Below are 72,089 nucleotides of genomic sequence, written 5' to 3'. Positions count from 1 at the left end.
GTCGGGCATTTAATAAACTGCCTATACTTAGGCAATTCCTAGCTCAAATTTCCCTTGTTAAAGTCACCAAACACGATAACAAGAAAGTCCGGAAAAGACCGTTCCACATGTAAGATCTGGCCTGCAAGCGTGCGCTGAGCGTCACGCACGTCCGCGCCGGGTGGTATGTAGACAGCCACCAGTAAGAATGAAACAATCTCACGCGGTGAGTAAAAGGGCTTACAGTGAATGAAAAGATCTTCCAGAGCAGGAGAGTAGTGTTTGGATATCACTGTCACGTCTGTACACCAGTTGCTGTTGATGAAGAAGCAGACTCCTGCGCCTCTTTTTTTGCCGGACAGCCCCGCGTCTCGGTTCCGCGCGGAGAAGATGAAAGCCCTCCAGTTGAACCGCGCTGTCCGGGACACTTGCGCTCAGCCACGTCTCCGTGAAGCACAAAACACAAGATGAGGAAAAGTCCTTGTTTCTTCTCATAAGCAACGCTAGCTCGTCCATCTTGTTGGCAAGTGAGCGGACGTTGGAGAGAAAGATGCCCGGTAAGGGCGTGCGTAATCCCCGTCCGCGGAGATGGACAAGGGCGCCCGCTCGCTTTCCTCTTCGGTGCGGTTTCCCTCTTTTGATCAAAGAATGGACCAAATCCGCAGCTGACGCTAAGATGACCGGTAATAATTCCGTAGGGGTGATTGATTTAATGTTCAGTAGCTCTTCGCGGGTGTAAGAGCACACGGACACACAATTTACGCACAGAAACAAACAAAACAGAGTGCGCGAGAGCATCGAGGCAGCCGTGATCGGCGCCATGATGAGCGTCGATTTAAGCGTTATAGCCCGCCCTCTCACGGCTTGTAGGGCATAATGATTTAAGTATGTAAGTATGAAACACATGCACGCGCATCAGCTTTGGCTTTTGTTAGCTAATGATAGCAATTCGGATAGTTAGTGTTCGCTGTCATTGAATGTATATTCTGTCATAACAACAACATGACTGCAAATTGTTTGTTGCTTCACTTTGACTGCTTTTGTATGAGTGCACACTCTGAGCATACATGTTGACAAGACAGGGTGAGTGACCGCCGTAAACACTAATCATTTTATTTGTGTTACGTACAACGGGGGAAGGAGACGACACCACAAGGAGGATCAGGTCAACAGGTTTATTTAAACCTTTGATGAGTGTGTGGGAGGTGTATGCAACTCTTAGTGTGTGGTGCCAGACGATGTGTAAAATTAATAATGTAAATGTTACAAGGGGTTGTTGTAAGTGCGTGTTGGATGAATCCTTTGTCAGTCCTGAGGGGCGAGGCAAAGAGGTGGTCCGTGGGCAGGCAAATGGTTGGGCGCTGGAGAGACGCAACGAGGTCCGTGTCCAAGCAGCGGTCGAGCATCGAGGGAGGCAGTCCAGTATCCAGAGGGAAGTCGAGATACACAACTCGATCACGGGGAACAGGAAGGACACTGTGGAGAACACAAAGGACATGAGACACGGGACAAAGAGGTAACAGGGAGAGAGTAAGTACGCGGGAGGGGAAGCCAGAGACAGGATGCTTACTGCAAAGAGAAACTACTTTCCGGCGTAGGCTCCATGGGTCCACTGGTCTTTATGCTTATTGTCTTGATTAGTCCCAGGTGCATGGATTGCTGATTGTCTGCAGCTTCACCGTTGCGTGGGCGTGAAGCACCCAGCGCGAGCAGGGGCGTGTCCTGGCGTGCTGCCAACAGAGGTGCTGGCAGCACAAGCTGCCCATGAAAGGCGGGTTCGAGCCTGCGCCGTGACAATTCAGGTGGGTAAAACATTTTATTATACTAACTTCATAATTGTCAAAAAAATATTGACAGTTTTAACACAAATGTGTTTTGTTAAACCAATAATGGTAAAATAAGCTAGCCAATGGTGTTCTTGTTATGTTTATTGCTTTTGAAAATGTAACTGTGATTAAGTTGCAAACAGACCCTTTAAATAGGCCTACACATGAATATTCATCCAACACTGTAGTGCACTTTATAAACAGCATTGGCATTGCCACCCTAATCATTGTACCTTACATTTACTGAAGTAATTTTTTTGATAAATTGTACTTGTCAGAGTAGTTTTGTTGCAGCATACTTATTACTTTTACTTGAGTAGTTTTAGAAAGAAGAAACACTCTTTTTACTCCTACTTTGAATGTCATTCCAATCGCTACATTTGCTGATGTCATCATTGTATTTATTAATAACTGCTTGCAAAGACAAATTGTTTTGACTTGTGAGAGACACTTCTTCCAGCCTGCACTGTCACATGACTCTTTTTCACCAATCCAACGTAAGCACTAGTGACGTCACCTACATACAGAACCTGGCAGTCACATGATCACACTCAAACTACACAAAAAAACATGAAAAATAACATTTCTTTCATGCAGTGTCATCCGTGTCAGTAGAAATGTTCAAACATTAGCCGACAAGAATTCCACTTCCACTTCGAGAAAACATGTTGTGGTAAGTTGTAAATGTTAATTTGTTGTGTTTTATCTGCGCATATGCTAATATTAGCCCTGTAATAAGTGACTGTAAAATGTGCATCTTTTGTAGTACATGCTGTAGTAGTGTCGGTCACACGCACAGACAGAGTGAAAAAAACATAACTGCGGTTTGTGGTATTTTATAAAGTAGACATTCAATTCAAAATTATTTGCAAATGCGTATCTCAATCTGTGTGTCTGCAATCCAATTCACGTGTCTGTGAACTAATGTGTGTGTCTGTATCTCAATGTGTTAGTGTAGTCAGAGTCTGTTTGTTTTAAGTTGTCTGTCCATTTTTTTGTCTGTGGTTACAAGAAAATGTGTCTGTACGGATTTCCTCGATTGGCTCTCTTTTTTGTGTGACTTTTTGCTACGTTTCTGCCTTTATGGAGTTGTGTGTCCGTATTCAGATGTGTGTATGTGTAAGGCAATCTGTGTCTAAGATTTGTGTGTGTGAAAAAAAAATGTGTCAGTGTGTAGTCAGATTTGTGTGGAGCAGGCACTCTGATTGACTGTATTTTTTACACAACTTTGATTACAGACTCACATTTTTTTACACACTCGAGCAATACCAACAAACAACATTTTGCACATATCTCAACAAAAAGACACCCACTTATCGACCGCATATAGTCAGGGCTGCCCCAGGCTAAATTGGGGCCCTAAGCCAACTCAACCTATTCGGAGGCTACCGCCCCATTACAAAAACTATTTCCAACTTTATTAATGTGAAACGATCTTTATACTTTTAAAAAAAAAAAATCAAAATGGAATGTGATTGTTTTGTTTTACTATAATGAATTAATGGATTTTTTTTTTTTTAAATCTAAAATAATAACATAAAACATACATTTAAATAAATAATGATACATGGGTTATACTTGTATAGCGCTTTTCTACCTTCAAGGTACTCAAAGCGCTTTGACACTATTTCCACATTCACCCATTCACACACACATTCACACACTGATGGAGGGAGCTGCCATGCAAGGCGCTACCAGCCCCCATCAGGAGCAAGGGTGAAGTGTCTTGCCCAAGGACACAACGGACATTAGTGAAACTTCCTGACTCAACTTTGACAGGGTATTTAAATCCAATACGACTAACCTTATGAGACCAGCACTCACGCTGTGCGGCACAGGGGACAGTGGAAGTGTCTGGGGAAAGTTTCCATTATGCTGTATTTCTATCAATGACTGAGCAGAAAGGCGCTTGGAATATGTTTGCGTTATAATTTCATATGAAGTGCCCTGTCATTAATTAATTTACATTTAACATGCGTTTTTCTATAAAAACAGGGCCCCCATGGATCATGGTGGCATACGCACAGCGCGCAATCTGCATATAGGGAGGGTCAACCCTGCATATGGTACACCGTACACCTGCACCATCTAATGCAGGGGTGCTCATTACGTCGACCGCGAGCTACCGGTCGATCGCGGAGGTTATGTCAGTCGATCGCCAGCCAGGCATTAAAAAAATAGTCCTAAAAATGAGCGATTATAAATCTTCACTATGACGTCACTTTCGTCACTTGATTGACATTCACGGCACCCGAGGGTCTTCTGAGATGACGCTGGCTGCTGCCAGCTGCCAGCTCGTTATTAAGAAAAAATTACCGACAGGAAGGCGAGAAACACTTTCTATTTCAACAGACTCTGGCGCCGTACCTGTCGTCAAAACTCCAAAGACCGACTGCACAGTTGCACAATAAAAGCGCTGCTTCATCCTGCCTGCACTAACAAAATAAGAGTCTCAGAAAGCTGGCGTGCACAAGCTAGCAAACTACGGAGTTTGCCGCCAATGTATTTCTTGTAAAGTGTGCACTGTATACAAAGGAGTACGGAAGCTGGACAAATACGATGCCAAAAACCAACCACTTTCATGTGGTATTGGACAGAAAGGAGGACTTTTTTTTTCCTCCATTTGAAAATGCGGACGTTATCAGCACCACTGTCTGATTCCTATCAATGCAAGTCATCAGAATCAGGTAATACACCAACTTATATTCTTGTCTTCAAGAAAGAAAGGAATCTATATGTGTTAAACATGCTTTCATTATCTTTAAACACTTTTAACTTGTTAACAATATTAACTATATGTGTTAAACATGCTTGTATTATCTTTAAACACCTTTAACTTGTTAACAATATTAAATATATGTGTTAAACATGCTTGTATTATCTTTAAACACCTTTAACTTATTAACAATATCAACTATATGTGTTAAACATGCTTGTATTATCATTAAACACCTTTGGCTTGTTAACAATACTAACTATATGTGTTAAACATGCTGGCATGATCTTTAAACACCTTTAACTTGTTATCAATATTAACTATATGTATTAAACATTCTTGTATTATCATTAAACACCTTTAATTTATTAACACTATTAACTATATGTGTTAAACATGCTTGCATTATCATTAAACACCTTTAACTTGTTAACAAAAACATATATTTAATAAATAAGTAAATATAAATTATATATATGAATGAGGTAGATCCCCGCGACTTGATCAATTGAAAAGTAGCTTGCCTGCAGAAAAGGTGTGAGCACCCCTGATGTAATGCGATCGAATGCTGCATGCAACACTGTCCCTTCAGAAACACTGTGGAGCCTTGACATTCCCCCTCAAAAGTAACCAATGTTGAATTTTATAGAAATAATTCTTGGAAAAATATGTCGACAAAGTCTCAGAAAAACTTGTCAACTGACATGAAACCTCGGTGTACCTCACTTGACCTCTTGAATAATGAACTCCGCTGCACTTCTCTTTTGCCTTTTCTTTGGCTCTTTGTGACGGTTTTCTGCAACTTCTAATACTGACAACATTGACACGTATTTCACAGTTCTGGACCTGAAAGTTATGTCGATAGGTACATTTTACCCCCAAAGCTTCAGCATATTTTGGAACATATACACTTTTAACTAAAAAATGTCAACTTCAAAAGTCCTAGAGGCAAATTCATATACCTTTGGTACATTTTTTTAATCCCAAATCATATTGTTTTCGCGCAAAATTTGAAGGAATCCACAGAACCTGTGGAAAAACAGAGTAAAAAAAGAGCCGACCCAGCCATCAAAAAGGAGAGAAAAAGAAGAAAAGCCGCTTGAATTGTATTTTGCATCCTCTTCTACTGTTGCTTTACTGAAGATGCCTGAGAAAGTGCTAAAAAGACATTAAGAAACAAGGCTCCGATTTCCATGAAAGAACAGATGAAAGAGCACAACTATCCAGCGATTTTTTTTTTTACATTTCTTGTTTGCTCATAATGTTAATTAGTAAGTTTTGAAGTAATCATTGACCAGGGTGACAAAACATGCAATTAAGTTTTTAAAATAATAGTTTTACATGCACTGGGTAATGGGCTCCAGTTCTGTGAATCAGTGGTCCCCAACCACCGGGCCGCGGTACCGGTCCGTGGATCAATTGGTACCGGGCCGCACAAGAAAAAGAAAAAACTAAAACACAAAATTTGTTTTTTTATTTTTTTATTAAATCAACATAAAAAACACAAGATACACTTACAATTAGTGCACCATCCCAAAAAACCTCCCTCCCCCATTTACACTCATTCACACTCTGTGAACGACTTAAGCCGTCGTGTGGGTTCTCAGGACCATCAATGCCAGACATCCTGCGAACAGGTTTTGACTTCTTTATTTTTCAATAAAATCTGTCTGCGGTCGGGTCGCTTTTCAGCTGCGCCTCCCTCTTCTGCTCGCTCCACCGTCTGCTTTTCAGCCTTCCGCGTCGTCGTCTGCCTCTGGCTGTCTGCCTCTTGCGCTCAGCATCAGCTTCCTGTTGGCTCCGGTTGCTTTCTCCGTCTCTCTCTCCCCCGTCGTTCTCGGCTGTCGCCCTTTTACACCTTGGGAGGAGATTAGCTGATTGTGACCAGGTGCGCGATCCACACACCTGGTAACAGTTGTTTCTTTCTGTTATTAATATTTCTGGTTCCTACATTATATATCAATATAGATCAATACAGTCAGCAGGGATACAGTCCGTAAGCACACATGATTGTATTTTTTTATGACCAAAAAAAATAAAAATAAAAAATACCCCCCCCCCCCACCCCCCCCACCCCTCCCGGTCCGTGGGACACATTTTCAAGCGTTGACCGGTCCGCAGTTACAAAAATGTTGGGGACCACTGCTGTAGATGACAAGATGCCCAAGAGGGGGAAATCAATGGAGTCTGGTGGAACAGAGGGTTAGTGCATGTACCTCACAATACGAATGTACTGGGTTCGATCCCCGGGTTTCAGGGTCTTTCTGTGTGGAGTTTGCATGTTCTCCCTGTGACTGCGTGGGTTCCCTCCGGGTACTACGGCTTCCTCCCACCTCCAAAGACATGCACCTGGGGATAGGTTGATTGGCAACACTAAGGCTATGTCTACACTAAACCAGATAACCCCTTAAACGAATGATTATTTAGCCTAAGCCTCGTTTCAGCCACACTAATCTATCATGTATGGTCCCCCTGCTTGGACAATTTATCACACGGGTAAGTGCACCATGTATTTCTTGAATCTCCGACTCTTAGCTTTGTATGGACTTATTGATCGTTTACAAACTGAGTTGTCTTGTGGTAAGGTCGTGAGTTCAAACCCCGGCCGAGTCATACCAAAGACTATAAAAATGGGATCCATTACCTCCCTGCTTGGCACTCAGCATCAAGGGTTGGATCTAGGGGTTAAATCCCCTAAATGATTCCCGGGTGCGGCCACCGCTGCTGCTCACTGCTCCCCTCACCTCCCAGGGGGTGAACAAGGGGATGGGTCAAATGCAGAGGTTAATTTTACCACACCTAGTGTGTGTGTGACAATCATTGATACTTTAACTTTAACTTTAAATGAAGTCAGAAAGATTGCGCCCCACACAGGAAGTGACGTCAGATAGAACGCGTCACAGCCAGCTTCATAACAACCGGAGCTAAACACTGGAAAGATGGAGGCCAGTCAGCCAGACATGCCCGTGTTTCTCCTTCTTCTAAATTTACAGACGCTTGTGGAAATCACACATGAATATCTTAAGTGAAGGAAATGCGTGATTGCAGCTATTTCGGATACAATACATCTCAGACGGCAAGAGAACTTTCAAATGTCCGGGTCAGCTGTGATTGTACTTACCGAAAAACTTTGTCCCTTCCTCCCGTGGATGTGATAAAAGAGGTAGCGTGTGCTTTGTATTACCTGGCCATCGAGTGAAAACTACGGACAACATCGAATGCATTTGGATTGGCAAAGCAGACTGTATCAGTTATTGTCAACGTCTAGGTCCAGCGTATATAAAGTCACCAAAAATGAGTGGCCAATGAAGGTGAAGGCAAAAGAGTGAGGAGTGTCCTGACCAGATATCTAGATCCCTAGATTGATTGTTGTAAAATGTTCTTTATCACATTGTTTACTTTTACATGTCCATTAAAGATTTGATAAAGTTATGATGGCTCAGGTGTGATTCACTACAATAGGGCCCCACAGCACACTGGATTCCAGTTAATTGAAATACCACAACACTGGATATTGTTCAGATAAGTTAAATTTAAGAACTTGCACACAAAGCAACACTGGAGGTGACTATGACGTGCGCATTTTCCACGCATGCGTACTATGTCGCGTTGCGCTGGCGGACGGAGGGGGGTAGCGGGGGTTTATTAAACGACCATTGTGTGTGTGGACAAGGATAAGGTTAGGTGGGATTTACCCTGGATAACCTTAGCCGGCTTAGTGTAGAAGGAGCCTAAATTGTCCCTAGTGTGTGAATGTGAGTGTGAATGTTGTCTCTCTATCTGTGTTGGCCCTGTGATGAGGTGGCGACTTGTCCAGGGTGTACCCCGCTGTCCGCCCGAATGTAGCTGAGATAGGCTCCAGTAGCCTCCAGCATTTCGCACATACAATCTCACATGTTTGCTGATATAGTTGCTGAAACACCCACTTTTGCATTCAGGGCGGTTTGCAAACTACAAGACCATTTAGAGTAGCCAAGTGCTGATTCCAGACCGCAAAGCATCAGGCCTTATCTCCTTAGAAGCAAGCTGCTTTAAACAGGCTTCCTGAGACGGGTAACAGGCTTTTGAGAGGCTATGCAAACCCAATATCCATCCATAGGCTGACTGAGAAGTGAAAAACAGCTTTTCCTTACCTATGATCTCTTTATCTCTCTCTCTCTCTCTCCCATGAGGCCACACTTAAAGCAGATGCAATAAATTGAGCAGCAGTGACAAACTCAATGAGATTGATGCCAATTTGTTTTTGTTGTGTGGCTGCATCCACGTAACAAGAAATGAAAATGATTTGCATCCTCATTTCCAGAGAAATTACAGTGCTTGTACATCTCCCCTCCCATTCGGACCTTTGTAGACCTGCAATCCTGACAATTTGAGAAGAATCAGAAAGACTTTTCTCTTGTGTTCTCCGTGTTACCTGTTTATACTTCATGTCTGCTAGTCATGCTAGTTTCTTGACCTTATTCAATTGTGTTCCACGTTGTACGTATTTGTTCATTTTATGTGCACAGTGCATCCTAAAAGTATTTAAAGCGCTTCATTTTTTCCCCATGTTTTATGTTATATCCTTATTCCTAATCTATTTGTAATACCCAATAATGACAATGTAAAAAGGTGTTTTTAAAAATGTTTTCAAATGTATTAAAAATAAAAAAATCACATGTACATTTGTATTCACAGGCTTTGCTCAATGTTGATGCACATTTGGCAACAATTACAGCCCCAAGTATTTTTGAATATGATGCCACAAGCTTGGCACACCTATCTTTGGGCAGTTTTGCCCATTCCTCTTTGCAGCACCTCTCAAGCTCAACCAGGTGGAATGGGAAGCGTTGTTTTTTCATCCAGGATGTCTCTGTACATTGCTGCATTCATCTTAGTCTAGTCAGGGAGGTGACCAAGAACCCAATGGTCACTCTGTCAGAGCTACATCATTCCTCTGCGGAGAGAAAAACCTTCCGGAAGAACAACCATCTCTGCAGCAAACCACCAATCAGGCCTGTATGGTAGAGTGGCCAGACAGAAGGCATTTCTTGGTAAAAGGTTTGCCAAAATGCACCTGAAAGACTCCCAGACCATGAGAAACAAAATTCTCTGGTCTGATGAGACAGGGATTGAACTCTTTGGCGTGAATGCCAGGCGTCATGTTTGGAGGAAACCAGGCACCGCTCATTACAAAGTCAATACCATCGCTACTGTTAAGCATGATGGTGGAAGCATCATGCTGTGGGGATGGTTTTCAGCTGCAGGAACTGGGAGATTAGTCAGGATAGAGGGAAAGATGAATGCAGCAATGTACAGAGACATACTGGATGAAAACCTGACGGACCTTCAACCTGATGGAGCTTGAGAGGTGCTGCAAAGTGGAATGGGCAAAACTGCCCAAAGATAGGTGTGCCAAGCTTTTGGCATTGTGATGAAAAAAGACTTCAGGCTGTAATTGCTGTCAAAGGTGCATCAACAAAGTATTAAGCAAAGCTTAGATCCATGTGATTTTAAATTTTTTTCTTTGTAATAAATTAACAATTTAAAAATAACCCAAACAAAAAAAAACATTTTCACATTGTGAATAGAATTTTGAGGACACAAATTTATTTATTCCATTTATTCATGTACATGATCAAATGTGAACAAAGTGAAGCACTGTGACTACTTTCAGATGCATTGTAGTTACAGCGCGTTTCTTTTTTGACACCGTGAGTAAGACTAACATATTGACAGTGATGTGCAAGCTATTTGGAAAATGTAGTAAACTAAGCTACAAGTTACTCTCGATTAAATATAGCTAAGCTACAGGGGAATTGTAGCAAGCTACAATACAAGCTACACAGCAAAAGTAGCTTGCGACATCAAAGCTACATTTAACAGCATTTCCATATATGGGCCCACATGTATAATATCAATGTTAATGTAACAGAGAGTGTACAAATGGACCCAATAAGGATCCTTTACTATTAACTATTTATCAATTACCTGAGAACACCCTACAACTACCTCTAGGGCCCCCCACAGCCTACTGTATTTAGTTTGCCTTTTCTTTGTCCCACTTCTATAAAGTTATTCATTTTCTCTCCCTACAGTAAAAAAGAGCATCTATCTATATCTTGACAAAAAATGACTTGTGTGTTGTCTGGGAACAGTTGGTAATGGTTTTGTGCAGTATAACCTTTCATGAGCTCAACTCATCTAAATGTGTGTTCCTAAATTTGTTTTGGACGTCTTAGTTGAAGAGAGCAGTTATGATTTTGCTTTATAGAGTAAACAAATATAGCCAAGGACTCGCATTATTGTGGGTTTCATGCACGTCATCTTCATTAGTAAAGGAAACATCTAATCTGTGGGAGAGAATTCCTCTGCAGTTTTCAAGTATGCTTTTTCTTTTGAGTCGTCAGTTTGAAGCGTCCCTCTGTCTCTGACTCCCTCGTCGTCATGTGACAGGAGTGCGTCCTGGTATCAATGACCTACCTTATCTTGCCTCTGATTGGCCAGTCCGTAATGTTTCGCCCTAACCTTAGCCAATTGTGACTCATCATACGAACACCAACCAATCATCAAGGATTTTCTCCGTATATATGGATGTTCTCATTCATCCGGGTCATTGTATTTTCTACATATTTTTTTTTTGGCCTGGATTCGCAGTCCATTTTTTCTTTTTGTAGCTTGTAGCTTTGATGCAAGCTACCTCACTACATGGGTCTAAAAGTAGCAAAGCTACAGGAAAAGCTACTCGTTAAAAAAATAGCTAAGCTACTGCCAAGTTACTGGAAAATGTAGGTAAGCTACGTAGCTTAGATACATGTAGCTTGTTACTGCCCATCACTGCATATTGAGTAATGATCAGTCATTTTCAAATTTACCCTAACCCAATTTTACTTGGGTTTAGGTGTGACAGGCTGTCTCTTCAGTTAATCAAAAGTATCTCAACATTATACTCACTAATGTTAGAAAGGTGTATTATTTAAGTTCCATCCATAGTACGCCCTAATGCAGGGGTGTCCAAACTTTTTCCACTGAGGGCCGCACACGGAAAAATTAATGCTTGTGGGGGCCATACATTTTGATATGTTTTATTTTCAAACCATAACAAAATATATGCATTTTTTATTTATTTTACCTTTAGGGGTCCCGGGGACCATAAAGGGTCTCAGTCATTAAAATGTTAAAAATAAGTCAGATTATTATTATTTTTTAAATATTTAACGCTTACAGTAAATCTTTATATCAACTTCAAGTTGATATAAAGTAATACAAATTTTAAAAAAATGTTTTATTGCTTTTCTGTCAAAAACAACTTAGTTTTTTTATAGTAAAACTGAAATATGTAGTATTTAGTAATTAGAGCCCTAAAAGATCAATAATGCAGGACACCATTGATTTTAATTATTTCATATTATTGAGTAATCACAGTGAAAAGATAAATAAAAAATCACTAAGTATATTTGGGATCCAAAAGGTGCCCCACTCATAAAATGATACATTTTTATTAGGTTTTTCTTTTACTTTCAACACTTAAGTTACGAGATCAACTTCAGATATATCTGTCCATTTTATGCTGGAACTATTATTTTGTTTGTTTTATGCGCTTTTGTGTCAAAGAAAACTTTGATGTTTTTATATGGCTACTACACAATATATGCAATTCTTACCACATAAAACATTTTAAAGTGAAATATTTGAAGTAATTGGAGCCCTGAAAATAATTCATTATAACATGGATTTTTTGTCATTATTTTTTTTTTTGGAGCAATGGCAAAAAAAGAAAAATGAAGAAAGACAAAAGAAAAAAAAAACAGCCTGCATGGCAGCTTTTGTGTCAACATTGCAACTTTTTTTCGTTAGATTTCACCTCATTCCACTTTTTTTAATGTTCTTTTTTATTTTTATAATAGTATTTCCAGAATGTGTGGCGGGCCAGTAAACAATTAGCTGCGGGCCGCAAATGGCACCCGGGCCGCACTTTGGACACCCCTGCCCTAATGACAGCTTTGGGTGGTGTTTGTTGACAAGTTGGTTGAGGGAGGGTTAATTCTGAAGTGAATACTTGATGTGGCCCAGCCTCACCCAGACTCTACTTCCAGCGGCAGCCCAGCTAAATTGAGTTTGAGACCCCTGGGTTAGAGTTGTGACTGTGAGAAATACAAAGCAGTGGTGATAGTAAATTACAACCAACTTGGAGGCTATAAAAAGTTAAGACGGAATGTCTTCCAACCAGGCAAGAACAGAGGATTTATTATGTTTCATATTTCTTAATTTCATGGAATCTAATTATTCAGCAATTTTTGAATCTTTATCCCTGTTTTAGACCCGAGCACACTCAAAGTAGTCCATTTGAAAAAAGCAGTTGAATGTTATTTTAAAGGCATTACAAAAGTTGTGTAGAAGGGTTGGTTGGTGCAACTTGGCCAAAGTCATCCATCATTGCGAGCCAGTCTACCCACCTCTGGTGTCGCAGCTGTTTGAGCCGGGCCACCAGCGGCCAGCCACGGCCTTTACATCTGCTGCCGGCTTGATGTCGACAGGGTCATCTGTGACTGCGTAAAACACACCGGCCAATGCGGCACGGTCTGCGGCGGACGGCCCGAAATACACAAAACATTGGGTCAGAGGGTTGTAAGGCATATTTTGGGTGGAAATGAGTTTGAGATTGAAGGCGATTTCATATCTAGCTGCTGTTATACCTGCATCGAGGGAAAGAAGATGGCCAGGAGCAGGGAAAATAAAACCATTCTTTCCAGGTTGATTTGACTTTTGCATTATCTTTCAGAGCACAAAATGTTTAAGCAGACTTAATCAATGGACAGTGAGAGAGAATATTTTGTGTTCTGTGCATATCCTAAAGTTATAATTCAAGGTATATTAAAAAGCAGTGCTGGCATGTCTATCATCACAGACAATAAAATTAACCAAAGTAAGGACATGACTTTTGTAATCATGATCTTTTTTTGAACACGGTAGTAGATAATGGCACACGTCGGGCCTGATATAGGAAGACCCAAATAACAACTGCTAAATTGTATATGCAAACTTTAAAATTGTGTGTATTGTTATTGGGCGTGTTGCGAGTGATCCACCACAGTAAGACTGCAGTACAATTGATAGCAAGTGTAAAAGTGTTTGCAAACAGCTTTATTTAAATGAGGTTTTTGTGTGTACTAGCAGCTATCCCTCCACTTGTATGTTACCATGTTTTATGTTTTGAAACACCCTGCAAACAATTGTAATCTGTTCCACCTTTTCTGAGCACTATAGACGTTGGCACTATTTCCTAATGATCAAGAAAATGCAAGTTGCAAGATGTTTTGATGTACAAGAAATACTGATTTTCCTTTGTGTCTTCTGTCTCGAAATCAGCTATTAAAGAGTTGTTTTTTTTCTTTCTGCATTTAAAACACTTCCTTGTGGTCTACATAACATATAATCGTAGTGCTTTCGTCAAAATGTTTTAGATTTGGTTTTCTAGCCCATCTTCAAGCCGCTTTCTGGCTGGGTCTTCACAATGCGCCATTTTGTGTGCTTCCTATTTACATGCCAAAGTCCTCATACATGCTAAGCCCCCTTCGACTGTGTCTCCAATCATGTTGCTGTTGTTATTGCTTTCATACCCAGTTTACTGAAAGATATACGTTAGAACTATACGTTACTTTGTATTAGAAATGGCAACAGTGGAGGTTTTTAGCATGCATGTGCATGTACGAGACAGTCTGCCCCACAACAAGAGGATAGAGAAAAATAATTAACTTATTGACCACAACTGAATAACATTGGTGGACTCGCGCAACAACTGAATAACATTGGTGGACTCGCGCAAAGTTCTCTGGGTAAACCTTTAACATACAACTAAATACTTTTTTGCCCCACTGTATATGGACATATCCGCTGACGTTACTGAGGCAAAATACGTCATTAAAGTCTCAAATTAAAAAACGGCTAGTTTGGAGCAAGTTTGGCAGAAAGATTTTTTTTTTTTTATAACAAATGATTTAAACATTTCTGGAATTATAGGGATCCCAAATACACAAAAACAGATGCCGACAGCTAAGAAAAGTTAGTTTTGCATAATAGGACCCCTTTGAAGGGTAACTGCATTTTTTTGGAATTTTGCCAATCATTCACAATCATTATGAAAGACATGATGATGGATGGATTTAAAAAAAATGCATTCTAAATATTAAATTTATTTGGTCAAATATCCGCTTACAATGGAGGGTATTGGAACCATTCAATTCTGCCTATAAAGCCCTTAAAAAAACGAGGCATCAGGTGAGTTGCCAAATGCCAGCTCTGCTGGGGTGCGCATCTCTCTCCCTAGCTTGAGGAGCACTGGTGTGCACTCCGTGGATTCCTGAACAGCAAAGCAACACACCATCTGCGCCAGCGGCAGGTGTGTGTCCCAGTCACGCTGGTGGCATGAGGTGACAATGGCGAGCTGGTCTCCCAAGTTCTGGTGGAACCGCTCCACCAACCCATCGCTCTGAGGGTGCAGTGGGGTAGTGCAGGTTTTGTGGATGCCCAGGCGCTCGCACAAGGCCGCGATCACCCGGGACTCAGAGTTTGTGCCTCAGTCACTGTGAAGGAACACCATGAGGTCAAACTGACTTAACATGCCTTCCACCATGAATCAGCGATGGTCTCCACCTCCTGGTTGTTTTAGATTGATTTTTTTTTATATCGCGGTTTTCTATTGTTAGATACTCAAAGCGCTCACCGAAAAGTGGGAAACCATCATTCATTCACACCTGGTGGTGGTAAGCTACATTTGTAGCCACAGCTGCCCTGGGGTAGACTGGCGGAAGCGAGTCTGCCAGTTTGCGCCTACGGCCCCTCTGACCACCACCTATCATTCATTCATCATTCATTCACCAGTGTGAGCGGCACCGGGGGTAAGGGTGAAGTGTCCTGCCCAAGGACATAACGGCAGCGATTTAGATGTCAAGAGGCAGGGAGCGAACCTGCAACCCTCAGGTTTCTGGTACGGCCGCTCTACCCACTACGCCATACCGCCCTTGGGAATGGCGTATGCTTCCGGACACTTAGTGAAATAGTCAATGGTGGAGAGGACGTAGTGGTTCCTTTCGTCAGACCATGTCTATGGGGCACCTCACTGGGAACTGTTGGAGCGGTGCTTGCGAGCACACGATGGGGCTTTTGCGGGCAACGCAGTCGTCATAACGGCAGCAGAAGTCTTCCACATCTCTCTTTTGCTGACCCCAATAGAACCCCTGTCGCAGCCGCTTAAGTGTTTTGGCGACCCCAAAATGTCCAGACCCGTCTGTCCCAAGTACTGCCTTAAGCACTACACTGTGTAGTCCCTTTGGCACCACCACCTGCCACTGTTCCTCCCCTGTGGCCGCTGCCTTACATGCCCGCTGCAGCATGCCCGCTACAGCATGCCCGCTGCAGCATGCCCGCTGCAGCATGCCTCGGGCCACCCGCAGTGAGTCGAACATAGCCTTGGAGAAGGGTGACACTGCCTCCCATGGTGGGCGCTGCATGACAGGCTGAAGATCTGTGTCGCTCTCCTGAGCGTGCCTCCACTCAGCGTTCGTCACAGTCTGTAGTTCTCTGCAGACATTGTCGTCAGCCTAATTGACGGCAGCACACTCGGCCCCCTTTGCCCGCCGCTCTCGTTCCTGTGCTTCATTGCGCTCACAGTAACAACATCCCTCTACTGCAAGCGGTCGGCGCAATAGAGCATCCCCGTTGGAGTGGCGAGCCCCTGCCCGATCTTCTATTTCAAAGTCACATCCTTGTAGCTCTTCCAACCACCTGGCGACCTTCCCCTCTGTTTCCCGGAAAGTCATTAACCACTGGAGTAGTCAGTCCTTATCACAAAGGGGAGGCCACAAAGGTAGAATTTAAAGTGTCTGATAGAGAGCACCACTGCCAGGAGTTCTCGGTGGGTGACACAGTAATTCCGTTCAGACTTTGTGAGTTTCTAGCTGAAGTATGCCACCACCCTCTCCCCTTCCGGCCACGGCTGTGCAAGTACGCCCCCCCACCCACTCACATTCCAGTGTCCAGTAAGAAGGGCAGGGGTGGTCAAGTGGGACGAGTACTGGGGGCCTCACACAGGGTCTGTTTCAGCCCCCAGAATGCCTCCTAGGACCCTTTGGACCACAAATAGTCTTTGTCCTTTTTCAGCAATCGATATAGGGGCGATTGTAGCAAAACCCAGCACGTGCCTCCGATGGTAGAAGGCAAGCCCGATGAAACTCTTCAACTGTCCTTGGTCCAGAGGGGTGGGCCAGTCTCTCACAGCCCGCACCTTCTCTGCTGGCGGGGGTACGTGAGCGGGGGCACCCTGGGCTGGCAGCCCCGGGTAGCCAACATCTCTGACTCCCCACTTGTTTGCTGAAAGGGGACAGCGCGAGGCCAGGAGTAGTAGTCAGGGGTGGTGTGAGGGGCGGGGGGGCTCCGGGAACTAGGAGACCTATGGCAAATGTAAGGCCCCCCTGGGAAGTTAAGTGTACCCCTCCCCATGTCCAGTGTCCTGGAGAATGTCCAGCCCTAAGATGCAGTAGTCTTGCACGTCCGCTACCCAAACTAGACGGCGAATCTGCTTTCGCCCCACACACAATCACAGGAACCCCTTCCCCACCTTGGGAGCTAGCTGGCCCGTGACTGCGCAGAGCTGCACCACAGAACGTCTGGTCTCACTAGCGTTACATACGACCCGGTGTCCAAAAGGCCTGCAGTAGGCACCCACAGGACAGAGATAGCAACTTGACAGCCCACTGATCCAGCCCACTGCTACAGGTGGTGCACTGCTGTTGTCTACTTCTGCGGGGGATGGAGCCCCTCCACCCTGGATGTGCCGCTGGGTTCCTCCAGTTGGCCGACAGCGTGAAGAAGGTGTTGAAGGCATGCCGTCATCTGCTTCTGGGGGGGACGGAACCCCTACCCCCTGGCTGTGCCGACGGACTCCCTCCACTGTCTGACGAGCCTGGACTGGCGACTCAGCGGTCGTGGTGAAAGTAGTGGCCCGCATACCCCGGACTGTGCGGGCCCAGCGTCGTTTCCCGGTTCACGACAGGTGGCAAGGCACTCCTTGCAATTGTGTCCAGGTTGGCCACATCCCCAGCAGACCTGCATGGGACGCGGGCCACGTGGCCTTGTAGAGTCACGGTCCTCAGTAGTTTCGTCATTTCTGTTGCCCAAGTCAGACAGGTGTGATGACGCCGCCCTCACTGGATGGGGTTTAATGTCCAGTTCCCCGGTTGAAGCTCCTCACTGCCAGCTTCCAGTGCCACTTGCAGGGACCTCAGATGTGGAAGCTGCACTTGCATGCGCAGGTCAGGAGGAAAAATGGCTCCAACAAACAGCCAGTTACGAGCTTGTTTTGTGCATCAGCAGGCAAGTGACCATGTGCACGGTGCACCTGGCCTTCAATGTCATTAGCCAGTCCCCGGAGTGGCTCAAGGCTTCCTGCACCTCGCTCTCAGTTCAGTTTTTAATAGACCTGGCTGAGACTATCTCAGTTTGTCCTTTTGGACAAAGTCTCCTTTGGAATCGTAGCTTTTACTTCTGATACCAGTGTTATATTTACGTGTCGTCCTCGCCAGTTCCAGGTCCTCAACGGCTGTCAACGTGTCACAACTTGTCGGATTATATCAACAGTCACCTTCTATCCAGGTGTGATGCATGATTTATGATCTACAGTAGACTTACAGGGAGCAGGGAAGCAAGAGAGCAGCAGACCACTAGATGATGTAAACATAGGCGAACAAAAAGTGATCATGTCGCCGCTATAAATAGTTTGTCTTATATCACTAATACTTGGTTAATATTCAAGTCACGAAATGTAAATGGAGTATTGCATTTGTCGAATGGTTATTTATCAGATTTTATGGCCTTTTTTTTTTATTTTTTTTTTATAATGTCCTGCCCAGCTTCTCAGGCAAATCATATAGTAGATGTAGATGCCCATATCGGCTGTTCAGATTTACTTTACAAAAGAGAAGTGTAGGATACTTCTCTTGTTGCCTTATTTGTATTTTGACTTTATTAAATGTATTTATATTATTATTTGGTGCAGCCGGGCCGGAGCAGGAGGGGACAGAAAGAGAAAAAAAGGAAGACAGAGGGGGGAATTGTGGGGACAAGAGGGGGATTAGACAGAGAGACAAAAACAACAACAGCAAACACAACAACAACAACAACAACAACAACAACAACAACAACAACAGAGCAACATCAGCAAATACGACATGTACAAATATGATGGTAAAAGTAATAGCAAATAAGCAGTTAGCGAAAATAAAAAATAATACAGAAATGACAATGAGCATTATTACACTAAAAATGGAGCAATATGAATACCAATAGAAATAGTGCTATTGATAATAAACAATACCAATACTTTACCTTTATTATCAACAGTACAATTGTTCAAATGCAACAATACATATACGTAATGATAACTTGAGATACGAAAGAATGCAGAAAAATGGAGGGGAAGAAAGAGAAGCAACATACATTAACCTTGTAGATTGTTATAGTAACAATAGATTAAGCTTTGTCAGTGTGCCATGTGTTATACCCAGTTTACCTTGGGCAACAACGTTAATATATGTTTGATGAAACTTGATTATGTGCATGAGTGTATGTGTGCATATGTACTTGTATATGTACAGTATGTGTATATGTGTGCTTGTACAGTGAATGTATATGTACAGTATGTGTATATGTGTGTTTGTACAGTGAATGTATATGTATAGAATGTGTATGTGTGTGTTTGTACAGTGAATGTATATGTACAGTATGTGTATGTGTGTGTTTGTACAGTGAGTGTATATGTACAGCTTGTGTATATGTATGTTTTTACAGTGAATGTATATGTACAGTATGTGTATACAGTGTGTTTGTATAATGAGCGTGCGTGTGGATGTACGAACTTTGAGTGTGTAAATATGTACTGTATTTGTATATGTATGTGGGAGCGTAGGTACCTATGTATGTGTGTATGTGTGTATGTGAGTATATGTGAATTTGCATGTACAATACATTTGACTCCCAGTGTGTGCGGGAGCCAGAGTACGGCCCCAGCCTCCCCGAGAGCCCATCCCACAAACAGTAGGTGTGGTGCCCAGGGAACCAGGGACCACCGCCCCCATGCAGCCAAGCCGGACAGCGACAGGAACTCCAGAGCCTGGCCCACCGCGCTGCCCACAAGGGCCAGCAGCAGGCCGCAGACAGACGCACCCGGCAGAGGACAAGGCACGAGAAAAGCAGGGGGCAGCCAGACCCCAAGCCAGCGAGAGACCACACCCCACACGGACAGAAAGGCGGGACGCCCCGCCCGAGGGGCCCGGAGACCCCCCGCAACCGGACGGGAAGACCGCCCCCGCCCCACCGGCAACCGGGCCCCCACGAGCCCCCCCCCCCCCCGGAGAGCGCGGCGAGGCCAGTCCACGGCCACCCCACCCAAGCCGGCCGCCACAGGACCACCCAGCACGGGGCCACGGGAACCACCCACCCCACCCGCAGGGACCCGAACGATGGAGATGGAACAACCAGCAACCGCCCTGCCGAGTCCCCCCCCTGAGGTAGGGGAAAATAAAGAAATAAAGAAATAAATACGAAAAGGTTTTATGGCCTTAATAGTGGAGCTTCCATTGGTTCTGCTGGAAGCTGACTTTTATTTACGTTTATTTAATATTTAGAATGCATTAAAAAAAAAAAAAATACATCCATCGTCATGTCTTTCATAATGAATGTGAACGATTGGCAAAATTCCCAAAAAAGTGCAGTTCCCCCTTAAGTCATTCATCAGCTCAAAGATAGATTTGCTAGACGGACAATATTTGTAATATCTTCATTTATGTCAGAAATATGTCACTTTGCTCTCCCCATCATCTATCATATAGCCCTGATAGACATTTTCTAACCGCGGCAGAGCCATTGGTGCCTAACTGTGCCACTTTGCGCTTACATTTCAATCGTGCAAAATCTAGATGCAAAACAGAATCGTTCCAGTCTTGATCAATAACATTGCAAGTGCCGAATGATTATATTTGCCTCTCCTCCTATTATAGTGGGAGTTTTAGTAATTAGCATATATTCTGGATAATCACGAAGACAAACACGCTATCCATCCATCCATTTTGTACCGCTTGTCCCTTTCGCAGGGCCAACACAGATAGATAGACAACACTCACACTCACATTCACACACTAGTGTTGCCAATCCACCTATCCCCAGGTACATGTCTTTGGAGGTGGGAGGAAGCCGGAGTACTCTGCGGGAACCCACGCAGTCATGGGGGAACAGGCAAACTCCACACACAAAGACCAGGAGCCTGGGGATCGAACCTAGGACCTTTGTATTGTGAGGCACATGCACTAACCCCAGAGATTGCACTCTATTTTTCTCATTCAAGAGACACAATCCTCCTACCTGGAGGCTTGTTTATGGTTCAAGCATTTCAAAACCTCAAATCGCCCACATCACTATTTGAGAAGTACCTTGTTATGTTGACATATGGCCTGATACATCTTATTGTCACAAACATTCGTCCGATTAGCCTGCATTTTCTTTTTTTAAACACGTACAATTGGGTCTTTCCGGATGGCTTGTTCTAAAAAATAATCCACTGTGTCAGCTTGGCAACAACACATTAAGACTAGAATACAAATGTTATATATACATACTGACGCTGTTGCAATTGGTTCCAAAATGTTTCAACTCCTTTATTGAATAATTAGCGATTAAGAGTAAAAAGATTTATAGGAATTATAAATGACTTATTTAAAGCCATAACACTGGTAACATGTGTTTATTTGCATTACTCTCATTCAACACGGTGTCTTGCTAATTAAATTATTCAAGGTGTGACAACCAGAATCCTCTCAGTCCTTTAAACTGATTCATTGTTGAACTTGTATACCGAAAAGATATTGATCTCCACGGCACTCTCAGAAGCCTTTTATAGGGACAATAAACTTATAAATGTCACCTGGCAAAACACACACACAGCTGCAAACGTCTAATGATTTAGTAGATCTTCTAGGTATTTATGACTTTGTGTTTTATTTATTAAAAGGCGACTTGGAAGCAAAGGAAACCATAAATTAGTCAAACACAAGGCAGGCGTCCATTTTGAAGCACATACTGAGCTGGAAACAGCCTTGAAATCTATCTGCCGATGAGACAGTGGACATCAGGCAAGATGGTACTGTGGTGAAGATATCTTCATTTTGTTATTGGTTTTAATCCCTTTCATATTTAAGATTAGGGATTAAATTGTAAAGTTAGTGTGTATCGTCCATTCATCTTTTTTACCTCGCGACAATGTTATGATAGTTTACCACCATAACAAGCTCATCGACCTTTGCAAAGGTTTGCAGTCTACTGCAATTGATTCAGCTAGTTGTGGTTTTTGTTGTATATGTAGCTGTAACTAAGTATGTACTTATACTCTGTGTGGTTTTGCCTCCTTGCCTGGTCATTTTGCTTTCGCTATCACTTTTATACTGTTCTATCAGTATTATTTCTCTAAATCAGTGGATTTTTTCCACTCATATTTAGTCGTTCTGATTATTTTGAACAAGTTTGCCACTGTCATTGAGTACTTGCAAAAGGGGCGATCACATTAATTGATGCCTTCTATTTTAATGTTTTACTAGAATTTCTATGACTTTTTGTCTATTTTTCTTTATTCTGTTCAATATAGTTTGTGTAAGGATGCTTCTGTCGAAAATTTTTGTGAGCCGAATGATCGCAAAAATTAAAGGACTTGGCTTTATTACGCTCTCCAAGCAAGCATGCTGTGGGTTTGACTTTTGGGTCATTTTCAATCTTAGTATTACATATTGTTATCATTAAAGGGGGCCTATGATGATTTGAGACTACATTTAAAACACTTCATTGGGATCTAGATCAGTGGTTCTCAAATTTGATTCACCAAGTACCACCTCAGAAAACACATGGCTCTCCAAGTACCACCATAATGACCAATATACCATAATGACCAATATTAAAAGACAGTAACGTAGTAGGCCTATGTATTTAGTAAAAAAAAGGCAGAGGTTTTCTTCAATAAGTATATTTAATATTTTTGGCCACTGTAATATTACACACAGTTTAAACAGTAACACTGTGTTTGAATATAGGAACATAAAACACTGTGCTTAAATAATTAATCCAATTTTTACCGTATCAATAGATGGAGCCCGCATACCACTGGCGGTATGTGTACCACTGTTTGAGAATCATTGGTCTAGATCAAATGTATTGAATATGTTTTGGTGTAGATTTTTTGTAAATGTTGCTCCACAGTTACTTTTATAACCCGTATTTTGAGTGTGTCTGCAGGATGTTTGTTTCTGGAGAAGTTCCCAGATTGCAGATTAAACCACGCCCCACCCGCTCCAAAAGTACAGTAACATAATTTATCTTTTGAAAATGTACACTGTTTAGATGTACGTATATCTTATAGTCTTTTTTTTTTTCCAGACATGGTCGAAAATAAATTTCATAAAACATTATATAGAATCAACAGTGTGATGATCTGTCACTTCACTTTTGTTTGTGTTTCCTTGTTTTGTGTTTATTTCCTGTCAGCCCTCTTATTTTTGTTGCATTTCCTGCATGTCTCCTCTGGGTGCTCGTTGCCTCACCGGTCTCTGATTGGCAGCCCGGCACACCTGGTTGCAGTTGCCAGTCAGGCTGTTACTTATGCCTGCCTCACCTGTTCCTCAGCGCTCAAGGATTGCGATGATGTTAGGACCGTTTGCATGCATGACTGCTACTTCATATGTTTGTGAGTATATTAAAAGACTCTTACCTACGCTTCACTCTCCTGTTTCCTGCAGCCATGCGAGTTCCCGACAACCCGTTCACAACATTAGTTACACCGGCACACACTCAGGCCTTTATTTAAAAAAAGCTACTTTTAACAGCATTTTATGTCACTGCCAGTGGCGTGCGGTGAGGTTAATGTCAGTCAGATTTACAAACATATGAACCTGCAGTGCAGGTGTACCTAATGTTGTGTCCCTGCGGTCGTTCGCGGCTCCTGCAGCGCGAGCATTGTTGTTTTTGCACTTTTTGGCTTCTTGTTAAGTGACTTTTTTTGGATGGATTCGGTCTTGCACGTGGAGGGTTTGGGTGTGGGCTTTGGTTGGTGTGGCGCTCCCGTCGGGCGGTGCATTCTGCGGCGGAGGTGCTTGGCACCAGGAGGCGGGGTTATGAGACGAGCCTCACACAGTGTGTCTTCGCAGCAGTTTTATGAATGCTCAGCACTAAAAATATGTTACACACATACAGTTGTTGACAAAATACACTGTACATTATATACCTCAGCTAACTAAACTATGGAAATGTATAATATAATTCATATAGCAATACGGTCTCACTGCACAGCAGCTCAGCAGTTAGCCGAGTCATTGCGCACAATCCATGTTGAGGCGCAACGCAGTGACGTGCCTCAACTGGCTGCTGATCACCGCACCGTTTCTTCTCAGTATTTGAACGACAAATGTGAAAATAAAAATAAAAATAATCTAAAACTGTTGAATTTCAATGGAAAATAACTTTTTTATAATCACTGGATACATATAACAATTTAATTAATTTTTTTTTCTTTTTACTTTTTTTTTCTTTCCATGATGGCAGGTGAGGCCGTGCCTCCCCTGCCTCTAGTGACTGCACGCCACTGGTCTCTGCATGTTGCTCATCTGTGTTTTTATGCATATTCCTAGATTAGATGAAAATAATACTTTATCCTACCTTATCTTGTGTTTCCTCACAGCCTGAAGCAGAGGGTGAGGACCCCCGCCCCGGCTAATAAATGAGTACATCCACCTCACTGTGATGTCACAACGTAGCCAAGACTGCAAAACCCTGTGGGCACAGGCGCTCAATACTGCATGCAAGTTCATGCCCAAATGCATGAACTCTATTTGATTTTTTCAATCAATCAATCAATCAATCCAAGTGTCTTTAAGGGCTGCACAAGCCACAACAACATCCTCGACTCAGATCCCACAGCAGGGCAAGAAAAATCTCAACCCATTGGGCACAGTGAGAAACCTTGGAGAGGACCGCAGATGTGGGGAACCCTGGCCCCTGGGCGACCGGTGCAATGGATGCCGAGTGGATATGGTTAATAATGTGAGAGTCCAGTCCATAGTGGGGCCAGCAGGGGAACCTCTTGCATGTAGACACGTCGCGGCACAGAGACGTCACCGACTGATGCATAAGGAGTGGTCCCGACTTCATGTGCAAGTCCAGTCCATTGGGAGGCCAGCAGGGGATCATCTTGAATGGAGACAAGTCAGTAGAGCAGAGACGTCACCAACTGATACACAGAGGAGTGGTCCATCCTGGGTCCCGACTTTGAACAGCTAGCGACTTATCTGTGGTCACCTGTTTACCTCTCCACACAGGAGAGGGAGGCAGAGCAGAAAAGAGACGGCAGATCAACTGGTCTAAAAGGGGCCTATTTAAAGACTAGGGTGTATAACTGTGTTTTAAGATAGGACTTAAATGCTTCTACTGAGGTAACGTTCTAATTTTTACCGGTGGGGCATTCCAGAGTACTGGAGCCGAAATAGAAAACACTCTATAGCCCGCAGACTTTTTTTTGGGGCTCTGGGAATCACTAATAAGCTGGAGTTCTTAGAACGCAGATTTCTGGCCAGGACATATGGTACAATACAATCAGCAAGATAGGATGGAGCTAGACCGTTTAGTATTTTATACGTAAAAAGTAAAACCTTAAAGTTGCATCTTAAGTGCACAGGAAGCCAGTGCAGGTGAGCCAGTATAGGCGTAATATGATCAAACTTTCTTGTTCTTGTCAAAAGTCTAGCAGCCGCATTTTGTACCAACTGTAGTCTTTCGATGCTAGAAATAGGGAGACCCAAAAATAATAAGTTACAGTAATCGAGACGTAACGAACGCATACATAATGATCTCAGCGTCGGAGGTGGACAAAATGGAACAAATTTTAGCAATGGTACGGAGATGAAAGAAGGCTGTTTTAGAACCCCCGTCTCAATGTGTGACTCAAATGAGAGAGTTGGGTCGAAGATAATACCGAGATTCTTTACCGAGTCGCTTTGTATAATTTTTTGGTTGTCAAATGTTAAGGTGGTATTATTAAACAAGTGCCGGTGTCTAGCAGGACCGATAATCAGCATTTCCGTTTTTTTAGCGTTGAGATGCAAAAAGTTGCTGGACATCCATTGTTTGATTTCATTCAGACACGCCTCCAGATGACTACAATCTGGCGTCTTGGTCTGTTTTAGGGACATGTAGAGTTGGGTGTCATTAGCATAACAGTGAAAGCTAACACTGTATTTGCGCATGATGTCACCAAGCGGCAGCATGCAGATGCTGAAGAGTGCAGGGCCAAGAACCGAACCCTGTAGAGCTCCACACGTTACCTTAATTAACATACTCAACCGGCAGCATGTAGATGCTGAAGAGTGCAGGGCCTAGAACCGAACCCTGTGGAACTCCGCACGTTACCTTAATTAACATACTCTGAGGTCACGTTGTTATGGTAGACACACTGTATCCTGTCAGTAAGATAGGAGTTAAACCAAGAAAAGGCTAAGTCTGACATACCAATGCATGTTTTCATACGTTCTAATAAAATGTCATTATCAACGGTATCGAAAGCAGCGCTAAGATCAAGTACAAACAACACTGATGACGCATCAGCATCCATAGTTAGCAATCGATCATCAGTAATTTTTGCGAGTTCTGTCTCCGTAGAAAGATTTGCCTTGAAACCGGACAGAAAGGGTTCACAGCAGGGGCGTCACCAGCTTTTGAGGATAGGGGGGGCTTAGCCCCCAGGAGATGCACAGGATGCGAGCGATTGTAGCGCACAAGCACAAAACTTCACAAACGGCTAACAAAGACTTAGAAATTATTCATTGTTATTATTATTATTTCAGTGGGTTTATTTTCAATCTGTGTTCAGTACAACAACAAACATGGGTTTGCACAGTGACATTTTGTTTACAGCATCAACAAGAAACAATTACTTGCATGATCCTTCAAGATACACTGAAACACAATGAAAGTCATGGCATTAGCCTCTATGTTATTCATTCACAACATAGAGGTAATGCCACCACTTTCGCTCACAATACAATAATTGTCTGTTCCCAAATATTTTGAAGTTGCACAGATTACATTTTGGGCACATATGTGACTAAAATGGTTGTAAATTCAAGCCCTGGAAATATGACTTAATTACTTGAATTAAAGTAATATCTGGATCGGGATGATTTCGCTTATATATATATATATATATATATATATATATATATATATATATATATATATATATATATATATATATATATATATATATATACTATGGCAAGCCGTTAAGGAAATTAAATATAAATGGAAGTCTGAATAGAAATGAGAAATGTTTATATATACTGTAAATAAGAAAGACTTAGAGTCCGTCTGCTGATCTGAAAAAGAGCCAAAGCTGTCAAAGAGCTGAGGGACCATCTTCAAAGTGCAATGCTGAAACAAATAATGCAAACAATAAAATGTAACTTCCAGGGCTTGAGATTAATGTAGTCCCGTCGTCCCGGGGACGGTAAAAAAATGCACGGGACGAAATTAAATGCTCCCCGGGACGATGGCTTTTGACCATTTTTTTTTCTTTTTCTTTTTATGTATTTATTCATTTTACATTTTATATTAAATGTCTTGGTTTTTCCTCCCTCTGAAAATCCTATGAAATGTTTAACAAGCCATCCTATAATAATACAACAGCTATTAATGTAACAATACAATAAAGCAAATATATTTAATGATGTTTTTTTCATTATTTTAACAATCGGCTAATGTATATTACTTTATATAGATTCTACAAGAAACACAAAACTTAAAAACTAAATTATTTACAATTGCAGACACAAGGTTTCGTGCAGCTTCACTCATTGTAAAGGAAGACGGAAATCCACGCAGGAGAAAAATGACTACAAAGATAATGTCTGGGTTTTTCTTATATATATATATATATATATATATATATATATATATATATATATATATATATATATATATATATATATATATATATATATATACACTACCGTTCAAAAGTTTGGGGTCACCCAAACAATTTTGTGGAATAGCCTTCATTTCTAAGAACAAGAATAGACTGTCGAGTTTCAGATGAAAGTTCTCTTTTTCTGGCCATTTTGAGCGTTTAATTGACCCCACAAATGTGATGCTCCAGAAACTCAATCTGCTCAAAGGAAGGTCAGTTTTGTAGCTTCTGTAACAAGCTAAACTGTTTTCAGATGTGTGAACATGATTGCACAAGGGTTTTCTAATAATCAATTAGCCTTCTGAGCCAATGAGCAAACACATTGTACCATTAGAACACTGGAGTGATAGTTTCTGGAAATGGGCCTCTATACACCTATGTAGATATTGCACCAAAAACCAGACATTTGCAGCTAGAATAGTCATTTACCACATTAGCAATGTATAGAGTGTATTTCTTTAAAGTTAAGACTAGTTTAAAGTTATCTTTATTGAAAAGTACAGTGCTTTTCCTTCAAAAATAAGGACATTTCAATGTGACCCCAAACTTTTGAACGGTAGTGTAGATATATATATATATATATATATATATATATATATATATATATATATATATATATATATATATATATATATATATATATATATATATATATATATATATATATATATATATGTGTATATATATATAAAAGTTCAAGATTAAAGTACCAATGATTGTCACACACACACTAGATGTGGTGAAATTTGTCCTCTGCATTTGTCCCATCCCCTTGGGGAGCAGTGGGCAGCAGCGGCGCCGCGCCCGGGAATCATTTTGGTGATTTAACCCTTTCATACATATATATATATATATATATATATATATATATATATATATATATATATATATATATATATATATATATATATATATATATATATATATATATATATATATATATATATATATATATATATATATATATATATATATATATATATATATATATATATATATATATATATATATATATATATATATATATATATATATATATATATATGAAAGACTCAAAGGTATACTAGAGCAGTGGTTCTCAACCTTTTTTCAGTGATGTACCCCCTGTGAAATTGTTTTAATTCAAGTACCCCCTAATCAGAGCAAAGCATTTTTGGTTGAAAAAAGAGATAAAGAAGTAAAATACAGCACTATGTCATCAGTTTCTGATTTAATCAATTGTATAACAGTGCAAAATATTGCTCATTTGTTGTGGTCTTTTGAACTATTTAGAAAAACAGATGTAAAAATAATTAAAAACTAGTTAAAAAATAAACAAGTGATTCAATTATAAATAAAGATTTCTACACATAGAAGTAATCATTAACTTAAAGTGCCCTCTTTGGGGATTGTAATAGAGATCCATCTGGATTCATGAACTTAATTCGAAACATTTCTTCACAAAAAAAGACATCTTTAACATCAATATTTATGGAACATGTCCACAAAAAATCTAGCTGTCAACACTGAATATTGCATTGTTGCATTTCTTTTCACAGTTCTTTTTGACAGACATTTAAAAAAAATCTCACGTACCCCTTGGCATACCTTCAAGTACCCCCAGGGGTACACGTACCCCCATTTGAGAACCACTGTACTAGAGGATGTTGTGGATCATGTTGACTATTGGTCCTCCTAATTGTCAATCATTCTGGTGATGTTACGTAAGGACATATATATATATATATATATATATATATATATATATATATATATATATATATATATATATATATATATATATATATATATATATATATATATATATAATTTATTTATTTATTTATTATTTATTTATATTTGATTGTATTTGTAATCTACTTTACATTTGATTCCAAATCTCAAAGTGCTACAGAATTACAACCATTGGCGTTGTTTGGCCTATTTTGGTGTTTTAATAAATAAATAAATAAAAAATGGCTTATCGATAAGCCATTTGTTTTATTTGATGTATATACATATATATATATATATATATATATATATATATATATATATATATATATATATATATATATATATAATATATATATATATATATATATATATATATATATATATATATATATATATATATATATGTCCTTACGTAACATCACCAGAATGATTGACAATTAGGAGGACCAATAGTCAACATGACCCACCCACATATAAATAAAACAAATGGCTTATCGATAAGCCATTTAAAAAACAATTTGTTTTAATATTTATTTATATGTATCATTATTCTCCTATTCACCTTTCCAGTAGAGGCCTCTCCCCTCTCACTTTCTGTGCTCCTCTGCCCTGACCCCTACAGGTCAATAGGGGTTGTGGAGTGATTATTATTATTATCCACTGATGATAGTCATACGTGAATAAGCTCAGCTCCTGTTCTCCTCCATGTGTAAAGTGAGAAACACAGCTGATGCTCCATAAGGAAGTAACCCCAAAGATAGCAAATGGTAAAAAAGAGTGCACATTTAACTATAAATAACCGGGTCCTTCATGATGCATTTCAGACTAACTAGCTAACTAAGTAGCAGCATTGTTTTAGAGCGGGAATGTAACTTTTTGTCAAACACAGACCAGTGTAAAGTGGAGCTAATACATTTTACTACAAGCAGTGATGAATACTTACTTTCTTGAAAAAGTTTCTTATGTCCATTTTGCATCCGTTCACGTTCTTGTTCTGCAGTGCTGTGTGCTTCGTACACCTGCAGGACCGCAAGCAAGGTCGCAGAGAAAATGCGGACTGGATTTTGAGTGATGTGGGCATTTTCTATACGAAGAAGTCCAAGGACCGCAAGCAAGGTCGCAGAGAAAATGCGGACTGGTTTTGAGTGATGTGGGCATTTTCTATATGAACAAGTGGAATGGATTGGATACCGACGCACTAAACCTATACCTTACGCTATGAAGTGAGGGGAAACTGAGTGAATAATGACAGGTAATATGATTATTTATTTAAACTCATATTCGGGCCACTTTATAATGAATATGTCGGCATGTATTTGTAAAAAATAAATACACAAAATAAAAATAAAAATATATTTTTTTTCTTTTTCTTTTTTTAACACCAAATTATTTCGGGGGGCTTAAGTATATTTTAGGGGGGCTTGAGCCCCCTAAAATAGGCCTAACAACGCCAATGGTTCACAGAGATTGTTAGACGCTAAGTGTTCATTTAATTGGCGTGCATAATTTTTTTGAGGGTTTTCGAGATAAAGGAAAGGTGGGACACCCGCCGGTAGTTTACCATGAGGTCAGAATCGAGGTTAGGTATTTTGAGCAAAGGGTGAATAACCACTGTTTTGAATGCTAGGGGAACAGTACCAGAGGAAAGTGATGAGTCAATAATATTAGGCACTGATGGCCCTAATATTACAAACAGCTCTTTGATAAGTTTCCCAGGAAGTGGGTCAAGTAAACATGTTGTTTGTTTTGTCTCATTCAAAAGTCCCAGGAATTCCTCTAAAGTTATTGTATAAGGTCTCTTTGCCGTGAGGGTTCTCCTGAGTCCGAAAGATCCTCCGTGAGCCCAGTAGGCAGTTAGAATACAATCTTTTATTTAAACACAACATTCTGAAATTGCTTTTCAGCAGTCTTTTTCGAGCGTGTTGCTCTCGCTCGGTCTACAGCTCCCAACTCCAACACCGTGTCTCGTTCCGGCTGCTGCTAATAAAGGCGACAGCTGATTAGATAACAAGGTCCACCTGGGCCATCCACTCACCTGTCGCTGTCTTTGAGGCCGGTCCTTGCATACCCTGTTTCGCGGCACACTCACAGGCCACGACCCCCCTCCACATACCTCCACCGCCAGACTCAGGCCGGGAAGCCGTCCGGCCGCGCCTATTCCCCCCCCCTCCCCTGTGGGAGCGGGAGAGGAAGTCAGCCACGGCCATCTGCGCTCCTGGTCTGTGGATCACTCTGAAATTGTAGGGTTGATAGATACCAACAGGTGATCCGCGCGTTGGCATCCTTCATGCGGTGGAGTCACTGGAGGGGTTTGTGGTCCGAGCAGAGGCTGAATGAGCGCCCCAGGAGGTAGTACTGGAGGGCACTGACCACCCACAGGATGGCGAGGCACTCCCTCTCCACTGTGCTGTACCTCGCCTCCCGATTGGAGAGCTTCCGGCTGATGTACAGAATGGGGCGGTTGATGCCCCCCATCTGCTGGGACAAAACAGCTCCTAGCCCTCTGCCCAACGTGTCAGCCTGCAGACAGAACGGGAGAGAAAAATCAGGCATGTGCAGGACCGGCTCCTCGCAGAGGGCCTTCTTAACCCTCTCAAACGCCTGCTGGCACTGCTCTGTCCACTGGACCAGATCTGGAGCACCCTTTCGGGTAAGGTCAGTTAGTGGGCTGGTCAGGTCCACGCACCGGGGGATGAACCTCCGGTAGTAACCTGCCAGTCCCAAAAACTGCCTCACCTCTTTTTTCATCTTGGAAGTTGGGCAGGCCACAATTGCCGCTGTTTTATCTACTTGCGGGCGCACCTGCCCTCCTCCCAAGTGGTACCCCAAATACTGTACTTCCCTCCGGCCAACTGCACACTTTGCTCCCTGCCTTAGGGACTCGAGCACCGCCCCCACCCTCCGCATGTGTTCTTCCCAGCCGCCACTCTGGATGATGACGTCATCCAGATAGGCGGCAGCGTATGCAGCGTGAGGGCGCAGCACCCTGTCCATGAGGCACTGGAATGTGGCGGGCACACCGAACAAGCCGAACGGAAGTGTCACGAATTGGTACAATCCTTCCGGAGTGGAAAATGCAGTTTTTTCCTTGGACTCTGGCGACAAAGGAATCTGGCAGTAGCCCTTGGTCAAATCCAGCGTCGTGAAAAAACAAGCAGTGCCCAGCCGATACAGGAGCTCGTCGACCCGGGGCATTGGGTAGGCGTCAAAACGTGACACCTCATGTACCTTGCGGTAATCCACACAGGACCACACAGACCCATCCTTCTTCCCTACCAGAACGATGGGGCTGCACCACGCACTGTGTGACTCTTCTATTACCCCTAACTCCAGCATAGACCTTGCTTATTCCCGAACCACTTTGCATTTGTGTTTGGTGAGCCTGTAGGGCCGAGACTGCACCGTAACACCCGGGCTAGTCTCAATGTGATGTTGGATGAAGTTCGTGCGGCCGGGCCGAGGAGAGAACACATCAGAAAAGCGCTGCTGCAGCTTGGCAACATCTGCTTCCTGCGCTAACGTGAGCTGATTATCACAGAGGAGGAGGGAGGGCGGGGCGGAGCACAGGATCTCCGTACCGAACTCCTCCTCCTCCTCGACCACCATGCTTTCAGGAGGTTGAGATGGTAAATGTGGGTGTCTCCGCCCCGGCTGGAGCGCCGGACCTCATAATCCACATCGCTCACTTCGCCGTGTGACCACAAAGGATCCTTGCCACTTGGTGAGTAATTTCGAGCTGGACGTCGGGAGTAATACAAGCACTTTTTCTCCCGGTGAAAATTTCCTTAGCTGCGTCCCCCTGTTATACAAGCGCTGCTGACGTTCCTGGGCCCGGAGCAAATTCTCACGTGACAAGTGCTCCACCGTGTGGAGTTTTGCTCTCAGGTCCATAACATATTGTATTTCATTTTTGCTGGGGCTTGGACCTTCCTCCCAGCTTTCCGTAATGAGGTCCAAAATCCCGTGCGGCTTCCTGCCGTATAATATTTCAAAGGGGGAAAACCCAGTGGAGGCCTGGGGAACCTACCGCATTGCAAACAGCAGGGAATCCAACCATTTATGCCAGTTTGGTTTGTCCTCGTGCATGAATTTACGGATCATGGATTTCAATGTCCTATTCACCACCAACCCGTCGGTCTGAGGGTGGTAGATGCTGGTCCGAATGGATTTGATCCCCAATAATCCCTGGTCAGTCAGAATCTCTTTCGGGATTCCGACTCGGGAGATGACCTGAAACAGCGCTTGCGCTACACTCTTTGTAGGCACTGCTTCGGGATAATGAGTTGCGTAATCCACCAGGACTAGCGCAAAACGATATCCCCGTGTGCTCGGGTGAAATGGTCCGACGAGGTCCATGCCAATCCGCTCAAACGGGACCTTCATGAGTGGTAATGGGCGCAAAGGCGCCCTGGGGTGGCCGCTGGATTGACCAGCTGGCAGTCCGGGCAGGCCGTGCACCAGCGGCGGACGGCTGCCCGGATGCCTGGCCAATAGAAACGGACCATTACCCGCTGGAGTGTCTTATCATACCCCATTTCTCCGTCCACGGGGTGAACGTGCGCCGCCTGGAAAACCATTTCCCGACGGCGTTTCGGCACCAACAACTGGGTGATCTCCTCTCCTGATTGAGTGTCACGACTCACTCTGTATAATCTATCTCTAATGACTGAAAAGTGAGGGGATACCCGCGCTGTTCCCGGGTGTACTAGCTGACCATCGATGGAAATCCCCTGGTCCCAGGCCGCGCGCAGAGTGTCATCCCGAGACTGCTCGAGGGGGAAATCCTCCGTAGGGTGCCAGTGGGGGGCCGGGGGGTTTTGAGTGATGTGGGCATTTTCTATATGAAAATGAGGGGGTCCAATTGGATTTGATCCCCAATAATCCCTGGTCAGTCAGAATCTCTTTCGGGATTCCGACTCGGGAGATGACCTGAAACTGTTAGGCTCGACCAGAGCTGTTGAACCAAATGTACCAGGGACCCTCAAGGACAAAGTCAACGGAGGCAGTAATAAAGTATAACAGAGTTTAATGAAACTTTACGGAGGAGCGGAGGGATCCCGGGGAGGCGGCGAGGCGTGGGAGACACTGGGTTTGTGGAGGAGGGAGCCTGGAACGAAGCAGAAAGCAGAATCAGCATGGAACAAACGAGCACCAAGTTCTCCTTTAACTAACTCACAGAATACTACTAGATAACTGTAATTCTAAATGCTGTCTATACTGACCACAGGAGTCAACGTTCAAGCGTCGGGCGCCGGCTCTCAGCGGTTTATGTAGGCTGCTCTCTGATGGCTGGGATGTGGAGCAGCTGGGCTGATTGGAACCAGCCACACCTGTGCTGGCTGCAGCAGGCTGAGAGAGACGCCCGGCCCTTGCCCTTAGATGGCGTGCAGGGGAGGGACCAGGAACGTGTGACACAACAGTACCCCCCCCCTTAGGGGAGGCACCGGACGACTGTCCTAGGGCACCTGGATTGTCCCGATAGAAATCGTCCAGCAGGGAGGGGTCAGCCAGGTAGGAACGGGGCACCCAGCTACGGTCTTCAGGGCCGAAGCCCTCCCAGTCCACCAGGTACTGGAATCCTTTCCCACGGCGGCGGACGGCGAGCAGCTTCCGAACCGTCCAAACAGGATCACCACCAGCCAGGACTCGGGGGGGTGGAGGGGCGGAGGTAGGGGGAGACAAGGCACTAGTGGTCACGGCCTTAATCTGGGACACGTGGAACACCGGGTGAACCTTAAGAGCAGGAGGGAGATTCAGACGAACTGCAACGGGGTTGATAACACTGTCCACAGTGTAGGGTCCGACATAACGAGGATTCAACTTGCGGGTTGAAGTCTGGGACGTCTGCAGGGGCAGGTCCCGGGCCAATAGCCAGACCTTCTGACCAGGCTGATAGTCAGGTGCACGCACCCTCCGGCGGTTGGCACCACGCTGGGTACGTGCAGAGGCACGGAGTAACGCAGCGCGGGCAGCCTCCCAGATGCGTCGACACCGGCGGAGGTGGGCTTCGGTGGAGGGAACTGCTACCTCCACTTCCTGTTCGGGAAACAGAGGGGGTTGGTAACCCAGCGAGCATTGAAAGGGTGACATGCCGGTGGCAGAGCTCTCCATGGTGTTGAGGGAATATTCCACCCAGGGTAAGTACTTAGCCCAAGAAGAGGGGTTGCTGGAGGCAACACAGCGAAGAGTCTCCTCAACTGTCTGGTTAGCGCGCTCCGTCTGCCCATTGGATTGTGGATGGTATCCAGAGGAGAGGCTGGCCGTGGCTCCAATACCCTTGCAAAAGGCCTTCCACACCTTGGAGATGAACTGGGGACCACGGTCTGACACGATGTCAGAAGGAATGCCGTGGGGGCGGACAACATGGAGGGTTAGGAGGTCAGCCGTCTCAGCAGCAGACGGGAGTTTGGGGAGAGGGACAAAATGAACTGCTTTAGAGAATCGGTCGACCACCGTCAGAATGGTGTCACAGCCCTGGGACACAGGAAGCCCAGTAACGAAGTCCATACCTATGTGAGACCAAGGCCGACTCGGAATAGGAAGGGGTTGTAGCAGGCCTGCAGGAGGCCTGTGTGAAGCCTTACTACGGGCGCAGACGGTGCAGGCGGCCACAAATTCCCTGACATCCTTCTTGAGGGTTGGCCACCAGAACCTCTGAGCAATGAACGAAGCTGTCCTGCGCTCTCCAGGGTGACAGGCAACACGGCTGGAGTGCCCCCACTCCAATACCGGTGTACGGACGGCATCAGGAACAAACTGTCTGTTCTGAGGGCCGTTGCCAGGGTCGGGCTGGTTCTCTAAGGCCTGCCTCACCACAGCGTCGATGGCCCACGTGACTACACCTACCACCCGGGCAGGGGGCAGGATGGTGTCGGAATCCGATTCCTCCTGGACAGCAGGATCTTCGTTAGAGAACTGACGAGAGAGAGCGTCCGCTCTGACGTTCTTGGAACCTGGGCGGTAGGTGAGGGTGAAATCAAACCGGCTGAAGAATAAGGCCCAGCGGGCCTGCCTGGAGTTAAGCCTCTTCGCCGTCTTCAAGTAGGTCAGATTCTTGTGGTCTGACCACACGATGAACGGCAGCTTCGCTCCCTCCAACCAGTGTCTCCATTCCTTCAGAGCGTCGTGGACCGCCAACAGCTCCTTGTTTCCCACGTCGTAGTTCCTCTCTGCGGGGTCGTAGCTCCTGGAGAAATAGGCGCACGGATGAATCTTCTGATCCTCTTCGGACCTCTGGGAAAGGACGGCTCCGATGCCTGTGTCAGAAGCGTCCACCTCGACAATGAACTGTCTTGTCGAGTCAGGGTGGATTAGCACGGGTGCTGTGGAGAACAGACTCTTGAGCTTGAAAAAGGCTGTCTCGGCTCGAGACGTCCAGGAAAAGGGACGCGAAACGGAGGTTAGAGCATTAAGGGGGGCAGCGATCTGACTGTAACCCTTGATAAACCGGCGTAGAAAACCGGCGAAACCCAGGAATCGTCTGAGCTGAGTCCGGTTAGTAGGACGTGGCCACTCCTCCACGGCTTTGACCTTGGCAGGATCCGCACGCATCTGTCCAGCTTCCACAACGTTGCCAAGGTATGTCACCGAGTCAGAGTGGAAGACACACTTCTTAGCCTTGACGAACAGGCGGTTCTCCAACAACCGCTGGAGAACAAGGCGGACATGCTGGTGGTGTTCCTCCACAGACCTGGAGAAGATAAGGATGTCATCCAAATACACCACCACAAAGATGTTTAGCATATCTCGTAGCACATCATTCACGAGGGCTTGAAACACCGCCGGGGCATTGGAAAGCCCAAAAGGCATCACAAGGTACTCAAAATGGCCAAGGTGGGTGTTGAAGGCCGTCTTCCACTCGTCACCGTCTCTGATCCGAACTAGGTGGTAGGCATTGCGGAGATCAAGCTTAGTGAACACTCGGGCATGAGTGAGTGGCTCAAGAGTGGAACTAATAAGGGGAAGTGGATACTTATTCTTCACTGTGATGTCATTGAGACCACGATAGTCAATGCAAGGTCTCAGACCACCATCCTTCTTGTCTACAAAGAAGAAGCCTGCCCCCAGAGGCGAGGACGACGGCCTGATGATGCCAGAGAGCAGGGACTCCGCAATGTAGTTGTGCATCGACTCCTTCTCTGGTAGGGAGATGTTGTAGAGATGCGACTTAGGATAGGGAGCCCCAGGCAGGAGATCAATGCCAATATCATAGGGCCGGTGCGGAGGAAGTGAGAGTGCTTTATCCTTACTGAATACCAAGGCAAGGTCATGATAAACAGGTGGAACACCAGTGATGTCGGGGGGAGAGGACATGGGTTTGGGTCTGCTTGAAGGGGACAGGGCGGAGCGCAGACAGGTTGCATGGCATGCGGTGCTCCAGCCCAAAATACGACCAGAGGCCCAGGAGATGTGAGGTTCATGCCTCTCCAACCAAGGTCTACCCAACACCAGGGGCGCTGTTGGGGCGTGTAGAACAAAAAAGCGGATGGTTTCAGAGTGATTTCCAGACAGAGTGAGTGTGAGGGGTTCTGTGGAAAAGGATATAGTTCCCATGGAGTGTCCGTCGATCGCTTGGGGAGACAGTGTGCGATCTAAAGGAACTAAAGGAATGCCCGCCTGGTGAGCCAAAGAGATGTCCATGAGGCACTCGTCTGCACCGGAGTCAATGAGGGCACTAACAGACAGTGTCTCTTCATTCCAGGTCAAGGTTGCAGGGAAAAGTCGGTTGGAATGATTCTTGGGCTGGGGAAGAGTTGTTTGGCTCACCAGTATAGCCCCTACCGGCGAGCTGGGTCTTTTGGGCGGATCGGGCAGACCTTGATGAAATGTCCTGGCTCACCACAGTAAAGACACAGCTGGTTGGTGAGCCTTTGTTCCCTCTCAGCTAGTGTCAGCCGGGACCGGCCGATCTCCATGGGCTCGGCAGGCCCGGGTGAAGAGGGAGCAGGGAGGAGCATAAGCTGTCGAGGTTGTGGAGTGGAGCGAGGAGATGGTGAAGTGCGGGTCACTGAAGCAGAGCGACTGGACCCAGGAGGAGGAGAGCTTCGTTGGGCTCGGTCCGCATGGCGCTCCTGAAGTCGTGTTCCCATCTTAAGGGCCAGGGATATGAGCTCATTAAGAGTCTGTGGGCTGTCACGGACCAAAAGATCTTTAATAGAATCACTCAGCCCCTTGCGGTAGACACTAAGAAGGGCGTGGTCGTTCCACTGGCTTTCAGCAGCAAGGATCCGGAACTCCAAAGTATACTGAGCCACAGAACGTGACCCTTGGCGAATAACTAGCAAACGGCTGGAAGCATCTTGTCCGTCAGTAGGGTGGTTAAACACAGCTTGAAACTCACTCTTAAACTGAGAGTAGTTAGTGGCAAAGACAGGGTTGTTCTCTACTGCTGCAATAGCCCAATTAAGAGCGTCGTCGACCAGGAGGGACATGATGAGAGCAATCTTCGAACCATCAGAAGTATATTTGGATGGCTGATGAGTAAAAAGTAACTCACACTGTGCCAGGAAGCCCCTGCAATGACCAAAATCACCATTAAATGGCCTAGGACTGACTAAGCCAGGCTCAGACTGAGGCTGCTGTGTGCTGGGGAGGACGGGGTTAACAGGCTGGTTTGAAGAACTTGAAGCAGAGTTAGATTCAGCTGAAACATGTGCTGTAAGGACCTCCAGGGTCTTCTGTATGCCGAGCAAGACTCCAGAAATGTCATTCACTTGGCCAGACAGAGCAGCCACATTACCAACAGTAGTTTGTGAAGTCTTCTCAAGCACAGCAATTTGGGATTGAACAGTGGGAAAAGCTTTGTTCAATTCTTCATGCAAAGTGGACAGTTGTGTGGCCTGGCCAAACACAAGCTCTCGTAATTCAGGGTTCTTCTGTCCCTCTGTCCCTGAGGACCCGGTTTGGTTCATTTTGGCTTGAACGTTCTGTTAGGCTCGACCAGAGCTGTTGAACCAAATGTACCAGGGACCCTCAAGGACAAAGTCAACGGAGGCAGTAATAAAGTATAACAGAGTTTAATGAAACTTTACGGAGGAGCGGAGGGATCCCGGGGAGGCGGCGAGGCGTGGGAGACACTGGGTTTGTGGAGGAGGGAGCCTGGAACGAAGCAGAAAGCAGAATCAGCATGGAACAAACGAGCACCAAGTTCTCCTTTAACTAACTCACAGAATACTACTAGATAACTGTAATTCTAAATGCTGTCTATACTGACCACAGGAGTCAACGTTCAAGCGTCGGGCGCCGGCTCTCAGCGGTTTATGTAGGCTGCTCTCTGATGGCTGGGATGTGGAGCAGCTGGGCTGATTGGAACCAGCCACACCTGTGCTGGCTGCAGCAGGCTGAGAGAGACGCCCGGCCCTTGCCCTTAGATGGCGTGCAGGGGAGGGACCAGGAACGTGTGACACAACAGAAACAGCGCTTGCGCTACACTCTTTGTAGGCACTGCTTCGGGATAACGAGTTGCGTAATCCACCAGGACTAGCGCAAAACGATATCCCAGTGTGCTCTGGTGAAATGGTCCGACGAGGTCCATGCCAATCCGGCGGGGGTTCCGGCGAAGCCCCCGCCGGTTCCCCCTCGGCAGTGTAGGATGAACCCGCGTCGCCGCTGAGAACCGCGCAGATATTCTCCTTTCCCACTGGTCATGAACGCACCCCCACACACTGCGTCACTAAATTGATCCCGCTGCGCGCTCGGTCAGCGCGGTGCCGGTGCCAGGCGCTTGGCCGCCTCCACGGTTGTCTCCCTTTACGCCTCGTGGTGCACCGCCAGGTGGTCCTCAGCGAGTGTCACTGCTGCGGCCAGGTCTTGGGGCCGGTGGTAACAGACCCAGGGCCGCCGTCCGCGCTGGGATCGCCTCCAGGAACTGCTCCGTGACCAGCCGTTCCATCACCTGGTCGTCGCCCTCTCTTGGCTGCAGCCAACGTGTCGCCGCGTCCCGGAGCTGCTGCCCCAGCACGAACGGGCGGTCCTCCGTCCCCAGACGCAGCGGAACCAACGTCGGTGGTCCTCGGCGGTCAACCGGTCCGGTCCAGCACCGGCCTCCTCAGGTCCGGGAAGTGCACGCGGGAGGCTGCCGGTAGGCTAAGTGCCGCCCGCTGCGCCTCCCTCGCCAGCAGCGGCAGTAGACACACCCCCCACTCCTCTTCCGGCCACGCGCATGCCTCCGCCGTGGCCACAAAAATGTCAATAAACGCCCGGGGGTCTTTGGTCTCCACCATGCGTGGGACCGAGACAGCCGCCGCTGTTGGCGGTGTCGCTCCAACCCGGTCCGCCATCGCCTGCACGACTTGGGTCTGCTGGGCCAGCTGAAGTTGGAGCGTCTGTATCTGCTGTTGACTGGCCGCTGTCACCTCTGCGAGGGCCTGCGCTACTGCTGCCAGGGGGTCGGCTTCCATTTTCGGCACTCAGGTACATTGGGCGCCACTGTAAAAGGTCTCTTTGCTGTGAGGGTTCTCCTGAGTCCGAAAGATCCTCCGTGAGCCGGGTAGGCAGTTTGAATACAGTCTTTTATTTAAACACAACAGTCTGGAATTGCTTTTCAGCAGTCTCTTTTAGGCGTGTCGCTCTCGCTCGCTCTCCAGCTCCCAACTCCAACAACGTGTCTCGTCTGGCTGCTGCTAATAAAGGCGACAGGTAACAGCTAACAAGGCCCACCTGGGCCATCCATTCACCTGTCGCTGTCTTGGAGGCCGGCCCTCGCACACCCCATTCCATGACAGGCCCGTAGGCCACGCCCCCCTCCACAGTTATTTAATCAAAAAGAGAGAGACTATTTTGGAGGGCAATATCCGTCGTACATACATTTGTATCTGCCTTAATAGAACCCAGTTGGAGCTGGGACGCATTGTCTTTAATTTCCTTTCTGGTGAGTTAAATTTTCCTATTAAAGAAATTCATAAACTCATCAGCCGAGTGGGTGGAGCTACTGGGAGGAGTCTCTTGTTGGGTCAGGATGCTACTGTACTGAACAAATATTTAGGAATTTAGGATCATTTTTATTGAGGCGGATGAAATTGTAGTAGTAGTTAGTTTTAGCTAAGGTAAGCGTGCGTTTATAAATTATCAACTATCACTCTATGCCTGATGAAAAACCTCAAGTTTAGTCGCAATTTTAACACAAGTATCCAACATTATAACAACATCTAGAAGTCAGAAAAGAAGGAATTCCTCATAGAAGCATGCCACACCTGGGCCTGGATCTAATCTGTGCCCACCTTAGCTGAAATTAAGTTCTGTTGAGAATCTGCCATTGTACACCTCTTCTTTCACTGAATGAGGTGAAATCTTCTACACTGTATTACCATTCAATAAAATTCCCTGAGTCCGCTTAAAACGACTTGTCCAGAAGCAGCTAAAGCCGGCGTCCATTTGCAGATCGTATCATTGAGCAGGTGCTAACCTCCCTCTCTCAAAGCGCACACACACACACACACACACACACACACACACACACACACACACACACACACACACACACACACACACACACACACACACACACACACACACACACACACACACACACGTTTCAACCAGACAAGCCCATAATGATGTGATAAGTTTGGATGGTCCAGGAGTCGTCTCTTTCCGTGATGACCACATAGCTTGAGAGCAGAAGTCTAATGGTCCAAACACCCCAGTATCCATTAAATAGTGTGTACATAGGAAGCAGCCACATTCTATATCACAGTAATGACCGACAGATACTGGTGCTGCTCTTGTTCCTGTCTGTAATTGGAGCCCAGACAAGCAAACACAGACACATTAATGGTCATGAACTCCCTTTGCACACACACACACACATACACACACACACACACACACACACACACACACACACACACACACACACACACACACACACACACACACACACACACACACACACACACACACACACACACACACACACACACGCACACACACACACACGTCACAATTACTACCCATCTTCCCTCCTTGGTATAGGTATGCATGCCGTCCTTTTAAATAACATGATATGGGATGTATTCTTGTACGGCAGCGTTAATTCAAGTGTCTAATTGTCCAGATGTGTTGTATATTCTGACCTCAACAGTGGCCTAATTAATATAAGTGTATGAGTCATTCAGACATTCAGAGCCCACTCCCCATGATTCTGAGACAGAGGTGGATTGGTCATTGGGAGAAGCGGGAGTTCTCCCGATAGGCCGATCAATAATGGCCAATGGAAACCGTTTATTTATTTATTATTTACTGCACCTTGCCGGGGTAACCACGGTAACTCTCCAAGGCCGACCTAGGGACATGTTCCTCCATGAGACAGTTGTGCGTTATGTAGATAAAACACAAGGGAGAGTTTTGCATATCTGCCAACATCTACCCATTCATACACATACATTCTCATACATTTGGAAGCATTAGAGGAACACATTTTGGCCCTCTGCATGTTGTTGCATTTTGCCCATTTCAGTTTCCTAAGTCTGCTACAACCCCAACAAATCTTACCACGCTGAGCATAAAGGCTGTGATTGATCAGCTTGTCGAACGTTTCATGTGTAAGAGTCGTTCGTAGGGTGTACAGCTCACCTTTGCCATCTACAACTTTGGATAAATATTTGCAATACAAATGAGTGTTTTAACCTATCCATTAGTTCCAACTGCAATGACACTCCCCTTCTCTGTTTAATTACAATTGTTTGCTCGCAGGAATGAAAGCTAACAAGGTCACAGTTGGGGTTTTTCACTGAGTTGACGTCAGGTCACGCGCTAAACTCTGACAAAAAGCTCTAAAAGCAGTGGCCCATCAGCTATTTGGGATTTTTGTTTATTTGCTCACAGCAGGTTATAGGAATAAAATAAAAAAATACAGGAAAATGCATAATGTAACAAGACAAATATTAACTGTTCATATCATTAAATCATAATAACACAACCATAAACATGTGATGTTTTGTATATTTTTCCTTTTTTCTTTTTTCAACCTATTTACACAAAAAAAGCAATGCGAAATTGGTGGTTTGATAGGACAGTCCGCTAATTGTGTGCAGTTTTAACAACATTGCTAAAAGATTAAGACCTTTGGAGATGAAGATCAGATGAAGATGGCGGCGCATCACGGCGGCAGCTTCTTGCAGGCGCTCTTGGAAGTGTAGACCGATTTGGCAAAAATACCCGTCATTTCAGTCAATTTCATGGCTGGCTCACAGCGTGGTCACTCCGTGATCACTTACGACCGACATACGATTCTGGATGTGGAGAGATCGGGCCATTTTGGGCTAAAAGATGCGTGTACGGTGGACCTACTCGCTAGCTTGGGAATTCTTCACGAGCTACATCCAGCAGTGGCCTTTGAAGCAGCGGGGTCCACTACCAGCGGGGACCGTCAACGAAAGAGACGTAAGCGGTGTGCTCGGAAGCAGAAGCGGGGATGTCGGGCGGGGCTAACAACAAAGCTAAAGGCTTTGTTGTTAGCGGGGCTAACAACAAAGCTAAAGGCTAATCCTCAAAGAAGCGCTAATAAGGAGTCCGCTAAGCTAGAACTAGCCAATGCCAGGATGGATAATCGCTGCACACATAGCAATTCTCTTAGAATAATATACAACTCACATAATGTTTTTTCTGCGTCAGAGGTGGACATGCATTTTACTGAGGTGACAAACAATCTGAAAATTCCTGTCATATCAATTCCTAGATATGGTCGAAACTATTTAAAGTGCACTACGCATAATAAACGCAACATTATTAATATTGCTACTACGGATACTTTCAACAAAAACTCCTCAAAACAGCCCACTACCTATAATATGGGCTTTTTAAACATAAGATCATTATCTTCCAAAACGTTATTAGTTAATGAAGTCATTAGAGACAACAATCTTGATGTCGTTGGTCTAGCCGAGACCTGGCTCAAACCAGACGAATTTTTTGCGCTGGGTGAGGCGTCTCCTCCTGGCTATACGGGAACGCATATTGCCCGTCCCATTAAAAGGGGTGGGGGTGTTGCACTAATATACAACAAAAACTTTAGCCTTACCTCGGACCTAAATAATAAATATAACTCGTTTGAGGTGCTTACTATGAGGTTTGTCACACCGCTGCCTCTGCACCTGGCTGTCATCTACCGCCCCCCAGGGCCCTATTCGGACTTTATCAAGGAATTTTCAGAGTTCGTTGCTGATCTAGTGACGCACGCCGACAATATAATCATAATGGGAGACTTTAACATCCATATGAATACCCCATCGGACCTTCCGTGCGTGGCGCTCCAGACTATAATTGATAGCTGTGGTCTTACACAAATAATAAATGAACCCACGCATCGCAACGGTAATACAATAGATCCAGTGCTTGTCAGGGGTGTCACCACCTCTAAAGTTACGATACTCCCGTATACTAAAGTAATGTCCGATCATTACCTTATAAAATTCGAAGTTCTGACTCATTGTCAACAAACTAATAATAATAATAATAACTACTATAGCAGCCGCAACATTAATGCTGCCACAACGATGACTGTTACTGACCTACTGCCTTCGGTAATGGCACCATTCCCAAATTATGTGGGCTCTATTGATAACCTCACTAACAACTTTAACGACGCCCTACGCGACACCATTGATAGTATAGCACCGCTAAAGCTAAAAAGGGCCCCTAAAAGGCGTACCCCATGGTTTACAGAAGAAACTAAAGCCCATAAATTATCATGTAGAAAGCTAGAACGCAAATGGCGCGCGACTAAACTTGAGGTTTTCTATCAAGCATGGAGTGATAGTTTAATAACTTATAAACGCATGCTTACCTCAGCTAAAGCTAAATATTACTCAAATCTCATACATCTCAACAAAAATGATCCTAAACTAAATTTTTGTTTAGTACAGTAGCATCGCTAACCCAACAAGGGATTCCTCCCAGTAGCTCCACCCACTCGGCAGATGACTTTATGAATTTCTTTAATAAGAAAATTGAACTCATTAGAAAAGAGATTAAAGACAACGCATCCCAGCCACAACTGGGTTCTATTAACACAGACTGTATATACGACGAACACTGCCCTCCAAAATAGTTTCTTTCTCTTCGTTGAAATAACATTGGAGGAATTGTTCAAATGTGTAAATGGGACAAAACAAACAACATGTTTACTTGACCCAATTCCTGGGAAACTTATCAAGGAGCTTTTTGTATTATTAGGTCCATCAGTTCTAAATATTATAAACGTATCACTTTCCTCTGGCACTGTTCCACTAGCATTAAAAAAAGCGGTTATTCATCCTCTGCTCAAAAGACCTAACCTCGATCCTGATCTCTTGGTAAACTACCGGCCAGTGTCCCACCTTCCGTTTATCTCGAAAATCCTCGAAAAAATTGTTGCACAGCAGCTAAATGAACACTTAGCGTCTAACAATCTCTGTGAACCTTTTCAATCAGGTTTCAGGGCAAATCACTCTACGGAGACAGCCCTCGCAAAAATGACTAATGATTTATTGCTAACGATGGATTGTGATGCTTCATCTATGTTGCTGCTTCTTGATCTTAGCGCCGCTTTCGATACTGTTGATCATAATATTTTATTAGAGCGTATCAAAACACGTGTTGGTATGTCAGACTTAGCCTTGTCTTGGTTTAACTCTTATGTTACTGACAGGATGCAGTGCGTCTCCCATAACAATGTGACCTCGGACTATGTTAAGGTAACGTGCGGAGTTCCCCAGGGTTCGGTTCTTGGCCCTGCACTCTTTAGTATTTACATGCTGCCGCTAGGTGACATCATACGCAAATACGGTGTTAGCTTTCACTGTTATGCTGATGACACCCAACTCTACATGCCCCTAAAGCTGACCAACACGCCGGATTGTAGTCAGCTGGAAGCGTGTCTTAATGAAATTAAACAATGGATGTCCGCTAACTTTTTGCAACTCAACGCTAAGAAAACGGAAATGCTGATTATCGGTCCTGCTAGACACCGACATCTATTTAATAATACCACCTTAACATTTGACAACCAAACAATTACACAAGGCGACTCGGTAAAGAATCTGGGTATTATCTTCGACCCAACTCTCTCGTTTGAGTCACACATTAAGAGTGTTACTAAAACGGCATTCTTTCATCTCCATAATATCGCTAAAATTCGTTCCATTTTGTCCACAAGCGACGCTGAGATCATTATCCATGCGTTCGTTACATCTCGTCTCGATTATAGTAACGTATTATTTTCGGTCCTCCCTATGTCTAGCATTAAAAGATTACAGTTGGTACAAAATGCGGCTGCTAGACTTTTGACAAAAACAAGAAAGTTTGATCATATTACGCCTATACTGGCTCACCTGCACTGGCTTCCTGTGCACTTAAGATGCAACTTAAAGGTTTTACTTTTTACGTATAAAATACTTCACGGTCTAGCTCCTGCCTATCTTGCCGATTGTATTGTACCATATGTCCCGGCAAGAAATCTGCGTTCAAAGAACTCTGGCTTATTAGTGATTCCCAGAGCCCAAAACAAGTCTGCGGGCTATAGAGCGTTTTCTATTCGGGCTCCAATACTATGGAATGCCCTCCCAGTAAAAGTTAGAGATGCTACCTCAGTAGAAGCATTTAAGTCCCATCTTAAAACTCATTTGTATACTCTAGCATTTAAATAGACTCCCTTTTTAGACCAGTTGATCTGCCGTATCTTTTCTTTTCTTTTCTGATCTGCGCCCCTCTCCCTTATGGAGAGGGAGTTGCACAGGTCCGGGGGCCACGGATGAAGTGCTGGCTGTCCAGAGTCGGGACCCGGGGTGGACCGCTAGCCTGTGCATCGGTTGGGGACATCTCTACGCTGCTGACCCGTCTCTGCTCGGGATGGTTTCCTGCTGGCCCCACTATGTGTTGAATCCACTGTGGACTGGACTTTCACAATATTATGTCAAACCCACTCGACATCCATTGCTTTCGGTCACCTCTAGAGAGGGGGGGTTACCCACATATACGGTCCTCTCCAAGGTTTCTCATAGTCATTCACATTGACGTCCCACTGGGGTGAGTTTTTCCTTGCCCGTATGTGGGCTCTGTACTGAGGATGTCGCTGTGGCTTGTGCAGCCCTTTGAGACACTTGTGATTTAGGGCTATATAAATAAATATTGATTGATTGATTGATTGATTTGGAGTTGATGTCGTCACTGTGCAGCTTTGGCACCAAACCAAACCAACTATTTTAGTAATCAATTAATCTTTCGATTAGTTTGTTCGATTAAACACAATTCAAAGCCTCAATGCATTTTTTAGGAAAAAAATTGTTAAAATAAATAACTTTTCTTCTTGCCTTTGACATCATTATTTTTTTTTCAAATAAATGCACATAATTAACATTGAAATTGAACTATTAACATGTGTGCATAAAAAATAAAAAAATAAAACACTCTCCATTTTTCACGCCCCGCAGATCAACTCACCCAAACACCTCATGTGCGCTCTATTACAGCGTCTGTGCGGAAACTATGTCTACATATTTCAAGTTCCAGGTCTGGACTCTATCCAGTTTTAATAGTAATATATTAAACGATTAATCAAGGCTGCATAATTTCAATAAATGCTTTTTTCCCTAATTGAATTAATTGATTTAATCGATTAATCATTGCAGCCTTAAAATGGATGAACATTTATCTCACTATGGCAACGTGCCACTATGATAGTTTCTTCTTTTTGTCTCACCTCTCCGTGCACCACAAGACATGCTCCTGTTGTAGTCTCCCTCGCTTACCCATATCTCCCCTGTGGGAATGCTCACTCTTCAGGCTTATCATTCGGTATGCTACAGATAGGAAGGCATGGCTGTGTTTGCCCCCGCTTTTTGGTGTCCCAGCTGCCGTCTGTGCAGACAACACAGACTGGGACGTTAAACCCTTTTGGATGGTGCCGCCATCTGGTCGAGGGATCATACGATAGACGTGCAGCATTTACCTGAATATAAATTAGTGCAAGCTTATTCATAGAGAGCCTCGCGTCATGTCGATGACTCACGACTCATAATGAGACGGATGCAGAAGAAAGCTAAAAGCAAAGAGAGTGTACAGGGGCGATAGCTGATGCCAGTTGGAGACGACGTCATGCATATTCACGGGCACATGAATACGCTGCAACGCGCGCCTGTCGCAGTCACTGCAGGAAACCGAGGCTGGGTGGAGTAGGGGTTTGGGATTTAATTGTTTTATGGGAAAGTGACAGACAGCCAGGGATGGAACAGTGTGGCCTTGACACACACACCAGTGCCTCCCCTGAGTCCCTCCAGCAATGACTGAGACTCAGTGGAACTGCAGAGAGAGTCTATTACAGGGATTGTAGACGGCCCTAAGGTACACATGTGGGAGGACGATAACATATTGAGGCGGCAGAGGAGCGTCAAACATGCTTTCCGGCATGTGTGCACGTATGATAACGGCTACAACTGTCAATGTGTGTATGTAGGTGTGTCCATAAATAGTGTATGTGTTATACTCAGCATACAGTATGCAGTGATGTGAGTGTGCATCTGTATATTATGTCCTATAGTGGCATATACTGTGCCCACACTGTACAACGGTAGAAATGCAATGCATGATGAGGTTATGAGAAGAAAGCTTGGAGTTAAGAGTGTTTGGATTTGAACACAAGGCAAGAAACATAATTTCAAAGTGTACTGCCTTCCGTTATTAGCATAGTAAACAAACTACAATGACAAATGCACAACACTTTATATGTAATCAGTTGGTTTTCTCTAAGCCCGCTGACAGATGTGCACTCCTACAGGGCATTTCTAACAGATGTTTGGTTGAAGACGGAGACAATCAGCAAACAAACATTGTCAGCAACAGCATAAACCTCATGGTGGGAGGTAATAACTCACCCCTCATTTTCTTGGAAGTTCAGTAAAGTACTTCTTAATGAACAACCATATGACCATATAAATATTCTGGATTTAAGTCCATGGTATTTGCTTGCATGTCTCTTTCAGAAAAATAAGGGTTTATTAAAAAACACCTGTCAATATATTACATGGCAGATCTGAAGTCCATTTTCTCTGGTCCAAATCAGTTGGTTCAGTTTTATTTTCTCCGCAACAGGGAGTCCAAGTGAGCTGTCGGAGACTCTACCCACGTTCTTTTCTTCAACAGTCAGAGGTCGGGTCTTCTGGAAAACATCACAAGTATTTATAAAAATAGATCACAGGTAAATGTTACAGCACTGGGCTCACTCTCGCAAAAGCCTGTGGAATGCGTATACGTACGTGGGTGCCTGCACAAGAAAACTTCTGTTGAAGTTAGCCCCAATCAAGAATTATTTACTCTTGTTATAGCAAAAGAGCAGACAAGTCCAATCGGTCAAAGAGTCCATGGTTTCCCGAGGGTGGGTGCAAGCCCAAGGAAAAAGAAGCAAAACGAGTTCCTGAAGGTGGGGGCCAGTCCAAGGACAACAAGGCAAAGATTAGGGAAATGCTTGAGTGCTATCGATGAGGAGATTTTTTTTTGTCAAAAGAATGTGTGGCTAATTAAAATTAGTATTATAATTTAAATATTACTATTGTCACACAGCGGTGAGGGATGTCTTGTCTTGGTTTCTTCTGTCTTGTGAATTGCATGTTTTATTTTGAAAAGTAACTCCTCTCGTGTCAGATCACTTGCCCTTCCTTTTGTGTCATCAGTCTGACGTAATCCCTGATCCCTGATTGTTTCCACCTGTTTCCCATTACCCTCATGTGTTTTAGGAGCCCACGCCTCCCCTTGTTCTGTGCCAGATTGTCTCGAGTATTCGTGCCTCTCTAGCTTCCCTTTGTCCATGCCTTGCCTCGTCTCACGTTTGTATACCTTGATCCTGAATTCCTTCATTGCTATTTTGAGTTTTCTTTTTCTCCTCCTCAGCAGAGTGATTTTGTGTTATTTAGTTTTACAGCCGAAGTGGTTAGATTTCAGTTTTTCTGATAGTTCTTTCTTTCCTCCAATTTTTGAGTGACATTTTTTGTTAACATTTATTAGATTAGAGAAAGTGTAGAATTTTCATAGCCATTGTTTCATCCTCCTGTTGGAGCGTTTTGTGTTTATATAAGTTTCATCCCCACCTTCTACCATCCTAGTCACGTCCGTTGTGTCCTTGGGCAAAACACTTCACCCTTGCTCCTGATGGGTGCTGGTTAGCGCCTTGCATGGCAGCTCCCGCCATCAGTGTGTGAATGGGTGAATGTGGAAATACTGTCAAAGCGCTTTGAGTACCTTGAAGGTAGAAAAGCGCTATACAAGTACAACCCATTTATTTATCATTTATAGAATATACGTCGCCAAATATAGTTTGTCATTGTTTTTGTGTTTTCCTCCTGTCGGAGTGATTTTTGGTTGTTCCTTTTTTTGGAACCTTTTTCGCCGACTAGTTAAGTTATTGTATATTTTGAATTGCCCTGATTCTGGAGGTGAAAGGAAGCTTTCAAAATAAAAGCCTGCCGATATATTCCCTACTCTGCATCTGAGTCCTATCCTTTTGACCAAGCCTGATAAATATCTGAGGCTTGCTCCTCCTTTTTAAGAATTTGACCTTTGTTCAATATATGCTCCAAAGATCTGCAATCTTCTACAATATGGAAAAACACGTTATTGAATTATTGTATCTCAGAATATAGCAGACATTACAACCTTAAGTGAACCCAATTGTATATTTGTTACAGGTGGTACTCAAATTTTTTTATTATTTTGCATAAATCCATTGATTTGAGCATTTCAGCTTTAAATGTGAAAGTAATGTGTGATATAAACTCATTACATGCAAAATGAGGTATGTCAAGCTTTTATTTGTTATAATCATGATTGTGGCTTGCAGTTTTTGAAAACTAAACATTTTCCAGAGATTTTCAATTTAAGGTTTTCATAAACTATGCGCCGTAATCATCAAAATTCTATCAAAAGAAGGCTTGAACTATCTTAAGTTGCATGTTATGAGCCTGCGTCATTTATTAGTTTCACCTTGTTAATTTAATTGCTGGAATAAACAAACCTTTGCACATTATTCACATTTTTTGAGTTTCACCTGTTTATGAACTTGAACTTTAGTGAACCCAAGTGTATATTGGCTATATTTGCTTTAAGATTCAAATAGAGCCAACATGTGGACACTCTACCAGGATACTTTAGAAATGAGATTATTTTACAGTGAAAATAAAACCGGTCCAGTCAGTATTCTTGTGTTTCCATAGTTTTGTAGAGTATACTGTTGTTTTTTTCCAGTCCTCTTACTTTCTGTTCCACTTCCTGATTGGTTCCCTGAGCGCCTCATCTGTCTCTGATTGGCAACATGACACGCTGTTTGTGGTTACCAATCAGGCTTCTTTATTTGGCAGCTGCTTTCAGGGCTGGATGATTGTCAAGTGTTGTGAACTGACATAGGTTGCTGACTGTTTGCGCTGCACGTAAACTAGTCAGTTATTGTTACCATTGCTTGTACTTGTAATTGCTGTATGGTATCGGGTTCCCTATACATATGTGACAGCCACAGACAAATGACTTGTCTGCCTACTCATCTGTCCCATCGACAGGAGATTCCATGAAACAATATATATATATATATATATATATATATATATATATATATATATATATATATATATATATATATATATATATATATATATATATATATATATATATATATGCACTACCGTTCAAAAGTTTGGGGTCACCCAAACAATTTTGTGGAATAGCCTTCATTTCTAAGAACAAGAACAGACTGTCGAGTTTCAGATGAAAGTTCTCTTTTTCTGTCCATTTTGAGCGTTTAATTGACCCCACAAATGTGATGCTCCAGAAACTCAATCTGCTCAAAGGAAGGTCCGTTTTGTAGCTTCTGTAACGAGCTAAACTGTTTTCAGATGTGTGAACATGATTGCACAAGGGTTTTCTAATCATCAATTAGCCTTCTGAGCCAATGAGCAAACACATTGTACCATTAGAACACTGGAGTGATAGTTTCTGGAAATGGGCCTCTATACACCTATGTAGATATTGCACCAAAAACCAGACATTTGCAGCTAGAATAGTCATTTACCACATTAGCAATGTATAGAGTGTATTTCTTTAAAGTTAAGACTAGTTTAAAGTTATCTTCATTGAAAAGTACAGTGCTTTTCCTTCAAAAATAATACATACACTTGTAAAGAAAATAATGTCATGGCTGGCTTGAGTTTCCAATAATGCTGAGTATTGTGGCCAAACAGCTCAATTTTTGTTTTATCTGACATCACATGGACACAGATAAGACCTTCTGGAGGAAAGTTCTATGGTCAGATGAAACAAAAATTGAGCTGTTTGGCCAAAATACCCAGCAATATGTTTGGAGGAGAAAAGGTGAGGCCCTTAATCCCAGGAACACCATACCTACCGTCAAGCATGGTGGTGGTAGTATTATGCTCTGGGCCTGTTTTGCTGCCAATGAAACTGGTGCTTTACAGAGAGTAAATGGGACAATGAAAAAGGAGGATTACCTCCAAATTCTTCAGGACAACTTAAAATCATTAGCCCGGAGGTTGGGTCTTGGGCACAGTTGGGTGTTCCAACAGAACAATGACCCCAAACACACGTCAAAAGTGGTTAAGGAATGGCTAAATCAGGCTAGAATTAAGGTTTTAGAATGGCCTTCCCAAAGTCCTGACTTAAACGTGTGGACAATGCTGAAGAAACAAGTCCATGTCGGAAAAACAACAAATTTAGCTGAACTGCACCAATTTTGCCAAGAAGAGTGGTCAAAAATTCAACCAGAAGCTTGTAGATGGCCACCAAAAGTGCCTTATTGCAGTGAAATTTGCGAAGTGACATTGCTGTATGTATACTTTTGACCAAGCAGATTTGGCCACATTTTCAGTACACCCATAATAAATTCATAAAAGAACCAAATTTATGAATGTTTTTTGTGACCAACAAGTATATGCTCCAATCTCTCTATCACAAAAAATAAGAGTTGTAGAAATTATTGGAAACTCAAGACAGCCATGACATTATGTTCTTTACAAGTGTATGTAAACTTTTGATCGCGACTGTGTATATATAACTTTTGATCGCGACTGTGTATATATATATATATATATATATATATATATATATATATATATATATATATATATATATTGCTGAAAATCTCCTATTTCTCCCTAATTTCCTGGGAATTTTCCCACATTTTGAAATACTTTTGTATGATAATCTTATTATGTTTCATTCTAAACTGGTCGATCGGGGATCGAAAACATGGCAAACTATGGTACATAAAATAAAATGTTTATTTTTACATCATACATAGGACCTTAAAAAAGTGCACAGTGATTTTCACATAACAATGGCCATGATGAACTGTAATCAACATTCACCTTGCATCCTCCAGCACTAATGCATCCAGCCCCACCCACCGTGGCTTCCACTTGATCATATACGAAGCCATTACATGGAATGACTTGCACAGCTCCCAGCAGCTGAAAACATGCAATGCAGTCCGCTTGCTGGCCTCGATATCAGCCGCAGCAAATGAACCTAGCCAACAATCTGAGGATCAATCCCATCACTTAGCCAATTAGACAATAGGGAGACAGATGCCCATTACCGTAAGAACCAATCGATAGCTGGAGCCATGGGTTGAGGCGGGCTGTCTGGTCATACTGAGACCGCCCGGGTTTTGGTGTGCATGAAATGTAGTAAAGTAGGTGGAGCTTATTTATTTTTTTTTTTTTTTTTGAATGACATCCTGGGCAGGAGGTCATTGGCAAGCATTGCAGGATGTTGACAGCTGGTGAAATGTTGTAAACGTGACAAAAAGTACTCCGTGTAGACTTGGACAGATGACACAGTGATCAATGGCAAATAGGGTCGCCGAACAACCAGTTGACCTCTCTTTGACATTCCGACAGCCTCCTTTCACATTTTGGATGGTTTAAGTACCTAATTTACTTTGCATTGTCGAACTAAATTTTCTATGAAAAGCCTCAATATGTTTTGCTGAAAACTATAAAAATGTTTTTAACCTTAATCGTCCCAGTTTGTCAGCTAATGGAATAAAACACATACTAAAACAGGCAATATACATAGCATTCTGCTCCCACCCCCCAGGAAGTGTGTTAAAAATTACCATCCTTCTATTTTCTATTTTATTTTGAAAGAATCCCCACTATCACACCTGATTGAACCACAGCCATCACTCCACACGGTTAAGCTTGTAAAATGGCAAAAATGACATAGAACCACAGATTTTGCATTAATGTGCTTTTATGTTGTTGTTGTAAAACTGTAGTAATTGGTGTGATACGCATAAACTGTAATCATATTTAAACCTTTATATATATTCCATTATTGTATCATTATTATGTGACCATTACACAAATAAATTAACAGGAAATAACCTGTATTTTGGCTTTTTCCCATTATCGGTGCCCACAGTGAGAAAATCACATAATGATTTAGGTCAAAGAGCCCTCTTATGCTGACAATCTATGTCATAGTTCTGGGCCTAACAAATATGTCTACAGGTAAAATTCTACCCAAAATGGACACAGTAGTGATTTTAGGCTTGTTTTCTAATGAGTTTCAGCACATTTTGGAACATTTTTCTACCGCTTGTCCCTGTCGGGGTCGCGGGGGGTGCTGGAGCCCGGCTGCATCTCAGCTGCCTTCGGGCGGAAGGTGGGGTACACCCTGGACAAGTCGCCACCTCCTCACAGGGCCAACACAGATAGACAGACAACATTCACACTCACATTCACACATTAGGGCCAATTTTTTAGTGTTGCCAATCAACCTATCACCAGGTGCATGTCTTTGGAGGTGGAAGGAAGCCGTAGTACCCGGAGGGAACCCACGCAGTCACGGGGAGAACATGCAAACTCCACACAGAAAGACCCCGAGCCCGAGGATTGAACCCAAGACCTTTGTATTGTGAGACACATGCACTAACCCCTGTTCCACCGTGCTGCCCTCCAAGTACAATTAGTTATCAAAAACTAATTGAGATTATGGAAAATAACTGCCAGATTATTTTTCAGGTGCAAACAATACACCAATAGAATTTTCATCCATCCATTTTCTACCGCTTGTCCCCCTTGTTAGTGACATTTCAGTCATCTGAATGTTATGGGTCCTTTAATGTTTATACCGAATATCCTTCCTTAATTTTGCTATTTTAGTCCCTCATTGCTGAGAGAGTTGAAAGACAGGGACTGGGTTTGCTATAAAATGCATGGCTTTCATGAATTCCATTGACTATTTACGAACAGATGTCCATTTCCACAGTAAGCAGTGTTTTTCAACCTTTTCAGAGCCTACGCACATTTTTTTCATTGAAAAAATCCAGAGGCACACCACCAGCAGAAAACATTAAAAAATGAGACTCAGCAGCCAATATTGACAGTAAAAAGTCATACTCGCAATTGTTGGTTATGAATTCAAACCATAACCAACCATGCATCACTAAAGCTCTTGTTTCAAAGTAGGTGTACTGTCACCACCTGTCACATCACGCCGTGACTTATTTTGAGTTTTTTGGTGTTTTCTTGTGTGTAGTGTTTTAGTTCTTGTCTTGCGCTCCTATTTTGGTGTTGATTGTCATGTCATGTACGGATGTACTTTGTGGACGCCGTCAGCTGCTCCACACGCTGTAAGTCTTTGCTGTCGTCCAGCATTCTGTTTTTGTTTACTTTGTTCAGTTTTAGCTTCGTTTTTTATAGCCATCCCTAAGCTTCAATGCCTTTTCTGAGCGGCACTCCCCTTTTGTTTATTTTCGGTTTAAGCGTTAGATACCTTTTTACATGTGAACTATCGTCGTCGTTCCCGACATCTACAAAGCAATTAGCTACCTGCTGCCACCTACTGATATGGAAGAGTATTACACGGTTACTCTGCCGAGCTCCAGACAGCACAAACAATCAACAACGGCACATTTGCGGATTATATTTACTGGTTTGCAAAAAATATTTTTAACCCAATTAGGTGAAATTACATAATCTCCCACAGCACACCAAACAATACCTCACGGTACAATAGTGTGCCGCGGCACAGTGGTTGAAAAAAACTGCCTTATAGGGTCGATACAGGATGCCTAATTTTGCTTCTAAATACCGGACGGTACCAGAAAATTCCTGTGATGGTGCAGTTCACCCGCTGTGCCGAGACATTTTGCGCCTACAAAATACCACAAGGCTCCTCCCCCTTTCTCATTTCAGCCGCACAGGGGAGGTGCAGCTAGACGACGGAAGAGGGGAAGTGTCCATCAGAGGCAGGCCGAGTCGGGACACGACCCATAAGGTGCGGTGTAAAGCCCTGCAAGTTATTACCCCCGCTACCCAGGCCCATTTTGTCTTCATCAATTCCTAAACTCATAAGACTGCCTCTCTCCTTTTCCAAATTGTACCATTTATCAAGCGAGTCACCGCCACTCCCGCCACCTCCTCCCTTTCTCTGCAGCTCTTTCTTGTTCTGTGGTTTGTCTTTGCTTGCAACAAAAGAAGGCGGCAGGCACAGAAGTAGTGGAAACTGATTCCCAGGCACCAGAGAGGACAAATACAGGGCCCCTTTAAATACCCACTACTCTCTTTCTATCTCTCCATCATTTTTCAGCCTGTTTGCCCCCTGTCCTTCTTTCATGCCATTAGGCTGCACTCCTCCTTTTCTCCCTCCATCTCTCTAATTACGTGCAGAGACAAAGGCGGCTCATTTTCCCTCCTCCCACTCAGAGCTGTCAGGCCTGGTGTAGGAGAGAGTTAATTTCACACCCGCTGCATGCTTTAATTAAAAAGGGGTGAGGCAGGGGAGGGTGGGGGATGGCATGAGAAAAACAAGGAGGGGTACATGCACACATCACACAGAAGGGAGGACTTGAGTGGCAAAGTGCAGCGCTGGTAAAGAGCGCCTACAGGTATGTGCACAGACAGAGCTGCTGTGTGCCAGGTGTGTGCTTTGTATTTTAAACTGTGTGGGCGCGTGCATGGGCAACACGTGCAGAGTTCACGTCTCCGCTCCTCGGGTGGATGACACACGCACAGCCTCCCTCGACGGCAACAACAGGCTGCATTTTTTTAGCCGTGGGCTTTTAATGAGGAATCAATAAGATCGTAATGGCTTGTTAGGGGCAGTCTCACTCAGACATACAAACGCGCACACGTTGGCATCCTTAGCTAGCTTCCCCATTGGCAGCAGGCGTGTGATTCACACTTATCCTTGCAAATACTCGTTTCATGCACAGCCTAAGCATGTGAAGAAAAAAAAAAAGGACAAGCACACAAATAGGAATGGGTACCTTTCACATTTGAATCGGTACTGTAGCAATTTCCTGCACCTGGGAATCGATGTGTTAATAAATTGTAATTTGTTTATTAATACATAAAAAATATAAATATTAGGGATATCAAAGTTAACGCGTTCCTTTAATGGTGATAGCTTTTTTAACGCAAATGCGTCCTGACTCTGAAATGTAGTGCCGTACAGTTACTGTTAAGCTACAAGCTCGAAAACAGCAAGCAGAAATGCACAAATAAATGGGGACATTATAACATTCTCAGATCCAAAGCCATGGCAAGTCGTTTTCATGACAAGACAAGACTATTTTATTAGGTAGAGAGGAGGAGCTTCACGTTAACATTAACGTGTGTTACGTGTGTACAGGGGGAAGAAGACGGCTCAGACAGCGGGGACGTCGTTAACTCTATATTTATTTTATAACAATATTATATACAAACCCCGTTTCCATATGAGTTGGGAAATTGTGTTAGATGTAAATATAAACGGAATACAATGATTTGCAAATCATTTTCAACCCATATTCAGTTGAATATGCTACAAAGACAACATATTTGATGTTCAAACTGATAAACACTTTTTTTTGGCAAATAATCATTAACTTTAGAATTTGATGCCAGCAACATGTGACAAAGAAGTTGGGAAAGGTGGCAATAAATACTGACAAAGTTGAGGAATGCTCATCAAACACTTATTTGGATCATCCCACAGGTAAACAGGCTAATTGGGAACAGGTGGGTGCCGTGATTGGGTATAAAAGTAGATTCCATGAAATGCTCAGTCATTCACAAACAAGGATGGAGCGAGGGTCACCACTTTGTCAACAAATGCGTGAGCAAATTGTTGAACAGTTTAAGAAAAATCTTTCTCAACCAGCTATTGCAAGGAATTTAGGGATTTCACCATCTACGGTCCGTAATATCATCAAAGGGTTCAGAGAATCTGGGGAAATCACGGCACGTAAGCAGCTAAGCCTGTGACCTTCGATCCCTCAGGCTGTACTGCATCAACAAGCGACATCAGTGTGTAAAGGATATCACCACATGGGCTCAGGAACACTTCAGAAACCCACTGTCAGTAACTACAGTTGGTCGCTACATCTGTAAGTGCAAGTTAAAACTCTCCTATGCAAGGCGAAAACCGTTTATCAACAACACCCAGAAACGCCGTCGGCTTCGCTGGGCCTGAAGTCATCTAAGATGGACTGATACAAAGTGGAAAAGTGTTCTGTGGTCTGACGAGTCCACATTTTAAATTGTTTTTGGAAACTGTGGACGTTGTGTCCTTCAGACCAAAGAGGAAAAGAACCATCCGGATTGTTATAGGCGCAAAGTTGAAAAGCCAGCATCTGTGATGGTATGGGGGTAGCTTACACATCTGTGAAGGCGCCATTAATACTGAAAGGTACATACAGGTTTTGGAGCAACATATGTTGCCATCCAAGCAACGTTACCATGGACGCCCCTGCTTATTTCAGCAAGACAATGCCAAGCCACGTGTTACATCAACGTGGCTTCATAGTAAAAGAGTGCGGGTACTAGACTGGCCTGCCTGTAGTCCAGACCTGTCTCCCATTGAAAATGTGTGGCGCATTATGAAGCCTAAAATACCACAACGGAGACCCCCGGACTGTTGAACAACTTAAGCTGTACATCAAGCAAGAATGGGAAAGAATTCCACCTGAGAAGCTTAAAAAACGTGTCTCCTCAGTTCCCAAACGTTTACTGAGTGTTGTTAAAAGGAAAGGCCATGTAACACAGTGGTGAACATGCCCTTTCCCAACTACTTTGGCACGTGTTGCAGCCAAGAAATTCTAAGTTAATTATTATTTGCAAAAAAAATAAAGTTTATGAGTTTGAACATCAAATATCTTGTCTTTGTAGTGCATTCAATTGAATATGGGTTGAAAAATATTTGCAAATCATTGTATTCCGTTTATATTGACATCTAACACAATTTCCCAACTCATATGGAAACGGGGTTTGTAATAGAAAGGAGGTGAAACTAATCCAAATGTGTGTGGTGAACGACTATGTATAGAGATTAGCTGTAGTGTGTTACCGGGAGTGTTGAGCGAGGTGCGGAAGTCCAAGGGGGCAAGACAAGCTCGGAGGTCCGTGAGCAGGCGTGAGGTCGAGGGCAAGAGAGAGGCGTCAAGGTCCCTGTCCTGGCAAGAGGTCGAGATCCAAGTGGCAGCCATGCAGGGAACCAGAGGGAATACGGGGAGACGAGACATACACATCGTAACGCGGGAACGGAGGAAATGCTGCTGGAACGACAAGGGACACGAGACAAAATGAACACGGAGGGAGAGAAAGAGAGAGAGAGAGAGCATAGATGTTGATACGAGTTGGCTTACTGTACGAAACAGGAAACTACGTTCTGGCCCGGAACGCAGGTTTGAACTGGCTTAAGAAGGCACAAAAGCTCATCAGCGACAGTTGAGTAGATTGCTGATTGAGCCGATTGAATGCAGCCGCATGCTGCAGCATGCGAGGCGCACGCCGGCGCGCTCTTGGAGGTGCGCATAGCGCAGCGCACAGATGAATGCGCTGCGCTGCACACTCTGTCCGGGCTGTGACAGAGCGCATTATTAACATAAAATGTAGATTGTTACTCAAACTGCTTTAGTAAGATGGAATAAAAGCTCAGCAGAAAATAGACTATAAAGAGGATACAAAAGCCACTTTTATCGTCAATTCATGTTAAGATACCTCTTCTCATACCAATAACAAACTTCCGGCTTCACAATAATAGCGGTACGCATCGCATCCGGTCTAACTACCAAAACAATGAACAAGCTTTGTCAAAAATGTTTTGTAATATAATCTATGATATTTCTACCAAAATAAATGTTTTCTGTAAGATTGACAAAAAGTGTGTATTATTTCATAACATGTTCTGAGTGATAGTCCACAATGACAGTATGTTTAGCAGCCTAAATATTAAGTTTTATTAATAAATAGAGAAGGTTAAAACGGAATGGAAGACTCGAGGATACCCAAAGCAGTCTGCTTCGGTGAGCTGAAGGAGGGCAAACGCTGTCGTGGCGCACCAAAAAAGCGGTACAAAGACCAGCTGAAGAAGCAGCTGTTCCTCGCCAAAATCCCCACACCAGAAATGGCAGCAGGAGGCGAGTGACCGTGACAACTGGCGCCATGTCGTGCGCAGTGCAAGCTGCATTTTCGAGTGCAGCAGAAGAGACGCAGCAGCAGAAAAGAGGAGGAAACGCAAGGAGAGAGAGACCAGCCAGGCTTCCCCCCTCATCAACACTTACGTCTGCCCGCCATGCAGTAGGGCCTGCGCTTCGCGCATCGGCCTCTACAGCCATTAACGGGCCTGCAGACGCCCTCCAATCCCTTGATCCTCGTAGCGAAGAACCAGCCAAAGAGATATTAAGGTAGAAATATCACTGATTACATAACCAAACATCTTTGACGATCAAACCATGATCGTAACAATACACATTGTGTGTTATTAATGCGTGAAACTGGTATCTAAACATGGCATTGTTCCTCCTCTGAATGCAAGTGCTCCTACAGCAGGAAAACAAATTATGTTTTCCTACAAAATACAAAATATGGTAAGACACCAACGCACTGCAAGTATTTATTTTTTATTGTCATTAAAAGCGTGTTCATGTCCTTTTTGTGTTGAGCTGTTTAAAAAAGCAAAATGTTCAAACAACATGTCATTGAAGCAAAGTAATTGTTTGGTCATGGTAATAAAAACTTTTAAATTATCTGTCTAGGATGCAGTTATTAATGATTAATAATCATGATTACTTTCGAGTTAACTATGTCCAAACTGTGATTAATCAATAATAAATATTTTTCAATCGTTTGACAGACGTAATTTTTTTTACAACATTTAACAGTGAGCAGATGATAATAATAACCGTGCTCTCCAGTTGTTAATTATTGTTTTATTACACTTTTAAGTCTCATTTGCAAGTATTATATTGTAACCTTTGGAACTGTTTGGTATAGTCTACGGTATGTTGCCTAGTCAGGGAGAAGTCTTGAATATGAATCTTGTAATTGTTTTGCGCCCTAAAAAGTGTTTATACCATACAGTAAGTATCTTACGGTAAATATTACACACCAGCTGTTTGATTGTAACGTGCATCTTAAGTTGGAGGTGTCGAAATCGCCATGTAAAATTGCTAATGCTAATCAGTAGCATGTCTATAGCAAATCCAATATAAATTAGCATTGAGCTAACACATTTTGAAAACTCAAAGCTGACTATGTTGGAGTCTTGCCTTGTTGGCATGCTAAATTGCAAAGTTACATAGAGACAGTCTGGGCTGAGTTTGCCCGCCAAGTGTTTGAGTTGGCCGAGTCTGCCCCCGGACGTGACGTCACATGCAACAAAGGTTTTGATTTTACGTGAACACGATACCCGATACTCCATCCATCCATTTTATACCGCTTGTCCCTTTCGGGGTTGCGGGGGGTGCTGGAGCCTATCTCTGCTGCATTCGGGCGGAAGGCGGGGTACACCCTGGACAAGTCGCCACGTCATCGCAGGGCCAACACAGATAGACAGACAACATTCACACTCACAATCACACACTAGGGCCAATTTAGTGTTGATACTATCAAGGGAATTTGGTCGGTGCCCACAAAAGTACCAAATTCAATGACCCATTCCTACACACACACACCAGCAAATGTATGGAGCCAGAAAGCCAATCCACAACAGCCAATGAGAATCCATGTTAAGATTTTGAAAAATAATCTTATGGTGACCTTGAGACGCCATCAAATCTAATGCATCACCTTTGCCTCTACATGTGGCAAAACAGTGATTTTAATGAGACATGCAATATAAGGTTGAGCTCAACTATTGCATCTGTAAGTTTCTCTGCCCAACAGTAGAATAAGGTGAGATTTTTAAAAATAATATGTGAAGATATGTACGCATACAAACATGGATAATTGTGCATGCTAATATTGGATTGTTTTGTATTGATTGTATTGGACTGTTGGGGTAGACCAGTCTTAGTTTGCAGTGCAGGAACAGTATGTTCTCCAAGCTGCTGTTCTATCAGCACAGACCGAACAAAAAAATGTTAGCTGCTGCTCATGTAAAAGGAGTATGTAATCAGATCCTTACTCAAGAAGACACAACAGAGAAATGTGCTCAGTCTCTAAATCTGTTCTGAAGAGGCTAATTCTCATTTAAATATAGCAAGAAATTATAATAATATATTGACAGAAATTTTGCGGTGACAAACATATGGACTAATCTAATGATATCTAGTGTCAAACAAAAACAATGGGTTTGAGATAATTAAATCATATTTACTGTTTCCATGCACTCATCATTGTCATGAAAGTCATATTGATTGAACCCTTCATTTTTAACCATTTGCTCAATTTTTTCTGAGTGGCTGCCAGCTTAGTTGACGTCAGAATTTTAGAACAAACTAGGTAGATGGCATTGCATATACCTGTAGTGATAGTCTTATTGTGACAATTGAGGGTGTGGAAATACTCACAGAAAAACAACATCCAAAATGGAGACAGCCCGTGTATATGTGCAATTCATTAGGTTTCAAGTTATAACGTCTTCAACGATGAAAATATTCATACTCGTTAGTGTGTGTAAGCTATAAAACTGTGTGTACCATTAGTGGGAGTGTTGTGGGTGATCTACTAAGAATGTGTGTAAAATGAATAACAAGTACTGCAGAGCGCCCTATTTTTTTGTGTGTATACCGGCTGTCACCAAGGAGACACTCATTTCCCTCTACAGTTATGGCACCATATTGTCCAACCTGTGGCATTTCATCATGTTGTTGACATCTAGACAAATAGTGTAAATGTACCACCTTTTTTGGGCGATATTGAAGACGACAGGAAACAGATGACGACAAACGTGTCACCTGTTCATATGGCCCCATGCGTTATTGTTTTTCTGACCTATGGAGGGTGCGCCAAATTGGAGAATGTAAAAAAAATAACAATAAAAAAAATTAAAATAATAATAAAGATACTTAAATAAAAATGTTTATATAATGCACACACAAAAAAAAAAAAATCCAACCTATGGCGTGACGTGCTGCTAGCCGCCGCCTGCGCCATTAACCTGACTGATGCTACTGCTGGTGGAGGACAACGTCATACCGTTTCACGGTCAAAGAGGCTAGTGGAGCAATGTTATTTAATTGATAATCTTTTACGATGAAAAGTGGGCCATCAAAGTTATCCGCTGCAGCTTATAAACCGAAGGAAGAAGGATGAGGAAATGCGGGCTGAAAGTAGAGGTACTGTATGTATGTATTTAGCTAATTCATTTTTAGCGTTAGCATCATGACTTTATTGTTGCTGGTATTCCTATTCAGGGACCAGTGATGGGTAAGCTACTTGGAAAATGTTAGTAAGCTAAGCTACAAGTTACTCTCGATTAAATGTAGGTAAGCTACAGGGGAAGCTATCCCCAGAGAATTGTAGCAAGCTACACTACAAGCTACACGGCAAAGTTAGCTTGCTACATCAAAGCTACATTTAACAGCATTTCCATCTATGGGCCCACATGTATAATATTAATGTTAATGTAACAGAGAGTGTACAGATGTACCCAATAACGGCCCATTACAATTAACTATCTGTCAATTAGTTGGGGACACCCAGCTAATTGACAGATAGACAGATTAGGGGTCCCCGCACCCTACCGTATTTAGTTTGCCTTTTCTTTGGCCCACCTCTATAACGTTATTCATTTTCTCTACCTACAGTAAAAAAAAAAAAAAACAACAGCATCTATCTATATCTTGACCAAAAAAAACAATGACTTGTGTGTTGTTTGGGAACAGTTGGTAATGGTTATGTGCAGTAAAACTTTTCATGAACTCAACTTACCTAAATGTGTGTTCCTAAATTTGTGTTGGACGTCTTAGATGAAAAGAGCAGTTATGATTTTGGTTTATAGAGTAAACAACTAAAAATTAAGGTTTTGGTCATTGTTTTCTCTAAACGCATACATTTGTCTAAATATGGCCAAGGACTCGCATTATTGTGGGTTTCTTGCATGTCATCTTCAACACTAATGGAAAAATCAAATCTGTGGGAGATAATTCCGCTGCCATTTTCAAATATGTTTCTTTTCTTTCTTTAGCTTGAAGCATCCCTCTGTCTCCGACTCTCTTGTTGTCATGTAACATATGACTTTGGTTACTAGTTTTGATGACCCACCTTATCTTGCCCCTTAGCTAATTGTGACTCATCATACGAACACCAACAAATAATCCTATATTTTCTCTGTATGTATGGATGTTCTCATTTATCCAGGCCATTGTATTTTCTCCATATTTTTTTGGCCTGTTTTCGCAGTTGATTTTCTGTCTTTGTAGCTTGTAGCTTTGACGTAAGCTACCTCACTACATAGATTTAAAAGTAGCTAAGCTACTTTTCTCAGGAAAAGCTGCTTGTTAAAAATGTAGTTAAGCTACCGCCAAGCTAATGAAAAATGTAGTTACGCTATGTAGCTTAGCTACATGTAGCTTGTTACTGCCCATCATTGTCAGGAACCAGCAAAAATAGTTTGCATACTAATACAAACTGAATTGGATGAACTTCTGATGTACACAGAAAGTAAATAAGCAAACTCTGTAAAGCAGAACTTTCAGAACTACACGGTGATGAAAAAGTCGGTAAGTTCGGTAACCCAAACTTAAGCTGTATTTAATGTAAGCTCGGCTATTGACTCATTTGGCTTCGATGTAAGCTATTATTTAAATGAAATAATGGATGCTGTTTGCGATGATCTAGATGCAATCAGAACATATTTACAGCCATGACAGGCACATCCAGAGGTTGCTACAGAGGAGGAGATGGCACTGTGTTCACCTGAGCCTCACTGTGAAGAAACGCGTACCGTATTTTCCGGACTATAAGGCGCACTTAAAATCCTTTAAAAAAAAAAAACTTGACAGTGCGCCTTATAACCCGGTGCGCCTAATGTACGGAATAGTTCTGGTTTTGCTTATTGACTTCGAAGCACTTTTATGTGGGACATTGTGTAATGTCCAGTAGATGGCAGTTACACATAAGATATATGTGTAGACTGCACTATTACGGCAATATGACTCAAATAAACAACACCAACATTTTATATGTTCCATTGAAAATATAGAACATTACAGTACCTGGCAGCAGGTGAGCGTGCCGAACACTAATCAGAAGCAGGTGAAACCAATCAGCACCCATGGTAACCAAAACAAACCCAGGGGTGCACAAAACAGGAACTGAGGGAGTCCAAAGCTACAAACCCCGTTTCCATATGAGTTGGGAAATTGTGTTAGATGTAAATATAAACGGAATACAATGATTTGCAAATCATTTTCAACCCATATTCAGTTGAATATGCTACAAAGACAACATATTTGATGTTCAAACTGATAAACACTTTTTACACTAATTACTTTTTTTTGGCAAATAATCATTAACTTTAGAATTTGATGCCAGCAACACGTGACAAAGAAGTTGGGAAAGGTGGCAATAAATACTGATAAAGTTGAGGAATGCTCATCAAACACTTATTTGGAACATCCCACAGGTGAACAGGCAAATTGGGAACAGGTGGGTGCCATGATTGGGTATAAAAGTAGATTCCATGAAATGCTCAGTCATTCACAAACAAGGATGGGGCGAAGGTCACCACTTTGTCAACAAATGCGTGAGCAAATTGTTGAACAGTTTAAGAAAAACCTTTCTCAACCAGCTATTGCAAAGAATTTAGGGATTTCACCATCTACGGTCCGTAATATCATCAAAGGGTTCAGAGAATCTGGAGAAATCACTGCACGTAAGCAGCTAAGCCCGTGACCTTCGATCCCTCAGGCTGTACTGCATCAACAAGCGACATCAGTGTGTAAAGGATATCACCACATGGGCTCAGGAAAACTTCAGAAAACCACTGTCAGTAACTACAGTTGGTCGCTACATCTGTAAGTGCAAGTTAAAACTCTCCTATGCAAGGCGAAAACCGTTTATCAACAACACCTAGAAACACCGTCGGCTTCGCTGGGCCTGAGCTCATCTAAGATGGACTGATACAAAGTGGAAAAGTATTCTGTGGTCTGACGAGTCTACATTTCAAATTGTTTTTGGAAACTGTGGACGTCGTGTCCTCCGGACCAAAGAAGAAAAGAACCATCGGGATTGTTATAGGCGCAAAGTTGAAAAGCCAGCATCTGTGATGGTATGGGGGTGTATTAGTGCCCAAGACATGGGTAACTTACACATCTGTGAAGGTGCGATTAATGCTGAAAGGTACATACAGGTTTTGGAGCAACATATGTTGCCATCCAAGCAACGTTACCATGGACGCCCCTGCTTATTTCAGCAAGACAATGCCAAGCCACGTGTTACATCAACGTGGCTTCATAGTAAAAGAGTGCGGGTACTAGACTGGCCTGCCTGTAGTCCAGACCTGTCTCCCATTGAAAATGTGTGGCGCATTATGAAGCCTAAAATACCACAACGGAGATCCCCGGACTGTTGAACAACTTAAGCTGTACATCAAGCAAGAATGGGAAAGAATTCCACCTGAGAAGCTTAAAAAATGTGTCTCCTCAGTTCCCAAACGTTTACTGAGTGTTTTTAAAAGGAAAGGCCATGTAACACAGTGGTGAACATGCCCTTTCCCAATTACTTTGGCACGTGTTGCTGGCATCAAATTCTAAGTTAATTATTATTTGCAAAGTTTATGAGTTTGAACATCAAATATTTTGTCTTTGTAGTGCATTCAATTGAATATGGGTTGAAAAGGATTTGCAAATCATTGTATTCCGTTTATATTTACATCTAACACAATTTCCCAACTCATATGGAAACAGGGTTTGTAAACAGAACAGGATCCGGGCAACGGATCATGACACAGAGTCAATGTTACAATCCAACAAGCTGAAGACATACTATCAAAGCTGCCCCCATTGATCCTGCTGACTGGCCACTCCATTTGACCGACACACCAACAACTGAATTACTTAGCCGAGGATCTTATGAGGTAAAATCTGACTTCACATTCCCGAAAAGCTGGAAGAAGTTTCCATCACCACTACTTCCACAGACATATAGTGAACAGAGAGAAAATTAAGAGAACGTGGCTCATGTGTTCCCCCAATTTCCCCCCCCGGGCAATTCGCACTAAAAATGTAGTTGTAAGTGTTAAGTTATTATTTAATTCTCAGGGAAATTATTTAAATGGTTTATATTTTCTCTTCAGATTGCATGTTTCTGTCTTTACATGTCAAATAAACCATTGCTAACTTTGTAATGCTGTATGTAGACTTTTCTCTGGGGATGGGGGGGGATATATTTTTCTCGAGGGCTGATTCGCATGGGGCGTCAAAGGATCTAATAGCCGGCCCTGGTCACATTCAATTCAAGTGCTGCTGCTACACATTAAAAAAAACATGGGTTGATGATAATCAGCTTGGAATAATCACAAATAAGGAAGCAACACCACACAAAAGTTTGTAATAACAATAATTTCTCCTTGTCCCTACTACTAGTTATTGTCAGTTTGAAGTGAACGCCACTTACTACACCACTACATAAGTGGCTGTCAACGTTCAAAATGGCTTCCGGTCCCTCACTCAAGTATGTCCGTGTACAACTTTAACACAAATAACAATTCCTATTGTTACACAATGCACACCCACCTAACATGCAAATTCATTGTATTGACTTATATTATATGTTTGATATAATATATCATGTAAAAATGTCTGTGCACATCAAAGCCAGACATAAATATTATACTTTCATATTTATTACTTTATCACTATTATTTTAAATAATATTATAGGGAAAAGCAGTAGTAAATAGATGGATGGATATACTGAGTGTAATTGTAATGAATAAAAATATAGTGATGGATTTATGTGGTCTTTACAAGATGACTCTTAAATTATTCATAGGGTTGTTTTTATTATTTCCTTTTTTTATTTTTTAATTCCTAAAGCAATGTGATTTGTAAATTATCTCTACTTATAAAGTAGGCCAGTGGTTCTCAAACTTTTTTCATCAAGTAGCACCTCAGAAAACACTTGGCTCTTGAAGTACCACCACAATGACCAACAAAAAATTACACTAGCACAGAAGGCCTAAGTATTCATTAAACACAAGGCATAGTTTTATTTGAAAAATATGTTTAATATTTTGGCCACTGTAACATTACACACAGTTTGCACAGTAACACTGTGTTTGAATATAGGAAAATAAAACACTGTACTTTAATCAAGTGATTCTTAAGGGTACCACTAGATGTAGCCGCATACCACAGTTTGACTGCAGCAGGCTATCACAAGCTTTTATATATTTATCCATTCTAAGCTCCATGTTCTTGTCTGATTATGTGTTGTATTGACTATTTATTTATTGACTGTTTATTGTGAGCCTTGTAGGCTATATAGCAGGGGTCCCCAAACTACGGCCCGCGGGCCGGATCCAGCCCCACAGCATCCAAAATCCGGTCCACGGAAGTCCCAATTTTTTATTTTATTTTATTTTATATATTTTTTTATCTTTCATTTCTAATCTATTTTCTACCGCTTGTTACTCTCGGTGTCTCCTAGCCGCTCAGGCAAATCATATCGTCTAAAAATTTATTTTCCCATCGATAACGTGACAATGTTAAATGACAAAACGGATTAACTTGCTGGAATATAAAGACAATATATATATATATATATATATATATATATATATATATATATATATATATATATATATATATATATACATATAATGTTAAATGACAAAACGGATTAACTCGCTGGAATATGAAGACAATATATATATATCTATATATATATATATATATAGATATATACACTGTACATATATATTGATTCAAGATGGCGTCGCGACTAGTCGCAGAGGCTCAACGCTCTCCCGTTCGGTGGTTTTTTATGTTATTTATGTATGTCTTTGTTATTTTACTTTTTACATCCTGTCGGGCAAACAACGTCTACACCAGGCAGGATCTCATAGAAGTCGGATCTCCCGGAGAAAGCGCCGTCACGGCCCAGTTTATCCGTGTAAACAACATCCCGGAAGAAATTGCGAGACAACCCGGATCTCCATGGTACACTATACCCGGAACAAAGCGCCGCAGGCGGCGTAGAGAACATAAACAGAAACGAGGCTGCAGAGCTGGTCTGCTGGAGAGGCTAAGACAACGACCGAACAGACCACCACTGCCGAGTATATTTCTCACAAATGCAAGATCACTTGCAAACAAGATGGACGAACTGAGGCTACAGGTAGTAACGAACACCACCGTGAGGAATAGCTGCATGCTAATAGTCACAGAAACCTGGCTCCATTCATCCATCCCGGACCTAGCTATCGAGCTAATAGACTACACTCTACACCGCCTGGACAGGACAAAAGAGGCTACAGGGAAATCGTGTGGAGGAGGACTATTAATATTCACAAAGGACACATGGGGAACACACACACAAGCATTGTGAGTAGCCACTGTTCCCCTAATCTCAATCAGCAGTCACACCTCACTCGGCAGACCACAGCAGCCTCACCCTTTCAGTGACGGAACACGAGGTCAGACGCACACTGAAAGCCGTGAACCCGAGGAAGGCTGCAGGACCGGACAGCGTCTCCGGACGGGTGCTGAGAGACTGCGCTGATCAGCTGGCTGGTGTCCTCACCGACATCTTCAGGAGGGCCAAGTCTGATTTTTACCTGCATGAATGCAAAAAACATATAAATGATCCCAAAAAGTTTTGGCAAACCATAAAAGCTTCTTTAAATCATGTGACAACAAATAACTTTCCAAGTCCTTTAATTACTCAATCTGGTACTTTGTCTGATAAGACAACTATATCAAATTGTTTTAATGAGTATTTTGTTTCTGCCGGATCCTTGTTTGAGTCGTTGAATCCTCAATTGTCAAATGTTGGTTTAACTAATGTTAATATACCAAATACACCACAGGCTGTAAATAGACGCAGCACCTGCACTTTTGAGTTCACACCTGTATCAATATCCGAGGTAAACAGTGCACTAAAGAGCCTGGACACAACTAAAGAAGCAGGACCTGACCAAATTGAACCCTTTTTCTTAAAATTGGCTGCTGATTTTGTTGCTGAGCCTCTCTCGCATATTTTTAACCTAAGTCTAACAAGTAAAAGCATTCCAAAAATCTGGAAATCGGCCTTTGTTCTTCCCCTGCTAAAAGGGGGTGAACCCACAAATATAAATAATTACAGACCAATTTCTAAATTATGCATTTTAGCAAAATTGTTTGAGAAGATCATCAGTAACCAGCTAGAGGATTTTTTAGAATCAAACAATATTTTATCTCCATTTCAATCTGGTTTTAGAAAACAGCATAGCACTATTACAGCTGCTCTTAAGGTCTTCAATGATTTAATCGAGGCTGTAGACGGCAAGAAATATTGTGTCGCCCTATTTATTGATTTGTCAAAAGCATTTGACACAGTAGACCAGAGTCTGTTAATTCAAGCCCTTCATCACGTTGGATTATCTAAAAATGCAGCTGCTTGGTTCACAGACTATCTCTCCAGCAGAACACAACCTGTACAGGTGGCTGGGACCACCTCTTCATTACTGGACATTACCAAAGGCGTTCCACAAGGCTCAGTGCTGGGGCCCATTTTATTTTCTATCTACATAAATAATCTTTGTAATAATTTGTCAAATGCAATTTACCATTTTTATGCAGACGACTTATTGCTGTTCAACCTCCATCACTCAGGCTTTTGAGTTATTACAAGCTGCTTTTGATGTCATCCAGGCTCGCTTATTTGATCTTAAATTGGTTTTAAATACAGATAAAAGCAAGGTAATGGTTTTCTCTCATTCAAGGGTGCTACTGGAAAATATTCCAAATATTGTAACATCAAATGGAAACCCTATAGAGCAGGTCTTAAATTACAAGTACTTGGGTTTTACTCTTGATCAGGAGCTTTCATTTAAAGCCCATATTAACAACTTGGTCTCTAAGCTTAGGGTAAAGCTTGGTTTCTTTTTTAGAAATAAAAACTGCTTCTCTCTTAAAGTCAGAAATAAATTGGTGACAGCAACTATCTTGCCTGTAATTGATTATGAAGACGTGCTTTATTTTAATGCTTCATCTAAATGCCTCCAGTCCTTGGACACTGTTTTTCATTCAGCACTAAGATTTGTTACTGGCTGTCGTAGTCTCACCCACCATTGTCAACTGTATATGAAGTCAGACTTATCTTCATTGAGTGCACGCAGATACACACATTGGCTGACTTTAATTTATAAGGCTCTTTTAGGTTTAATACCTCCATACTTGTGTACTCTGTTACAAAGAAAAAGCAGCTCTTACGCATTATGTTCTAACAATTTGTATGTTTTAACTGTTCCTCATGTACGGACTGAATTTGGCAAAAGAGCTGTTGGCATTGCTGCCCCTATGGCATGGAATGAATTGCAGACGAAACTGAAACTTACAGAACTACTTCCATTTGGAGCCTTCCGTTCTGTCCTGAGGGACAAACAGCGAGAGACGTTTGCACAGTGCCTGTGTTTTTAAAGATGTAAATCTCTGT

The sequence above is a fragment of the Entelurus aequoreus genome, linkage group LG03, assembly GCF_033978785.1.
Source record: "Entelurus aequoreus isolate RoL-2023_Sb linkage group LG03, RoL_Eaeq_v1.1, whole genome shotgun sequence".
Taxonomy (NCBI): Eukaryota; Metazoa; Chordata; class Actinopteri; order Syngnathiformes; family Syngnathidae; genus Entelurus; species Entelurus aequoreus.
Note: the sequence above shows the minus strand (reverse complement) of the source record.